Source organism: Nycticebus coucang, chromosome 6, assembly GCF_027406575.1.
Source record: "Nycticebus coucang isolate mNycCou1 chromosome 6, mNycCou1.pri, whole genome shotgun sequence".
Classification (NCBI taxonomy): domain Eukaryota; kingdom Metazoa; phylum Chordata; class Mammalia; order Primates; family Lorisidae; genus Nycticebus; species Nycticebus coucang.
Genome location: NC_069785.1, coordinates 133,799,240 through 133,870,500, shown reverse-complemented (window position 1 = coordinate 133,870,500; position 71,261 = coordinate 133,799,240). Strand labels below are relative to the sequence as shown.

General features: G+C 46.1%; 1 protein-coding gene, 1 long non-coding RNA gene and 1 other non-coding gene across 7 annotated transcripts; 2 read left to right on the top strand and 1 right to left on the bottom strand.

Moving 5' to 3' along the window:
* The first annotated feature begins 13,228 nt into the window (after positions 1-13,228).
* On the top strand, positions 13,229-13,290 carry LOC128589457 (U7 small nuclear RNA). The gene has a single exon (XR_008381028.1). It is a non-coding gene; the product is annotated as a U7 small nuclear RNA (small nuclear RNA).
* An 11,489-nt stretch (positions 13,291-24,779) lies between these two features.
* Positions 24,780-48,860, top strand: LOC128587424 (uncharacterized). Of its 2 annotated transcripts, none has more exons than XR_008380590.1 (3): positions 24,780-28,323; positions 33,384-33,530; positions 35,367-43,643. It is a non-coding gene; the product is annotated as an uncharacterized LOC128587424 (long non-coding RNA). The 2 variants fall into 2 exon arrangements; XR_008380589.1 differs by lacking the exon at positions 35,367-43,643 and adding an exon at positions 43,653-48,860 and having other exon boundaries at positions 25,282-28,323.
* Positions 28,353-66,541, bottom strand: SNX19 (sorting nexin 19). 4 transcript variants are annotated; one of them, XM_053593516.1, is made up of 11 exons: positions 64,339-66,541; positions 61,685-61,823; positions 60,630-60,730; positions 60,464-60,502; positions 60,029-60,159; positions 58,593-58,689; positions 57,961-58,141; positions 55,254-55,383; positions 33,312-33,496; positions 32,347-32,434; positions 28,353-31,364 (listed from the first exon to the last, which is right to left on the bottom strand). In XM_053593516.1, the coding sequence occupies exons 1-11, from the start codon at positions 66,031-66,033 to the stop codon at positions 31,232-31,234; spliced, it is 2,919 nt and encodes a 972-aa protein (XP_053449491.1). In that variant the 5' UTR covers positions 66,034-66,541; the 3' UTR covers positions 28,353-31,231. The 4 variants fall into 4 exon arrangements, with proteins under 4 accessions (XP_053449491.1, XP_053449490.1, XP_053449492.1 ...); XM_053593515.1 differs by having other exon boundaries at positions 28,354-31,364; positions 60,383-60,502; XM_053593517.1 differs by lacking the exon at positions 33,312-33,496 and having other exon boundaries at positions 31,305-31,364; positions 60,383-60,502.
* Between the last annotated feature and the right edge of the window lie 4,720 nt (positions 66,542-71,261).

Here is a 71,261-nt window from a genome sequence, read left to right as displayed (position 1 = left end):
CCTGATCTGATTTTTCTTCCTAATTTCTGAAAGAACAACCTAAAATTCCCATGTGATTAACTCCCAGAAACACTGTGCTTGCGGTTTTGTACATTTGTAGGATAAAAGAAATGTAAACATTTAAATAATAATGTATTTTTCAAGGCAAAACAGGTTAGTGAGGTAAAAAACCCATCTCACATCATCTGCAGAAGAAACCTAATAAGTTTGGGGGTTCATTGGGGGGGGCACAGAATATTCAATTTTATGAGAAGATTGAGTTTTTATTGAGTTACAATGCCTGTAGTCAAGGCACTTTGGTTTATCTACAAGAATGGGAAGTTTAACGCAGGCATCTTTGGACTAGTAAAATGTAAACTGTGGTGAGTATCTTTTGATGAATCAGTTCTTTTCCATGACAGTGAGGCTTGAGGGCTTCCAGATACCGGGTGTCCCTGAAGATGAGGGTGGGAGTGTCTCGTGGCCTGTTCTCCAAATAGCCAAGGCAAACATGATCAGTAACTCCAAGTGGCCCAAGGGCAGGGGAATGAGCACTGGATTCTAGTTATGGGTTTTTCCACTAATAGCTGAGGGTGCCAAACCTCAACTATTTTATCAGACTTCAATTTTATCATCTGTAAAAAAAAATAAGGGTATAAGATCTATTGGTGATTCCAAAATAATGATCTCATGTCAAGCTAGTGACTAAAAACTCCACTAGGAAAGGTTGTTAAAAGTACATATTTCTTAGCATAAATCTGGAAACAACCTACATGCTCATCCATAAGGGAGTGGTTAAACAAGTTACAATAGATCCAACCATCAGTGATCTTTTAAAAAGCATGAAGTAGATTTGCATGTGCTGATACAGAAAGATTTCTAGGGAAATCATTCATTGAAAAAGTAAAGTGCAGAGCAATGTTTATGGCAAAATTCCTCTTGTTTAAGTAAAAATACATACATAAGTGTGTACGTGTGTGTGTGTATATATAGACTGGCTCTCAGTTTCTGTTTACTGAGGGCTATGTAGCAAACTGTTGACAGTACCCATCTTTGCAGCCTCAAGCTCCATAGGGAGGGTTATATTTAAGGTATTACCAATGATGACAATGTGAATAGTTAAGGGCTGATTCACCTGACCTCTTTCCAATGTCCTCTTTCCTTTGTGCCCCTCAACATTATCTATTAACATATTTTAACAAGTAAGGGACTTGGTACTGTGGGAAGAGCATGCAATGGGTGGTAGATTCATTCTGAGTTCAAATCATACGCTATGTGGGTGGTCTTCTGCAAGTAACTTCTCTTCTCTGGATCCCAGCATCCTCATCTTTCAAATGTGATAACAGACCTAGTGATAAAATTTGGTGCTTCCATTTTAGTTTGCATATAGTGTCTATAATCTAGATGCACATTCAAACGCAAAAAAATGAGTAAAGAGCATGTACTAGCTCTCACCAAATATTTTAATGTACACTCTTTGCTTGACACCAAGGGTTATGGAGGACAAACAACCTAGTCTATCCTCGAGAAATTTTGTGGGAGACAAAATGCAGTTCCACGAAGCAGCTAGAGAATGATGTAAAAGCACATATGAACAGCTGTGGATTACCCACATTCTTACAGAGCTCCCTTTAAAATATCAGTCACTTGAAACTATAGGAAACCAGACTCTGCAATAAAAGCAAACCCAAGTACCTTCATCACATGTGCATTGATCTGTAAAATGAAGGGTTACACAAATACAAGTTCCCTGGCAGGGATAAAATTCTCTGATTCTACAGTTCCTAAAACTCCAAACTGAAGAATTGTTTCCCCCTCCCGGAAACCAGACTTCTCCTTGTTCAGTAGAGACCTCCTCTTTCCAGTTTTGGACTCGGAAAACCCCTTATGACTTCTGTGCACAGAATTCCGCAAAGATAATGTCGTGGAGAAGGTCCTACGTCATGTCAGCCCCGTGTCTGGGCTAGAGCACCTCCCTCGGCTCCGCCCTGTCTAGGCAATGCAGAGGGAGTGGGACTGAGATGGGGCAGCCAGGTGCTGTCTGGCTGCCTGGTCACAAAGACCCCAGTGAGTGTGGGGACCAGCACATGACAAGGGCTCTGGGTGGGTCAGACTTGATGCTTAACTTGACCTCACTGGCAGTCGGAGTCTGATAAAGACATGATTGAGTTGGGAATTTCTTTCTGACAGCTTAACAGATAGCTATAATTAGGGGCCTGCTTGGAGGGTGTGGAGATACATAGCCTCCATTGTAGGAAGGGTAAATGCTCTAAAGGTCAAGGTCAAAATGTGATATGAAAGAAATGCAAAGTCTTCCACCATGGGGGAGGAGCAGAATCTGCAGGGAACACGTCTAGAGAGCATGGTGGAGCTGACTCATGTCCTATTGGTTCCTGTGACACCAGTGGTGCGTCTTTGCAGTGGAGCATCCAGAAATTACAGCAAAAAATGGGGCAGGAAGAGGAACTTGAGAGGGAAGATCTCAGGAAGCACCTGACTTTCTTTCTTCTCTTAAAAGCATCTCTCTGGCTAATAATAATACAGACAACTCACAGAAACTGAAACACATATGTAGACTTTTAAAGTTAAACTGATTCAATATTTATCAGATTTGCTTCTGTTTTCATTGTCAAAAGGGTGACTAATGAAAGTGGCTCTCCATCCGAGATGTTTTCTGAGACTTTTTAAAAGTCTTTTTTCCTAGAAGCAAGAAGTCACAATGGTCCAACTATAATCAGATCCAACTTAAAGTGATCAAAAAACTATAGCGAGTAATGGTAATAATGTTCTCATTAAAGGAAAACAACAGCTCAAAATTTGGACAGAAACTTGGAGAGCTAGTGAAGCTCTGTCCGTCCAGGGGTTATAAGCTGGGAAGACTCTTACCATAGTACGAGTAAATTAAGTTGGCAAAGTAGAACTCTTGAATTAAATTCATTAATCAAAAAATTAAGTAATCACAGAGATAGAAGGGATCCTGGGGGGCTCTACAGCCCAATGCTTGAATTAGTCCTTTAACATTCTACAAGAGGCTGCCTCACTTCTGCTGTACCGATTCTAATGTGTGGACGAGCCACCTCTTCATGCCACCTGTTCCAATTTGGGAAACTATGAGTATTAAAAAACTCTTCTTAATTCAGTAGTTTCCCCTTATCTGTGGTTTTGCTTTACAGGGGTTTCAGTTACCCACAATTAACTGCAGACTGAAAATGTTAAATGGAAAATTCTGGAAATAAACAATTCATAAGTTTTAAATTGCATGCTGTTCTGAGTAGTGTGATGAAATCTCATGCTGTCCTGCTCCATCCCAGGCAGGGCGTGAATCATCCCTTTGTCCAGAGTCTCCACACTGTCTGCAGTGAGTCACTTAGTGGACGTCTGGGTTATCAGATCCACTGTCACGGTGTCAGTGTTTGTGTTCAAGCCACCCCTGTTTTGCTTTGTAATTGCCCCAGGACGAGTGAGGCTGGAAATTCAGATATGCCAAGGAGAAGCCATGAAGTGTTTCCTTTAAGTGAAAAAGTGAAAGTTCTCCATTTAACAAAGGGAGAAAGAAAAAAAAAAATCATCCTGAAGTTGCTGAGACCTACAGCAAGGGTTTTTCAACCTTTCTCATCTCACGGTACACCTGAACCTATAGTTAAACTTCCACAGCACACTTAAATTATGTCAATCAAAAAAAAGAGAGAGAGAGTAAAGAAAAAAGAATATACTTATTATGGTTTGAACATCTTTTGAAAATAATTTAATGATCTTTAAAAATTTTCCCAGCACACCTAAGATCCTCTTATGGTGTACCAGTTGAAAATCACTGATCTACAGTAAAATGAATCTTCTATTCATAAAGTTGCATAGAAGGAAAAAGAAGTTCATGCTCATTTTGTTGTTGTATGCCTCACTATGTCACAGGCACGTATGTACAGGAAACAACATGTTAATAGTGTACACAGGGTTTGGCATTATCCATAGTTTTGGGTATCCACTGGGGCCCTCGAAGTCTATCCCTGAGGGTAAAGGGGGGCACTATATTAAGCTAAAATCTGTTTCTTTCGAGCTCTCACTGACTGGTCCTGTTCTGCCCCATGGGTCACATAGAATACAGCTAAGTCTCTGTTACATATGTAACCAGGACTGGCTGCATAATTTGCAGGGCCCACTGCAAAATGAAAATGTAGGACCTCTTGTTAAAAATTATTAAGAATTTCAAGATGGTAACGTCAGGGTTTTAAACCAGGTGTACAGTGGTTCTAAGAGCAGAGGCTATGCGGGGAAGCACACCCCAAAGTCCGCTCTGCCGGGAGCTCTGGTTTGTTTCTGAATGACTAGGCCTGGTAGAGTACAAAGAGGAAGAAGGAACTTCGTTATTCCTTTGCTTGGTGTTAAACTCTTTTTAAATTCCTTCTTCTTTCTTGAAGATCCCATGGAATATTCTGGTATTTTTCAGATATTAAAAGCCCAGTGCAGTCTTTTATCACTTTCAATCACTGCTGTTGCCCTCCCCTGCCAGGGCCTGGTTGGGGCTGGGAAGCTTGCAGAGTCCGGCTTCTTTGCTCTGTTCCTTGCTGGTCTACACCACTGTTCCTCACATCATGTGGCCATTGGCTCTTTCAGGCCTGCCTGAGGGGGAGAAGGGGAAGGATGGCAGGTGGAAAGGTTGTCCTTACTTGGCAGGTGCTCTTCTGAGTTGGGCACCTATGTGCCCCCTCCTTCTCTCCTGGGAGCTTCTCTGGGTTCCTCTGAGCTCCTGCTGTTGGAGACTTTTAATTGCAATTTTCTGGTTTGGGTGATGTCTCCCTTGGCTGGGTGTTGGTGACATTGTCATAGCTCATAGTTGGCGGCTCACTGTGGTCTCCTCCTGCTGGGGTCATCTGCCCTGTACTCCCCACTTACCGTGGTCCACTGGAATAGAATTTCCAAACTGCTTCATGCTGGTCCCTCCCTCCAGGTTTTTCATGTGGACATCGGGGAATATGTATTTTTGCCCTGTGCTTTGTTGCTCCCTCATGATGGATCGTTAGTCTTTTCTTATATCATCTGGAGGTGGGTGATGGGCTCATGCAAATAGAACAAATTCTTGATGTTTCCTTAACTGTGGGGCTAGTTAACATCTATTGTGCTTAGTGTCAGGACTTCAACAGACACTGAAACATCAGAAGTCCCATATGAGCATCCTGTTAACATGGCCATGCCCATGGACTGAGAAACACTTGAGGGTAATGCTGCTATGGACTCGGTGTTGGCATCCTCCCCAAATCCTCTGGTGAACTTCTTATCCCCAATCCTCCAAATTTGGAGACAGAGCCTTTGTGGAGGTACCTAAGATTAAATGAGGTCATAAGGGTGGGGCCCTGATCTGATAGGATTAGTGTCCTGCTAAGAAGAGGTAAAAGAGCTCACTCTGTCATTCTCTTTTGCTCTCTCCAACATATGAGGACACAGAGAGAAGAAGGTCATCTGCAGGTGGTCTTCCCCAAAACCAGTTGGTCATTAGCACCTTGATTTTAGATTTACCAACCTGTAGAATTGTGAGAAAATAAATTTCTGTTGTTAAAGCCTCAGGGTCTCTGGTATTTTCTTAGTCAGTCTGAGCTAAGACAACTGGTCTGCACTTTCCTTTCTTGATTGCTGCCTTTTTAAAATTTGGGTGTCTAGGCTCGGCACCTATAGCATGGTGGTTATGGTGCCAGCCATATACACCAAGGGTGGCGGATTCAAACCCGGCCCAAGCCAGCTAAACAACAATGACAACTGCAACAAAAAATAGCCAGGCGTTGTGGTGGGCATCTCAGTTACTTGGGAGGCTGAGGCAAGAGAATTGCTTAAGCCCAAGAGTTTGAGGTTGCTGTGAGCTGTGACGCCAGGACACTCTACTGAGGGCAACATAATGAGACTCTGCCTCAAAAAAAAAAAAAAAAATGAAATAAAAAATAAAAATAACATTTTGGTGTCTTCTATTCCTTTAGACTTTCCCAGTTGACCAAAATCTGTTTTCCCACCTCATTGAATAGGCTATAGTTTGTTATATGTGGAAGCCACACCTCCCACAGGGATTGAGCTATCACATAAGTGAAAATTGTGCTGAGTCACCTCACTCTTGAAAACCTCTTCAATTGCTCATAAAATATAAATACGAAATCTGAGATAAAGAGGATGAAGATGGGCTGGGTGCATAAACGTATAATTATTCTTTCTCTCTCATCCACATGGTTCAGATGGTGGTTCTCCTTTGACGAGGTTGTATGGTAGCATTTGGGTAGGCTGAACACACTTTTGATACAATGTGACTGTACCCAACTTGAAGGGGGATCCCCATATGTGAATCTACTGCCCTAGAGTGATCTCTTGGGTGGAAGGAACAGGACTTTCAGCCCTGGCTCTGGGAAAGCTTCCTGTAGGTGCCGTGATGCAGGTGGCCTGATCCATCCTGCTGTCTCACTTCTTGTTTCATTTTCTCTGTTATCCTCAATGTACATTTGCAAAATGCAGGTACAGAACCCATACTCACAAGACTCTTACTTGTCCTTCCTTTAGATTCAGTCCTTTGTACCAACATTCACTGATGTGCTAATTAATTTAGAGCTCTCTTGTTTCTCTTCTCACAATACTTACTAATTATAAAGGGAAAATCGTGAAGTTTATGGCGGGGAAATCCAGCAGATACCTTAACTGAGTGATCACTGTGGACATCCTGGTGATAAGGTGCAGTGATGTCACGTGCCACCTGATACAACACACTGGGAGGGACATAATGTCACTCTGTGGTGTTCTTACCCCCAAAGACACAACCTCAGTCTAATCTTGAGAAAACGCCAGACAGGCACTTCAACAGAGGAACACTTTATAAAATAACTAACCCATCCTCTTCAAAAGTATGGATGTCACGAAGGGCAAAGAAAGACTGAGGACCCACCTCATGACTGGAGAAGGCTAAGGAGACAAGATGACGTAATGCAGTAGGATATCCAGGACGAGAAAAAGGCCACCGGTGGGAAACTCAGTGAAATTCAAATAATCTCCGTAGACTCGACTGGCTAGGAGAATCGTGTCAATGATACCATCCCAGTTTTGATCCTTTTACTAGGGCTTTATAAGATATTAACAGAAAAGAAATCTGGGAAAGGATTTTTGCAACTTTCCTTTGAGTCTATCATTACTTTCAATTAAAAGTTTGAAAAATCTATTTACAGAGCCTGTCTTTTGTGCCACTGTCTGCTCACAGGACTCTGGAGACCTGCCGAGGAGCTGGGAGTGGGAGGCCCTTGGAAGGACTTCAGACTGAGGCTTGACAAAAGGTTTATCAGGCCATGCCAGCACTCTGTCTGCTGAGTGAGCAATCACCAGAGCCAGTAGTCCATGGCTAGCCTCAGATTCCAGTCAGAGGGTCAGCCTGGCTACTGAGGTCATCAGGAGGAAAGGACAGTGGCCTGGGTGGGCGTGGAAGCCAGCAGCCATTCAGTGTCTTTGGAAGCCCCCTTCTGACCTCAGGAGAGGAAAGGAATTAGCATGAGGGCCTGCGGGGAGCTGAGATGGATGCTGGACACTCCGTTCATGGTTACTTCATGTGCCCATCAGAACCAGATGGGAAGTCATCCTCATTTTACTTGGAGGTAACTGGGGAGCTATAAATTTCCATAGTGGATCCCCATCACAACCCAGGTCTGTGAGGCTCTAGGGCTCACCCTGTCCTAACTGTGAAACACACAGAACCCAATACTGTGCCCTCAGCCTCAAGCTGCTGGCCCTTGTCACGTGTAAGATTTACAGTCTCTGGTGGCTGCTGTTTCAGGACACACAGAGCAGAGGGTCACAATCCTCAGGACTGTGCCAGCAGCCTGGGCGGGCGCTGGGCACTCACAGTCCTTGCTGAGTCCCGTGGGTGAGTCCTCCTCAGGGGCTGCAGCAGAGCCCGGCAGTGTCATCGCTTTGCCTGGCTCCCCTAGACCTGTGGCTCCCCGGGCGTCCAGGTGACTTACACTTGGAAAGTCTGCTCCATCCCCTCCACATCCTGTTCCAGTTGGGGATTTATTGAAGGATTTTAAACTACCTCTCATTCAGATTTGTGGCAGAGTTCTTCTTCCTCACACCCAGCTGTGCTTCATTTTCAACTGAGATCCGGGTGTCACATGATGATCTTGGATTATAAACTGGAGAGGCTAATTAGGCAGGAGCACTCCAGACAAGGCAGTCCTCGACTTGCACCACTTCACCGCTAAGTCTATCAACGTGATTTCCTGGTGTCTCACCTTTCTGCTTGGTGTCCATCCCTGTGAGTTTGTTCTGAAGCCCCTGAGTCCTTATGTCCTAGAAGCCTCTTTCCCTCTGATTATTTAATCTGCCCTCCCAGCCTACGCTGTGCTCCTCCCATTTTTACGGCCAACACTGTAACTATTTATAGTCTGTAGCTGTCCCTCTGCATGAAGGTGCTGCATGTGGTGCCCACCTCCCTGTCAGTGACCCTCAGAGAGAAGCACACTTCTCACAGAACAACCGAAGTCCAAGTCCAGGGAAACCATTTAGCTTCCAGAGTGCAAGGCAGATACAGCTGCTGGCAACCTGGGTTCTATCAGCCATGGCAATAAATTATTACCAATTTAGTTTTCATGGGAAGATCGGACACTGTTCCCCTCCAAGTCCAATGACAAGCAAAAAGTAATAGCAAAGCCCCTGCTTGGGTTCTTTGTGGACTAAGCCTCTTATAAAGGGAATATCCCAGAGAATATTTTAATCCTCAAAATTGAGGTATTTGTCATCTAGAAATACAGCCATTTCCATGTTGCCCAGGACTTTGGCTATTTGAGCAAGACCTCAGTGCTGGGGTGACTGTTATGCATCATTAGACCAGTCACCCAGATGAATAACAGAATAAGACTTTGGAGTCTGGGCAGGTCCTAGGCAAGAGGAGAAATTTTGTTCAACCCAACTCGGGTACCACTTTAGTAGCAGGTGAATGTTTGAGTGGGAGCCTTCTGCCTTCCAAAGCATTGCTGTTTGGCTCCATGTGGCTCCAACCTTCAGAATTTCCTGTCACATCCATACGTTTGGTGTAGGTGGGGGTATCTCAAGTAACTTTCGCTATTCAGCAGTGAATAAACACAGTTTTCTCAAACTTCCTTTGCTCCCTGGTCTAGTCATTCACAGAATCAGCAAACATTTGTTTACTTGGGTACCAGAGATTCGAATATAAGATGAGATTTCCACCTTTAAGGAGTTTATCAGAGAGAAACACACTTGCCGTAAACAAATGGGGTGCAACAGCTAAGTGCTATCACTGGCTTCTGTAAAGGGGGCCATGGGAACATAGACAAGAGCATGTTCTGCTTGTGGGATCATGGAGGGGATTATTTTTGAAGCAGAAGTTTGAGACCTTCCCCAAGAGGTGCAGTGAGAGAGGAGGGCGTTTCTGGAAGACATAAGGTGAAGAACCTTCCTGGTTTGCCTGGGACTGAGGGGTTTCTGGGGATTCAAGATTTTCACCGTTAAAATCAAAACAGTCCCAAGTGAACAGGGCTGGACAGTCATCACCACAGAGAGAGGGCAAGACATGCCGCAGGTGAGAATGGTTTGGTCCTCACCACTTCAGTAGTGATGACGGTTCTATGCAGCCAAAGCCCCTTTTCTCATTAGGTACCTTTCCTTCTGGCTTAGCAAGAATTTTGCTTATTATAAGCTATTTACAGTGTGAGCTTCAAGAACTGCCTTCTGTGACAAATTAGACTTATTTGCTCTTCTAAACAAACGCAAAGCTTGGATGAGTCCTTAGGGAGAAAGAAAGAGTTGAGATCTGCGACCACCTCCGGCTCTTACCTCCCTTTCCCCCTCTCCTCTCTCTCCCTTTTTGCGACTTTCTCCTCCTTCCAGGGCTCTGGCTCTCTCCTTGGCACCTGGCACAAACAAACTCTTTTTCTGAGGAAGCAGCTGAGGAGCCGGGCTGATCCAGAGGACCTGTTCCTCAGTTCTGGAAGCAGAGACACTGGCCAAGCAGGCATTACACAAATCCATCTGGAATCTCAAGAGGGAAGTATCTAGCAGTGTAATAATAATGACAATATTTTCATTTCCCCAGGGAAGCATTCCATGGGCTTCCCCCATGTTAGCTAGTCTCTGTGGTGAGCAGGTGTGATTACATTCAGCCCCGCGGTTTATCTTTAAAAGCCATCAGGACACAAGAATTCTGTCTGGTGACAGTATTAGCAGTGGCTCCCATTCCCCACCGCTTTCTCTTAATGAATGCCCACATTGGTGGAAATAAATTTCTATGTTCCCTCCATTGAATACTAAATCTGAGACTAGAAAGACTAGAAATAAGTCTCTTAGTCCCAACCTCCCACCTTCACATTCACAAATATCTGTCTGTGTATCACATTATACACTGTCAAACAGCCACACGAACTTTGAGGAGATGAGGAATGAAACGCACAGAAGTTGCCTGTCAAGTGATGTCACCTGTAGCCGTGGAGCTGGGAGTTGGCCTTAGGCCTCTGACATGAAGCATGAACCAACGGTGCTCCGAGGAACTCGTCTGCCCTGCTGGCTGCAGCAGTGACGACCATCTCCTGCCAGGCAGCCTGCGGGTCCTCAGAAGCAGGGGCTGGGGTGTTGGGCCCATCAGGACGCCCTCAGGGCAGTGCGTGGCACACAGCGAGAGCCTGCATAGCGCATGTACTGACTTCCTGATTGCTGAGTGTGCAATGAGAAAGAATAGAACCAAAGACCGAGTATTCTAACTCTCCCGCGAGAAAAGGTGAACTGGGAGAATGTTGTCAACGGCGCTTTTTCCCTTGTACTTTTTATAACTGTTTCCCTAAGTCCCAGTGCCCTCTTGATCTCCCCTGGCCCTCAAGGTCCCTAAACCAGGGTGCCCTTACAAAGCTTCTACGTTCCAGGGAACAGCTGCTATTCCTGCTTTCCTGTTCCTTGTCTCTATTCAGGAGGACTTGGGAGAGAGAGGACAAGTAGATGAAAGTCAGGGGCTCCAGCATCGGACATACCCAGGTTCCACTCCTGGCTCTTGTCACTTACTAGCATCAGGCGAATCATTTCCCATCTCAGAGCCTCCTCAGTGATTGGTGAAGCTGCAGTATACAGACGGCCTCAAATGATTGCTGTGCTGTACAGCTGGAGTGAGGCCGGGGACATAGGAGTCCTCTGCTCATCACAGTCATTCAGGGACTCTGACTGACCGACCAGCCTCACCCCACTCTCGAAGGCTGCCAGCTGGAAAGGAGGGCTCTGAAGGGCTTCTCAGAAGCTCTTTAAGTGGGTGGCAGGTTTGCTTGTGTCTGATTGGCAAGAATTGGTCACATGGTGTCACCCATCCCGGAAGGGTCTCTGCAGTACAATTCTCACAGTGGCTGGGAGGGCAGAGAGTCAGGAACATGTGGCAGTCGGTGCTATGTGTAAAGTGCCCAATCCTGACTGGTGCGCTCTGGGGCTCACCTCCCTGGTGGTATTCTAGTTCACATCTGTGGTCTGTAAAATCTATCTGCATTGTTTAGTGTAGTCAAGAATGTTCAGTGCTGATGATTCATTGATGTATTATATTCTCCCTTTTGGAAGTGCCTTCAGCTGAATAGAAAATTCTTGGCTGCACCACATTAAAACTCAGGGACTAAATCTCGGCCAGTAACTCAGGCAGTGGAAAGACGGGGAAGGTTTCACAGGCTCTGATCAGGATTTGGACGTTTGGGTGGCATCTTGGGGGGGACTTTCAACATGTGGTACACAGCGCCTGAACACTGTGAGCCTGTGAGTTTATTTGTTTTCCAATTTCTTTATTTATTCATTTGCTTATTCATCAAATGTTTACCAAATGTTTATATGGGCCAGGCACTGGGGATATCATCGTGGAAGAAGGCAAAGACGTTTGTCTTTATGGAGTCTGCTCCTACCAACCAAAAAGTGAATAAATACTCAAGTAATACACGGTAGGGGTGATCACTGTTACCAGTGAACAGAACGGAGTGAGGGTAGGTGTGCTGGGCTGCAGAGGCTGGGAGGGGGTTGCTACTTTATTTGGGATGGTCGGAAAAGCAGTCGGAGAAGTAGGCTCTGTGCAAATCCTTGACAGGAATATTCTGGACAGAGGGACCAGCAAGGGCCGTGGCTCTGAGGGGAGCGCCTTATAGGCCTATCTGAGGAAAGCGTAGAAAGAGCAAGAACTGGGCCCTGGGGCATCAGGGGTTTAGCCCTGGCTCTCCTGCTTGCTTCTGGCAGTAATTGGGGGCTAGCAATGCAGCGAAGTGTCTCAAGGATCAGCTGGCAGGTGGCTGCCTGGTTCGAATCCCAGTTCTGCCCTTTGCTAACCAGATGAGTCTGAGCTTCATTTTCTCCATCTGTAAATGGGGTGAGGGGGATGTTCATACTTCATGCTGCCCTCCGAAGGATGAACTGAGTTAATCACATGCAGGGCACTGAAACCAAGGCCTGACTGTCGTGAGCCTCCTGATGTTGGCCATTTCTATTACAGCAAGCTTCTTCCCTTTCTGGAATGTAGTACCAGCATCCATTGCGTGTGAGCCTTGGAGACATGGTCTCTTTAGGCCCTCTCAACTCAAAGATTCTTCAGGAAAATCTGAGGCTACGTTACAGGTTATTTTGAGAGTTGTTTGCATATTATTTGTTCTGTTCTTGAAAACTGCTCGGTTTCTTTATTTCTTTTTCTTCTGTTACGGTCTTCCTCATCACAGTCCTCCTGCTGACTTAGCATCTGCCCAGTGAAGTCAGGAACCAGATCCTTCGCTTGTCTTTGCCGGACTCTCACGCCCCTCTGCCTCACCAGTGGGCGTTATTCCTTCCTGGAATTTTGCATGCCACTTGAGTACAATTTGTTGATTAAAAACATTCTCTCCACAAACTTCAACACACTGACAAGGGGTCTCTGTAGTGGAAACTTTAAAACATGAAACTGCTGGCTGCTTTCTGTTTCGAGGCCAACCATCTGGGAAAGATGCTGTTTTAACTATGGACACACCAAGTCCTACACACACTCGGATGGCCCTCCCTGCAATATCATCACAGGTGCTGCCAAAGCCCCTCACTACTGAGTCCTGGTGTCTTGGTCACTAGCCTGGGAAAGCAATGGATTTAAAAGCCCTCCTATCCTGTGGTCTGAATGTCTATGCCCCCCCACTTTCATATGTCAAAACCTCACCCCCACCATGATCTTAGGAGGTGGGATCATTGGGAGGTAGTCAGGTCATGGGTGGAGCCCTCATGGGAAGTATTAGTGCCCTTATAACAGGGGCCCAAAGAGTGTTACAGCTTTTTTAGCATTTGTCTATCAGATTTTCTGATCTCTACAGGAAGATCCCAAAATTATAAAAAAAAAAAAAAAAGCCCAAAGCAGTGTGTTCATCCCTCCTGCCACATGAGGTCACAGTGAGAAGACAGCCATCTCACGAGGAAATGGCCCTCACTAGACCCTGGACCTGCTGGCACCTTGGTCTTGGGTTTCCAGCCTCTGAATTTTGAGAAATAAACACCAACATTAGCAGATCAAACACACACAGACGGCCTTCTCTCTTTACAACTCAGTGCGTACCATGTGCTCCGTCACACTCATGACCATCTCATGCTCACTCTGGAATGGCTGAGCATTTAGAATGAACACAGAGACCAGCCACCCCTGTCTGTCCTTGTCTGTGTGCGTGTGTGACATGGACCCCATCTTTAGACTAAGTCACAGGGTGCAGTGTCGTCAGCAGAATGAGTGATGCTGGGTTCTGGATGCTGGGGAATTTCCCTTCCCCAGATGGTGGTAACCTCTGTCAGGCCCAGGGAGCCTGCAGTCTTGTGAGGCAGCCCAGACAGGGGTGCAGGGCCACCATTCACTGAGTAGCCTCAGGCAAGGCCCCTCCGCTCTCTGGGCCTCATGTTCCTCATACACAAAGTATGGACCTGCACCTTCTTTTTTGATGAATGCACGTGAACATTTGCCTTTATAAACTGGTGACTACTTATCTTGCATAAATAATGTATACATTTATCCTGCCAAATAAAGATATGGTGTCCCTTCACTTTTAGATCTTAACCAGTTGATATCATGAGTTTTCTGTATTTCTCAGTCAGGGAGGAAAGAGAAACAGTGCCTAGTGACAGTGCCAAGTCAGGGAAAAACTGGCCAAGGGTGGGCCTCACTGCAGTGTGTCTTTCAGGCCTTCTTTATGAACCGTGGGGATTGCTCATGTGAGTAGATTTATGTACCTGTAAATGACTATGTGTGTCAGGGACACCCCTGCTCTTTGTCAGGGACACCCTTGCTCTTTGTAATTCTGCAACACGTGTGGACCACCACCCCTGCAGAAGGACAATGGAGCACAGCTGTAGGCCCCACACAGCTGGCCCCTGTGTCCTCACCGCCTCCAGCCCCGACCACCACTCACTCTGCCTAGTCGGGCCTCTCCAGATATTTTTTCCCAAGCTGTCTCCTAACAGCTTCTGAGACTGTCTAGAATCACCAGGGACCACCACTGGCCCTCCAGGCCTGGGCGAAGTCCTTCTTCGGGGCTCTGTGGGCCCCTCTGCTTCCTGCCCACACTGGGAGTTTCTGATCGTGTATCCCACCCCCTTTCCATAGAAAATGAATTCATCCAGGGAGGGAGCTTTGTCTTTTTTATTCCAGAACCCAAACTCACCTGACACTCTAGAGCTTGTTGTTAATTTATGTTGGACACATGGAAGGTCAAGGCAGCTGAGCGCGTAAAGAATGAACGAGTTCCTTGGAGGCTTCTTGGCAAAGTGGCTGCAGCTGGACCTGGAGCCCTGGAACTCTGTTCCTCACCCAAAGCCTTTCCGCCGAGTCGGCTGGCTCTTCTCTCTCCCCCACCTTGGCTTTGCTTCTCAGGGCGGGTGGCGACGTGTGCCTGGCACAGGGGCTGCATTGCCACCAGGGCATGACCCTCCCCCGTGTACTGAAGCACCCTGTCCCCAGCCCGGCGCCCCCAGCCGCGCCCTTCTCGAAGGCTTAAGCAACAGCGACACCTGCCGGCCCCGAGGCCGCCGGCGCAGCCCGACCTGAGCGATCTCGGGCGCCCTCTCGTGGAATTTCAGATGAGCCGCGCGAGTGCCTTTCAAGACCCGGTCACAGCTGACTGCAATGCCCCTGGGCACTACCCACTCTGAAGTTCCAGTGACTCCGTGGGCCTGTGCAGGGACACCAAGCCCAGAAAGGAAGGGTTTATAACAGGTGAGGTGCAGAGGAACATATTAGGTCATAAATTGCTAGGACATGTCATGTTCCCTGAAGACAAATGCCCAGAAAGCTCCTTGGGGCGGCAGATACAGCAGTGAAAATGGTGGTCGGTGATGAAGGACAATTGAAAACTATGGGAAGGAAGTGGGGAGGGGAAAGATCTAGAGGGAAAGGAAAGCGGTTGTTATTCTGACCAGCATGGTCCCCCTTCAGGGCTGATGTCACTCATGAGGCCGTTGAAGAGAGTGAGCTGGAGGACGAAACCGCTTTTCTCACAGGAGTTCTGTGACATTTCCACGTCCCCCTGTTTGAACCATTCAGGAACATACTTTCCCCTGAATCTTCACTGAGCTCTGTTATGTTATTGGCAATCAGTAGATGTCCCCGGCTAAGGCTCAGCCTCAGCTCCCATGTCAGCCACATCAGAACTTCTGTCCTAGGAGCGTGAGCTCAACTTGAAAAACACTTCCCTGCAAGGCTTACTTTGTTTGCCAATCTGTCCTGCCAAAGAATTACTGCTGTTAAACTGTTGGTTTCATTGCTGTCAAACACAGTCGCACACAGAGAGTGAGGGGGGCAGGTACCCTGCAAAGGCCAGCAGGGAGAGAAGGCTTTCGACTGGGCAGGACTTCCCTGGAATTCTCTGGAGAATAAAGAAAAATGAAAGAGAGAAAAAGAAAACATCTAGGATGACTGTTGTGTGATTAATGCCAACACCCACTGTGCAGCTATTCCCAGGAGTGCTCTGAGTGGGGCTGAGTCCACCTGCCATGACCCATCGGCCTTTCCCAGCTGCCCGGGGAGGAGACCCGATGAGGACAGGGCCACACCGCAGCTTAGCCTTGTACACACGTATGCCTGGATTCCTCTCCATGACAGATGAATACAGTCCTTGTGGTTCTGCCTGACGCACAAAGCACGGGAGGGCTGAAGAGGTGACACTCCCAAGTATTTGTGCAGATCTCAGCTCCTGGAGGATGCTGCACCACAGCAGGAAAAGTGCTTTCTTTTCAGTAATGCCTCTCAAAACACTGAAAGTATGAAGGGGCGATGTTTTACGCTGCTGGCCTATTCTCTTGGTTATTTTGCTTTTGATTACAGTAAAGTTTATTCTAGTGCAAAACCCATTGAAAATTGGCAACTCGGAATCTGGCCACATGAACTGTCAGATCAGACCATGTTCCAGGGAGAACTAACTATGACAAGTGAGAAGTAACGACCTTCTCCGTGTCTATTTCCATCCATTTCCCCCTCTGGGACTCAGTTTCCTACTCTGTACAGTTGGGGAGTTGACCTACTGTGAAGAACCTTTACAGATTGAATGCGCTTTGATTCTTTGAAAGGAAGCCTTATAATTACGCTATGATTGGCTGCATGATACCTCACCACACAGAGTGGTCCTCGTTTTGTGAACAGTGCTCACGGATCATTCATTCATTCACTCATTCATTCATAGAACTAATAGGGAGAACTTGCAGTACTCTAGATAGGGCAGAGCTATAAGGCCCTCGTCAGTTTGCATTCTTATAGGGATTAAAAATGTAAGTATATATACTTAATGCTTAAGTATATACATGTGAAATGAACACGGATGAAATGCAGAGAACCAGCACAGAAAGAGATACTGCATGATCTCACTTGTATGTGAGAACTGAACTCGTAGAAACAGAGTAAAGTAATAGTTGGCAGAGGCCGAGGGGTTGGGGGATTGGGGTGATGGTGGTCAAAGGGCACAAAAGTCAGACAAGAGGAATACGTTCAATAGATCTATTGCACGACATGGCGACTACAGCTAATAATAACACATTGTGTATCTGAAAACTGCTTAGAGAGTTGATTTGAGAGGCCTCACCACAAAAGCTAAGTATGTGAGGCAATGCCTATGGTAGACGGTTTGATTTAGCTGTTCCACAGCGTATACCTGTATTAAAATGTCATGCTGTACCCCACAAACATACACAATTTTACTGGTCAATTAAAAACATAAAAATAGGGCGGTGCCTGTGGCTCAAAGAGTAGGGCCCTGGCCCCATATACTGGAGGTGGCGGGTTCAAACCCAGCCCCGGCCAAAAACTGCAAATAAATAAATAAATAAAAATAAAAATAAAGCATAATGGGATATGGTATAATGTAATACAAACCAGTTAGTAGTAAGTGCTATGAAGAAAAATCAAACAGGATAGGGCTTACAGGATGAGAAATGCTATTTTTCAGACAAAGTAGTCCGGAAAGTCGTCTCTGAGAAGGTGGCATTTGTGCAGAGATAGGGCTGTGCGGGTGTCCAGGGAACATCACACCAGGCAGAGGCCTGTGGCCAGTGTGTCAGGACGCTGGGAGAGCAGGGAGACGAGGCTGGGGACTGGGTGAGAAGTGCTGGAGTCGGCACAGTGCAGAGCGCCCTTAAGAGTCAGTGTGTGAGCAGAGCTCCTTGCTGGCCCCTGGGAGTAGCAGAGATGAAGCAGGCTGGCCTGGAGGCCGCTCCCGAGGGACATGTGTGAATCATGTCCTTGAGGGAAGGTCCAGACAAACAGAGAGAGGCCAACTGTTCCGACAGGGAGAATTGAGCAGGGGGACATGGGGACACGGCGAGAGTGGGCATGGCCTAATTGGCAATGGCTTGGTTGGAACAAAAGTGTCTCACAGCAGAGCAATGGGGAGTAAGGGGTGTGAGGAGGCTGAGGAAGGAGGAAGGAGGTGGCCAGCACTTCCTTGAATCCAAATACTTTGTGATTGAAAGGTCGGGATTGATGTTACTCCTCTGGGAGTTGGTAGTTTCCCCTGCGGCCACCTCTCTCCAAGTGCTCAGAGGGATGGTTACCTCATATACCCCTGGGGCCCCACGTGCCCTGGGTAAGGCAATTCTGCCCCAGGGGCCCAGCTAAGGAAGAGTGGAGGCTCAGCATCCTTTACAGAGCCTGGAGCAGGGGAGAGGGCTGTGAGGCTGCCTAGGGAGATCCACGCTGTGCTCTGTATTACGCTCAGGCACTCCAGATACTCAAGGGCCTTGTCTCTAGGCAAGGTTTCAGACTGGGCATCTGAAAACCAACAAGACTTGTCCAGAAATGAGCCTGTCTTCCTGGTTTTGCTCTTGAGGACGCAGATGTGCAAGACCCCAGTGTGCTCGCACACAGATTTGTGCCTGGGGCATGCGATCATCTGTCCACTGAGAACTGTGGGTGTGGGAGACTCCCAGGGCTGAGTTCTGAGCCACGCTTGCCAGCAGCACACTGGTGCCTGCCCGCTGCCATAATCTATGAGATAATGTCTCTCCATTTTGGGATGGTGACATAGTTACATCAGACCTCAATGGCCAGTGCTGGCATTCCAGGCCTGAGACCAGTGTGACAGCACTGAAACCTGAGCTGTGAAGGACATTCTCAGGCTCAAAAATCACAAACCCGACAGGGAAAGGAATTTGATCAGAAAACGACACCATTTGGCTTATTTTAATGCCTGGATTTGAGCTGCCCTTTAAGCAGAGCCCCTTCTGTCAGGGGACTTTAGTGCCAAGTGACCCTGGCAGATGACTTTCACTTGTTTTGAAGTGCAGGATGGGGTCAGGTTTGGCTCAGCACACCGCGTGGAGTGCAGACTTCGGGCGACAGGATAAGCCCTGGCCCAGGCCTGTCTTCTGTGCACACAGTATGCAGCCTGGCAGGGCAGAAGCTAGGTTCTGGGACTTCGCAGCCAACGTCCTGCTGTGAGTGCAGGGAGGAGACCCCCTCTGCCCCACCCTGCACTTATGACTCCCTAAACTTCTCCCGTTGCCAAGGCACCACCATGTTTAATGCATCTATGCAAATACTTTGATCACCTGCACCTTGTGACTGAGCGGTAGGGACAATGTTGACCACTCTGAGAGGCCATCATCAGTCCACCAGCCAGTCACCTCACGGATCAGGAAACATTTGTGCATCTACTGGTTACTGAGCATTTGGTTCTGGGTGGTACAGACTGGCACAGTGTGGTCTGGATTCTCAAAAATTATGTCAAGAAGGTGTAGAAAACAAGATTTGTACTCAGAGAACTATGAACAAAGGCTCAAATAGTCAAATGGTCTGGCACGGATAATAATTCTTCTGGACAAGAAATGGCCTGGTGGTAGCCACAAGCATGTGAGCATTATAATGAGTTTCCCTAAGCCTTTTTTTTTCTTCTTGAGATGGAGTCTCACTCTATTGCCCTGGATAGAGTGCTATGGTGTCATAGCTCACAGCAACCTCAAACTCTTGGGCTCAGGCGATCCCTTTGCCTCAGCCTCCCCAGTAGCTGGGACTACAAGTGCCTGCCCCTGTGCCCAGCTAGTTTTAGTAGAGATGGGGTCTCAGTCTTGCTCAGGCTGGTCTTGAACTTATGAGCTCAAGCAAACCACGTGCCTCAGCCTCCCAGAGTGCCCTAACTGAGCCTTTTTGTCCCCTAAGATTGAAAGTTACAGAACCCTTTCTCCAGAAGAGTGGGAGAGTCTGCCTTAAGGAATATTCCACGAGCGTGCTTGGTTTATGAATTTTAAAAATTTAAGAGAGTTGACCCTGTCCAGAGTAACCGAGTACAGCATGGTTTAATGGTAAAGGACTGATGGGGTACCAGGAGCCCTTCATTCTAGACCTACTGAACATGAAGACCTTGGATAAGTTTTTCACTGAAATCCTGAAAACATTAGGTTCCCATCTATATATGAAGAATAATACGACGTGGGCAGCAGAGGCTTCGCTGGGCTGGAGGCCAGAAGACTCAGATGCGGTCTTGGCTTTGACAACAGTAATGACAAACATTTCTTATGCATTGTGTGTTAGAGGTGGTTCTCTCCCTCCAGATCTCTGGGGAGAGCACCCTTCTTACGTTCATTCAGTGGATGGGGGAACCGAGGCACAGAGGTTGAAATCACTACTCCTGGGACACAGAGCGAGGATTCCACCCGACCGCACCGGCAGGGCCTGTGTTCTCAGCCCTGGGTGGAGGGGAAAGAGACCATCTCTCTGCATTTCAGTTTCTTCTTCAATAAAATAAGGACATGAATAAATTCCCAAATTACCTTACAGTGACTGTCGAGATCTAAATAAAATATTGGACATAAAATACTTTGTGATTTAGAAACTCCTGGACACACCTGAAGTAGGAGCAGTGTTTAGAGTGGGATGACGTAAAGGCAAAGGAGACAGCTGACGGGAAAACGAAAGCGGGTACTGTGATCTCCAACGCCATGGCCTTCCTGGGAAGGGCTGGACAGTGGCCAACAGGTGCCTGGACACCACGAGGGTTGGGCGTGCGGCTCAGTCTTCAAATCTATACAATGTCCTTAATTGGCCTGACTTTGGCAGGCTTAAAGAGGAAAAGCATAGGGCAGGAACTTTTTATCCTCGACACCCAGAGAAAGTCCAGGATGCTCCCAGGGCTTCCTGCCTGCCTTCCCCCTTTCCTTACGCTTCCTTCCTTCCTTAAATCGAGACTCAAATGAAGCAGAAGATAATCTCTATTGCGATGGAAGGCAATATGAAATAGAATAATTCGTTCATTTTTCAGGACAAATACTTGGAGAGTATCATCATGGTTTCAGAAACTGGCCTTGACCTGACAGAATTTCAGCTAACTGGTGTTACAAAGTTGAATGGGGGTCTTATCTATAATCCAGTCCAACTTTTACTTTTTCTTTTTTTAAGCCCAGGCTGGGCTCAAGTGATCCTTCTGCCTCCACCCCCCCAAGTAGCTGGGACAACAGGTGTGTACCATGCTCAGCCAATTCTTTAATTCCTTTTAGAGACGGGTCTTACGATGTTGCACAGGCTGGTCTTGAACTCCTGGTGTCCAGGGATCCTCCTGTCTCAGCCTCCCAAAGTTCTGGGATTATAGCTGTGAGTTGCTGCTCCTATCTCAGTTCAACTTCTGAAGTCCAGGGAAGTAAAGAGATTTGTCCAAGATCTGGGACCCGTGACGAGAAGACGGCTGTTCTGATATTAGACAAACAAGTGTTCTTCTCACTCCATTGCTTTCCTTTTGGGTGAGTGGGAGGGACTTTGTTCCTGATCGACATCATGCCTCTGTGACAATTCCAAAGAATGGACTTAAAAAAAAAAAACAAAACTGGGCGGCACCTGTGGCTCAAGGAGTAGGGCACCGGTCCCGTATGCCGGAGGTGGCGGGTTCAAACCCAGCCCCGGCCAAAAAAAAAAAAAACCTCTTCTCTGAAATGGCTCCATCTCCGCCTTTGTGTTGCCTGAATCTCATGACCCTATTAATCACCTGTTTTCTTGTGACCCCACTAAAAAGTCAGCAGTCCCCAGGAAGCCGCTTTCTTGTCCCCTCTCTGCCTTCCCTTTCTCACACCCCAGTGGCAGAGACTCTCTCCAACTGACACATGAGAATTCCCACCCTTGGTGTTTTGCTCCTTCCCAGTTCAGCTCAGTATTATAAACAACCCAAAATGGGGGAAAAAAGCCCCTTTCACCAGGGGCTGGGCTGGGGGTTGGAAAGTCTGTTAGTGGAAAAAAACACAACATGCTTTTTGAGCCCAGAATTCATCAGATTCCTCCCGTGGTGATAAAGAGGCCCTTTCACCCCAGCAACCGAGAGGCTACAGCTGGATATGTGCTTATGAGATGGGTCATAGTTAAGAGCTGCCAGCCTGGGGTCTGCTTCTGGGGATATTCCCTCCTAGATCAGACAGTCTCGAAGGCTTCTAGAGTCAGGAGCTGCTGGTTACTGTGGTAACAGGCCTTCCCGAGTTTCAGGAGTTGCAGACAGAGGCTGCTGCAGCTATGAAACCTCTCAGGACACTGCTCTTCCCAATTTAGGGTTAAGTAGTCCCCAGGCCCCACCACCCGGCACCTGGGTGCATTTTCACAGCAGAGGAGAGGGCTGGGGAGACGAAACCCTGAGGCTTCACCTTGGCTACTTGGAATTGGGTGTTCTTGCTGCTATCTGGTTGAGTCAAGCAGGGCGTGAGGGGTGTTGGCTCTATTGTGAGTGGAGGAAGAGGGAAAGGAAATTGCCAGATGGCAGTGAGGATTCCAAGCCTACCAGAAGGAAAGAAAAATGTTACTCATTGCCACAAGAAGGTTGCCAACTTCACTTACGGATCAAGCAACTGTGCAGGCACAGTGTCACAAGCCTGTCGCTCAGCTATGCATCGGCCAAAGCTTTCCTGAGAATTTGGGGGAGGACAGAATAACCAGGGAGAAGACTGTGTGCCGTGGTATGGTCCTAACAAGCTGGGAAAACACCAGATGAGACGATAAGGGGTCTGCAGCCCCGCAGAGAAGAAACAGAGACCACCAAGTGCTCAAGGGCAGGGGAGGAAGAGCCCGGCTAGCGGGGTGCGTCCCAGTGTGCTTCTGAAGCAAGTTCTGCTAAGTCCAGATGCTTTAGGGTAAACTTCAACTAAATTTAATTTTTTGAAAAGCAACTTTTTTATTGCATTGCCTATTGGCGTCGGTAGGTAAAAGGCATACAGAACTACGGACAGATGCCATGAACAGTTTTTTGCTTTTACACATCATCTTTCCCATCTGAGCATTAATTATTCAGGATTTTCTCATTAGTTTTCAGAAAGCTTCTGTCGGGGGCTGAGCTTGTGGAGAGGCGGCTTTATCAGCGTCTCTAATAGCCATTTTATATTTTCCAGTGTCTGAACTGCTTTTACCACAGATTTTTCACAGAAAACTCAACAAGTCACTGAATGTTCTCAATCTCAGAATTGGGACTTAAAACCAGATTTGCACGGCTAAACTTCCAGGTTGTGTGAATAGTTCACAACGTATAAAGAATTGGTAGAAAGGTTTAATCTTAGAGCTGGTGGTTATTCTGCCTTCGTGGATAGAAATATTTGGCCCACCTTTGTCACAGCATATCAAGTACAAGAAATGCCATCCATTTAAGGCTTATGTACAGTCTTAGGTCGACGTCTGTGTTCTTGACCAAAAAGTCCATTAGGCTCTGGGGACAGCCAAGTCACCCCCTGCGTGATAAGCTGATAGAGGAGGAAAAAGTCAGGGAGAAGGAGAAAGCAGTTTGGGGGCACATGAGAAAAAGGGGAATGACAGCTACAGAAAGTCTTTTGAAGGTTTTTGTTTTGTTGCTATTTAGTTTTGTTTTTTAAAAATAGGCTTTGGAGGCAAACACAGAGAAACAATTGGGCGAGGCGCCTATTGATTCAAGGCTGCCTGTTAAGAAAGAGACGAGATTAGGGAAGTTTTTTATCGCTTGGGAAAAATCTGCAGAAACCCTAATCCAATGAAGAACTCAGGTCATTCTACCCTAACAGCTGTCGTTCTTCCATGTCCAAAACCATGCTTGGAGCTTGCTGAAGCACAAGCTCTTGTCTTGATGCCCTCCAGCTCACTACAAGGAGGCACAGAATCCTTCAACCCTGTGACAAAATAAAGCCCACATGTGTTACTGCCCTGTCCACACATGCACGCTTATTTCCCTTTGATCTGCGGAGATGGCTCTTGCACTGTAAATGCCACACGCCACTCACAAGTCCCCATCTATGCAAGGTTCACACCTGTACCTGCAGATACCTTCTGAGTCAAACGTCCTCATCCAAATAGATCCATTGAGAAGGAAACTTTGTAGTCCTCACCCATGTGCAAGATGTACGAGGCTGTCAGGGCCAGATCTGGTATTAATTGTCCAGAGCTCTCCACTGGAATAAGTGGTTAATCTCAAGGAGGTTTACACTGGAGACTGACCAACGTGCCCTGGGGTGGATACAGAACCAGTCTTGGCTCCAGAGAGTATTCCACATCATGTGTTGTACAAACGTGCACTGGCAGGAGGCAGGGACTTGGTTCCACAACAGATGGGATCTTATGTGGGCCGACTCTAAACTACAAACTGTAAGGTCTATGGCCCAAGCACTAAGTTGCCCAGAGCTTATTTTTATGAAATTCGTCATGGTTGAGACGCCTACTCTGAACTGTTCCCTCTGCTCCAGTTCTTGTCCTTTCTCATCATGGCCTGGAGGCTTGTTCTTCAGCCTCAGAAACAACAGGCGATTTTATCCCCCCGGGGCCAAGGCATTGACCAGATGTCTCAGATTCTTCACTTTTCCTTCTTGGACCCCCTGATGGCTTTGGGCGTTTGCAGCAGCAAATGTGGTGGGGAAGACGGCAAAATGCTCTGTATTAGCCAGGAGGTCACAACATCCTTTCTTTTCTTGAAGCTTACCACTTTGTCTTTGAAGAGCTTTTCTGGAGGGATCTTAGACATGGCTTACATAAGCTGTTTGAGAAGGTGTGAAATTAAAAAAAAACAAAACAAAACATTAAACCTGAGAGTAAAGGAATTCAAGGATGACTTTAAGGAAGCCACACAGCAAGTGAAAGTGAGAAAGTTGTCTTTGTTTACTTTTCTTTTTTTTTTTTTTTTGTATTTTTATTTTTATTTTTTTTTTATTAAATCATAACTGTATACAATGATATGATTATGGGGCATCATACACTCACTTCATAAACCATTTGACACATTTTTATCACAGTGGTTAACATAGCCTTTCCGGCGTTATCTCAGTTACTGTGCCAAAACATTTACATTCTACATTTACCAAGTTTCGCAAATACCCCTGTAATATGCACCACAGGTGTTTACTTTTCATGCTAATTGTGTTCCTACAAATGTGTGTCAGGAGGAATATTTTATTTAGGCAGATTTTTCTTTTCATTCAGATCTCAGTGAGATGAGCAGTGACACTGAGGGCTGCAGCCTGCACGCATGTGGGGTATTCTTATGACTGGATGACTTTAAAAAAGTATGTTCAAATCATGGCCCATTTTCTTTAACAACCTTACAGTTTTAGAAACTTATGGCTCACATTCTTAAGAGTCCAAACAGTACCTCTGTAGAACTGTTCTGACATAGGAAATAAAACCACAGACTTCTTTCATTTGGTATGTGCTGTTGAATAAGGATATAAGATCCCAAAGATGAACATTTGCCACCTCCTCATCCCTGCCTCCACCTTCCGTCCCCAGTAGGTTCCTCTTTCATTGGATTTATTCACATATTTTGCCTCTTGAAGTTAATAAGCATAATCTTTTCTTTAAGTAAAATTCAGGATTTATTTTGCACTTACTATGCACTAGGCACAGGTGTATACTAGGACTGAATGAGATACAAGGTCTGTTCGCTGCCCATGGAGAACTGTAATCTCTCACTGAAGACCTCAGACACATGCACAGACTTGAGTAGCGCTGAGGACAGACAGAGGGTTTGGCTGTTGTCATCAGATAATGCTACATGAAGAAGGTGGGACTTGAATTGGCCCTGCCAGGTAGAGGGGGCCCAGCTTCCCAGCTGGAGGAGGCAGGTAATCTGCCTGGTGGGAAGGGGGTGGGCCAAAGAATGGAAGCAGGGAAGGGCAGGGTTTGGGGCAGCTGCAAATCCCTGGATTTCTGTGAAACTTTCTCATCCGATCTCCTGCCCACTCTGTCCCTAAGAAAAGTCCCTACTGCCAGCCAAGCCCACGTGATTCTCTTAGAGACTCATGAGGCCTTAATGAGACGCACCACCTACTGTTCATGAAAAGAATCAGTGGCATTTGTGGGTCGAGGAAGGTTCACTTTGAACACAGCCACATGGACCTGGAAGGGAACCAGCCTGCCATCACCTTATTGAATGTGGACTCCATATGAGCAGCATTTGTAAAGGATGAAAACCCCAAATGTTTTTTCCCTCCCTTAATAAGGTCAGCTCCACTTACGGTCAGAGTGTGAAAGGCAGGCATTTCCCATCAACGTTCACGGTCAATCTTTGGACAGATACAGGAGCAGGATGACTTAACGAGGGGCACAAAGGGGCCGATCACCTGGGCGTACAGGTCACCAGCCCAGTCAGAGCTCTGGGAGACACGTGAGTCCCTTCATCTGCAAGCAGGGACTTCTGTGTTTATCCAGCTAGCTCTTCACCCTCGTGTGTTAACCCAAATTTCTGGAAGTAATCACAGCCAACCCTCCTTGCTTCTAATGGGATGTAGCAGTGACATGAAACATGAGGGGAAGAAAAAAAAAGCCGAAGTGTGGATGACGTTTACGTAAACCACAGACTTACCTTCTTAATCATTGCAACACTTTAATAATGAAATTAGCTCACACTTTACTAAACATTGACTTGTGGCAAGAGATCTATTTTGCTTTCAAAAGAGCAGATAACATGGTGTCAAGAAATACTTTTTGAATTTGGATCCTGTTACTTTTGCGTTTTCCTTCCATTCTTCCACATGCCAGAGACAGTTTGCTGGTGATGTCTCCAGAAGCACCTGCAGGTGAGGTTTGGAGAGTGAGGACAGGAGGAGAAGTCAGAGCTCGTCATGTTGGTAAAGAGACGTGAAAGCCAGGAGTCCTGGACATCCTGTCACATGCTTGTTTCTGTTTCCAGGAAAGCAGAGTGAACAGGGGCTTTCAGAGCCGAGGCAGGTGAGCGTGACAGGAGGCGGGGTAGCTCAGCAGGTCTGGGGACCGCAAGTGTCTGTCGGGCGCCTGCGGGAGTCTGAGCCCCTCCACGACCTTGGAGTGGCCTTTGCCTCACACATGTGGCTACTGAGTCACAGAAGGAAAAGCGTTCTGTGATTGTTACTTGTTTCTCGCTTGACATGTAAACATCACTCTATTTTTTTCTTTTTTGTTGACAATGTTGTCTTTGTGCAACAAGAAATGACAGTTAAGTCTTAGGATGAGAAAGTCACGTTTGGGCAATGTCTCCTCCCGGCCGTTCTCCTGAGAAACTCCATCTGCGTGTCACAGCACCTCCACTCTTTACGCCACACAGGTGCCGTGGGTACCTGCTGGTTGAAAGCTCTCTTCCATGACTGGATTCTCTTGTCCACAATAGCAGCGTTGGCGCGTACTGCCCTGTGACTTCTGGCATTCCCGGTGGAAAGGAAGCAGAGGTGCCAAGTTACAGCAGAGCCTGCTCGGTTCGGCCTTCACCAGTGAAGCATCACTCACGGTTTCCCTTCCTCCCGTTACCGTTCCTTCCCCTGGTTCCATCCCCTTTCGTATCCAGCAGCGTCAGCCAACCTTCCTCTTCTCATTCTGGGAAAGTAAGTGTAAAGGAAGACGGGACACACAGCAGGTGCTGAGGGGCCAGGGTGGAGGCTCCCCAGGAAGCTTGGCCAAATGTGTTCCTGAAGCAAGAACTTCCAACCGCTCCCTCCGATAGGGGTGTGAGGGTAATCCAACAGCATAGCACTTGCATTTTTACCAGGCCTCCCCCCAGAGATCAATTAACAAGATCCCAGGTGAAGCACATGCATCCTGAAGTTTCACAAATACTATTTTAACTCAGTAGACAGGGGTCTGCAAACTACATGTCACAGGCCAACTCTAGCCAGTGGCCTATTTTTGTAAATCAAGTTCCAGTGGAACTTGGCCATACTCATTTGCTTATGAACTGTTTTCACACCTCCACGGAAATGCTGAGTAGTTACATCAGACACCACATAGCTGCAAAGACTGAAGTATTTACTCTCTAGCCCTTTACAGAAAAAGTTTTTTGGTCCCTATACTAGAACTTAAGACTCCTTAAAAGTGAGAATCTGGCCTTATTTTGCTTTGTAAGGCACAAAGGCAGCTTGCACAGCAGTTATGCAGGTGGGCTGACCTGGCAGCTTGCACAGTGGTTAAGCAGGTGGGCTGACCTGGGTGACCAACATGATTTGCATACAGGCTTTGCCACTTCCTTGTAAGTGCCTGTGGGTCCGTCACAGCCCCGCCGAGCCTTCAGTTCCCCATCTGTTAAATGGGGATACGTAATAGACTCCTCCTTAAGAGGCTGACATGTGGATTAAAGAGAAACATACGGCGCCTTAAGTGGTGCTCTCGGGAGATGCCAACCGTCAGTCGGCACTCAGTGCTCTCAGAGCGCCAGGGGGCACGTGTTGAATGTTGGCAGAAAGATGCTATAGCAGACAGCGTCTATCAACACCCATTTTCTGCTTCTTCCTTGCTAACATCTAATTATTTTATTATTTTTATATGTATTTGACCTTTCCGAAAGGTGACCTCATCTCCAGGGGTAGATACCATGGCAAGCCAATGACTGACTCAGGGGCTGAGTCGTGAGAACAGAGCCTCCTCACCCTCCGAGAAACATGGAGGAGGTGCCCGTTCCTTCACAGATGCCACGTCTGGGACGACCCCGGGCACCGCAGAGCATGAAGGTAGGCAGTTGAGGATAGGGCTGACCTGGTTAGACTGACACAGCAGGAAAGGGCAGAGAATCCAGGCCCCCGTGAGGTCCTGGATCACTGAATCCTGGGGTTTACCCAGTCATGTACCAATGTTACGAAAAAAAAAAATTTTCCTAGTAGTTAAATTCCTGTCCAAAGTATCATAACTCATATAGTTAAGGGCCATATTTACACACATTTTTACTCCATCTAGGACCTAGCAATAGTTGTTGGGTGCTATGAATGAAGGGGGAGGAGATGTTGAAAATGAATAGGTGAGACAGGGCAAAGAAGCCTCAAGAATGTTCTGGGTTATAATCAAAACCACAGGTACCAATCGTCTCACACCCATTAAGATATCCATTATAAAAAAGAAAAACAAAAAATAGCAAAATGTAACACAACACTTGGTTCTCGAGGGTTGCAGAGAAATTGGACCTTGTGCACTGCTGGTGGGAATGTAAAATGGTACAACGAACAGTGGGAGCTGGAGTGGCCTGTATTAACTTAAACATGTCTACATACTCCTATGCTCAGATTTAGGAATATATTTTCCTTTTAGGTTTTGTTAATTAAGCCTAATTCACAAATGGGAAAGTGAAAATGTGACTTGCTCATTGATGAGTAAGTGCAGCTCACTTAAATTCATATACCCAATGGCAGGGTCATATTTAGAATCTGACAGAACAAGAGAAAGGGGTTTAGTCTTATCTCAAATACTAACATTTTGACTTAAATGAATAAAATTTAGTCCCAAGTAAATACAAAACAAAGAGCTCTGGACAATGGAAGGCCCAGTTTGCTCTCTGCTGGGAGTATCTTCTCTGGACGCCCCCGGCTCTCTCCCAAATGCTACTCTCTTGTCTGAACCCACTATCCAAACTTGGCAGGCCATTTTAAAAGCCAGATATGTTTTGATTATTTCCGTGGTGATATTCATTACTTCCCTCCTGGGTAGAAGGAGGCTCTGAGTGCAGCTTATTTTTCAGGGACAGGTGGAATAGAAGCGGGGGGGATCTTACGTAACATGAAATACAAGCAAGTTCGCTGGACTGAGGTGTCAAAGGATTCCTTAGACTGTATGGCCACAGATATTTTGCAATGTTGCTGGGTTGTCAACTTAATGATTTTGAGCCAGGTGAGCCAGAAATGGCAGCAGATTCAAAACTACGAGGTGGTTAAGCACAGGCGGGGGGAGAGAACGCAGAGAGAAGGTGGCAGCAAATGGGTGCACCTCCCCTGCCCTGAGCAGTGTCTCCACTCACCTACAGAGCTGACGGGCCCACTCAGACCTGCCCAGCTGCGCCCCGCAGGACTCGCTGAAGACCCAGATGCTGAGCTCTGCCTGGGAAAATCTAGGATGGGAGATGCTTTGAGAACTCCAGAACTATAACGTCACTGAAATAATGAACTTAGGCTGGAACAGGCCATGGGACATTACTTCGTTCACCTTCTTGCCTTCTGATGAGTCTAGCATACCTACACCTCCCAAGGACATCAGAACACAATTTATGCTTGAAAGCTGTTAGAAGGGCAAAAAAGTTAAACGATTCGACAAGTTTCTTCCACAAACGACTTTAATTGTGTACTCATCGCCTAGTTCAGGGTCCAAGGACCCTGACACTTGCTCTGCACCCCCCAGCACTCCTTCAGTCTGACTCTCAGGTCTTCCTCCCCCTGGGAGGGTCTCAGGACTCAGTGGCAGCAAGGTGCCAACAGGCAGCTGTGGGCTCTGGAGACTCTGAGAAACCTCGGTGCCAGCTGGTCTCTGCAGGATTTTCCTTGGGACTTTCCATCTGCCTCCTTTTCTGCCTTCTAAAGGTTCTGCCTTTCTAGCAGACACTGCATCCTGACAGAGCAACTTTCCTTCATCACTGTTCTTTAAGACAGATTAGAGCCTTAAAGAATAGGAAATAAAAGGTGATTCCTGGCAAGTTTGCTAGTATTACCTGTTCAGAGTAAACCTGAGACTTGTGCACAGAGACCCGTCCATCACCTGGGCTTCCAGTCTTTGGGCACGCTCAGCCCTGGGGCAAGTGTTTCCCCTTCTCTCTGGAAACTCAGGCTGCACACGTAACTTGCCATGTGGTTTTGCTGAAGACAGAGGGACGACCACTAATACAAAAACTCATACTGCTCTTGTGCAGCGGGTGGGAAGAAAGCTAATAAATAAAGTCTGTGGTGCAACTCCCTTCAGGAAAGAGTGTGAAGGGTGGGGTGCATTTACCAAAAGCTTTGGCAGTATGTTTTGAAGTCTTCTGGACAGGAAAAGTGTAGCCACCCAGGGAAGCAGCCTTCATGACATCCTCCCTAAGGCCGATGTGTTGGAAAATAGCCAATGAGCAAGAAGTCCCTAAAGAAATCTTCCCCTTCCTTCTTGTCCTGGAATTCTTGGGAAACTACATAGGACATGGGGGTCTGACTTTCAGCAATGGCCTTGAATGATTTTAGTTTCCAGGTGGAAACAGAGCTCAGAAGACTGTTTTCCCCTCCAAGGAAATCTGGCTATAGGTTTCCTGTTCTATCCAGAGCTTGTGTGTTGGTGGATTAAGCACATGTGTGCCCAGGGCCTGGCTTTGGCAAATAGTATTAGAGAGAAGGGTAAAAGGAGAAGGAAAAGGGGATCATTCTTTTACCTCACAGCTGCCTTTTCCAAAGGAAACAGGACCAACAATCCAAGCCCCACAAATCAGACATGGAAAAGGCATGCGACTGGGATAAAGATCCCCTCACCACCTGCTACAAACGGAGTAGAACCGGAGGGGAGAACTGAGCTGCCGAGACCCTAGGCCTTCTCAGACACAGCCTCGTTCTAGAGGGCACGGGCTTCCTCACTGGTCTCTGGGTGGCCAAATAACTCTCCTCTTCTGGACGGGGAAGAATGCGTGAGTAACCCCAGCTAAGGGGAGACACCTGTCCTCTCAGGGTCGCCCAGGGGCTCTGAGGCAGAGGCGGTTGTAGCAGACTCCTCATCAGAGGCACTGAGATCCAAGAATTCCAAGATGATGTCCCCAAGGCAGAAAATCAAATGTCTGAAACAAATGGACAAAACAACTCAGAGGAGGGTCTGGCTCAGTCAGGAAACCTAAGACCCTGTTTATGACATTGATTTTCTCCTCCTATTACTGATACCCTAAACTTTAACAAGTGTGAGGCAGCCTCTGCCAAGAAATTAATGTTTGTCAAACTAATAAAGGCTGTGACCCCAACAAAGGCAAGAAAAGTCTTGAGACAAGGTTTTATAAAATTCCATTTCTCTTTATATAGTTATATTAGCACATCAATACTGCTCTTAAGAACTGGGAGGTTCTAGGAATTTTCAGAGATTCTGATTATTGCTATTTCTCATAATTAATCACTACAAATTTACAGGCCGCCATGCAGGCAGGTAAATCCAGGGCAAGGAGGTAAATCCAGGGCCCTGGAGTGGAAGTTAACAGACGCAGTCTACTTGGGCTAGGGTTTGGGAGAGGAATACAAGGTTACTTAATGCTTTCCAGAAGCATTCCAGCCTCAGAAATGGAATCTACCTCTCCTGGATTGTTCTAGAAGCTGGTCTCTTTATCAAATTCCAACCTCACTATACTGTCTACTATGCCTTGTCATTAAGCAAAGACAACTCCTGATCCTAACACTAATCACAGATTTGCTCTGAGGCCCTAATCCTATGTTGAAAGTCATTACAAGCATGTCCCCACAGGGCTGGCAGATGTGGGTAGGGTGCTGAACAAGCCTGTAGCCTAACACAGCATTGCCAACCACTCACATGGGGCCTACACAGACTTCCTCCAAACATGAATGGTGACGTGTCTAAAGGTAGCTTACTACCATGGGACAACCTGCTCTGAAGCCCGACAGGGTGTGTGGATCTGGACGTCACACTTCGCAATCAGGAGCCCAGAATCACTGAAGACTACACTTCCGAATGTAGTTTTCCACTTAGCAGCCTGGGTACCTCTGAGACCAGAGACAGGTATAGCTATGTTGATGCCGAGAACGTAATTTTCAGCCTACCTGTTGATAAGGGGTTGTTGTAGCGACTCCAGGACTAGACCCCAGCTCAGTTGACATCTGTTCACTCCAAGGATTTCTACTACAAAATCTGGGAAGAAAAAGCAGATGGGATTCTCATATTACGATTGAAGCCTTAGATTCTAAGGAGATTCTCTCCTCAGGATCTCTGCCGTCTTTACAGATTGGCTATGTCGGGCATACCTTTACCCCACATAGCCAAATTAAAGTCCTCATAAAATAGGGAAAACCTAAGAAAAGAATGATCCTTAATTTAGTGTTTAAATAAGAATGGGCCTCAAAATATAATTTTGTAACCTGCCACTAAGGTGTAGGTACTATTTCTGATGTAACAGGGTAGGCTGGCAAAGAGAGGATTAATGAGGGTAAATGAAACTGATGGTCCAGAGGTGTCCACCACTATTCCCTGGTCACCATAGCCCCAGGCACCAAGCTGCCTTCCCTGCCCTCCAAAAACAGCACAAAGTCAAGGGGAAGGAAACCTTCTCAGGCTTTGTTCTTCCTTACTGCTAAGGACCGATATCTTACTCAATGGCTGTAACTTCTCAGGTCTAAGCTTCTGCAGGACGCAGCATTTTCTTCCCTGGTCCAAAAATGCCGTGTGCTGGCAGAAACCCCAAGTCCTTGCCTGGTGGGAAAGCTCCAAGCAGTTGTGCTCCTGGAGGCACAGCTTCCTCAGGCTGCCCCCAGATATCTGCAGGAGTCTCACCCAATATTCAGGGGTAGCCACAGTGATCCTTCCCCTCCCTCGGCGCCACCTGAGCAAGGGATTCAAGAATCACAGCCGTCATCATTTTCCTGTTAGCCTGAGATATGTGGGTCAGTAGGTTTTTGAGGCTAGCCTCATTCAAGGCCCTTTTAAAATTAGGAAGGGGTGTGTGGTAACGGTGGCAAAGCAGAGCAGAAGGTGAAGCTATCAGCATAACTGCTCTCACTGGTCCAGTTACCTGGCAGGGCTTCCACCAGGCTCTGTAAAGCCTGTTTCTCAGTAGCCACTTTCTGCTCCTGGGTCCTTACAGGCCGAGGAAACTTAGGCAAAACTCCACCAGGCCAGATGGACTCCCGAAGAAGCCGGAGGTACTGCACCCAGCGCTGTGGACTTGTCAGATGAGCCACCTGCACCTCCAGCCACCTGTGGCAGAGGAGAGACGACAGCTGCGATAAAGGTAAAGGAAAGGGTGCAGCAAGGCAGGGACTGACTCATTTGTTGAAATCCTAATCCTCAAGGGGATAGTATTAGGAGGAAGAACCTTTGGGAGGTGATTAGTTCATGGGGGGCAGAGCCCTCAAGAATGGGGTATCCTTATCAAAGGTACCCCAGAGAGATTCCTTGCCTCTTTTGCCACATGAGGACATGGAAAAAATGGCTGTTTATGACCCAGGAAGCAGCCTCACCAGACACCAGACCTGCCAGCACCTTGCTCTTGGCCTTCCCAGCCCCGAGGACTGTGAGACGGGTATCTGCTGTTAGAATCCACAGTTTATGGGTTTTGCAGTAGCTCAAGTGGACTAAGACACCATGAACCATGTGAGCAGTGAGAACAGGGCAAAGCAGAGTCACAACTGAAACCAGGTTAATTCGACAACTTGGAAACCACAGAATTTGACAAGAGTAACAATACTGACCGTGTTACTTAGTGAGTATGAGCCGCATGTTACACTGGGGGTTTTCGGGACACTGGAAAGGCCTTGGTCTGTGGGCGAGGCTGCACTCACCCCCGTCTAGTCTCCTCCAGTGGGGAGCACTGAAACCTTCTCAGTTACCTGCACTCACAGGCTTCATAGTTAAGTGTTTGTGAGTTTTATAGAAATCCTCCCTTCCCACCCCAGGTAAGTCCAGTAATCTTCAAGTGCCTGTGACCTGTCTAGAGGATTTCCTGTACCTGCCCTTTGCTCACAATAGTCCTCTCACTGACAAGGCCCTCTTCTCTCCAGGAACTGAACTCTGCCCTCCGGCAACACCTGTGTAAAGCCCACCTCCTCCTTCCAGCCCTCTCTGACCAGCCCAGGGGCAGGTGCTCTCCTCCTCCTGGGTTCACAGCGTGGGTTCTGAGCCAATATTTTACTTGGAATATGAACTATTTTCCCATGTGTTTATAGCTTTACTTCTAAATTATACCTACTGCAAGAGTTCTATGTGTTATATATTTTTAATTAACTAATTAACTTATTGAGACAGAGCCTCCCTCTGTTGCTCCAGGTAAGAGTGCTGTGGCTCCCTAGCCCACAGTGACCTCAAACTCCTGCAATCAAGTGATCATCCTGCCTCAGCCTCCCGAGTAGCTGGGACTGGAGGCACACACCCCACTGTGCCTTATATTTTAAAAAACCTTTCCATTGTGCCTTAGTGTTCAAGAAATGTTTGTTGATTGACTGAAAATTGTTCTTTTTAACAATGAAAATCCCGCTACCCTCATTACTTTAAATAATGAGCCAATTACTCTGAGGGGGCAGATATACCAAATCAGGAGTCCAGGTGAGACCTGGAAAGTATTCCAACATTACTCTTTACTGGTCCCTGCATTTTTTTTTTTCAGAGCAATGTGGTCATTAGCTGAGGTCTGAGCTGCTGAGGTCCCCTCAGTCCAAACCTCATGTAAAACTGGCATGACTCCTGGACATGGGCAGATAATGAGCCACTTCCACCCATGCACAGTAGAAGCGGTTGGTGCTGCACCACACGGTGGCCCACGCCATCGCTCCTACACCCGAGTGGCTCGTCGCCCCTCCAAGTGCAGAGGGGCTGCCAAGGCAAACTTTATTTAACCTCCACCCTGCCAGACAGTCTGCATTCCACTCAAGCTGGGCATTCCAGCCTTGGGGGCTGCAATCCCCCAAGTCCAGTGCTCACAAATGGTTCTAAGAATAGGAAGTCTGAAAGGTAACGGCAGGGCAAGAACGGCAGACACTGATGGAGATCAAGAGTGGCACAAAGCTGCCCTTGCCCAAAATAGCCATCACGATAGTATTTGTTATTTTAGGGCTGCATCTCCTTTTTATAGGGCTTTTCATTCAGCGATCCTAAGATGCCTGATGAAAGGGATCCAGTAGCAAGAATTCCTGCTCTTGTTTATGTGAGAGGGTCACCAGAGGGAGGTGGCTGCAGTGACCTGAACAGCTCCTCTGCAAGGGATCACGTACCTCAAGGCCTCCTTTCCTCACCTCAAGCCACATACACTTCTGTGACTTTTGCTAAGGTGACTGATGTATATGAGGGTCTCATCACAGGGATTTGTGGAGAAGGGCAAGGTCTTGCAAACTGAAATTTCTGAGGAGCCAGAACAAGACACAGTCCACTAGAATTAGTTCTAGGTCAGCTGCTTATTCATATATGCACATAATAAGCTAGTCTGTCCTTATTTCTGTTCTCTGGCACCAATAATGCCTGTGGCTCAAACTCTTCAAAGCTCTCTCAGCATCCACAGAATCCTCTGAGACTGGGCATATCACACACCAGCAACTCCAGGCACCTCAGACATATACCGTGTCTCACAGGGCAGGAGTCTGATGGCTCTGAATTAACATGCATCCATCTGAGGGGGGAGGACTTCACGCTGCACTGTGGCAAGGACACCCTCCTTGTTCCCTTCCATGGTGAGTTAGCATCTCATGTACATGTGCTGGGTGCAAAAAAATTTAGCATGTGGCAAAATGTGAATTTACAAATTTGTACAAATCTGTAAGACTACAACTTATCAAACTCTAACTAGGAATGCTGGGAAGAAAATCAAAGTATAAAAAAGTAAAACTAGGCATCTGATGATAAGGGTGAGTCTGTGAATCAAATAAATTTGGGGGAGGGAGCTAAGAAACAGAACTAACTGACAGAGAGAACCGAGCCTGCCCGTGAGGGTCAAGTGCAGAGGAGACGGCACTGGGGAGCACACGAGCCCGAGGCCCAGAATGGGTGCACAGGAGGCCCTGGAAGTCAGTCCCAGGAACGTAAGAAATGAAACTTGTGCAAAGTGGCAGAAATAAAACAAACTCCATCCAGGTTTACAAAGAGGGACAGACTTGAGACAATGGCTGTGTTCACTGGGAGCTGCAGAGAGCCACTTCCTTACGTTTCTCCACACCCTGTAGGTGAAGGAGACGCCACACGCTGGGGCCACAGGTGGTCACACATTCACTGCTTTTCAGGACCCTCCTCTGGCCCAGGCCCTTGCCCCCTTCTCCCAAACAGACAGAGGCTTTCTCCTAGACCTCTGGGCTCAGCCTGTGTGAAGACCAAGCACAGCACATTTGTTTTTGTGTTTTTCTGCTGGAGAAGCTCCTATAGAGCTTCATAGAGAACACAAAACAATGAACATTCCAGGACATTCCAATCTGGAAAAGAAAAAAAATGACAAAGCCTAAGCCTGGAACATCACCATGGCTCTGCCTCTGCCCGCACACATCATGATCTCTAAAGTCCAAGTTGTGCTTTATTACCACACACGGCGCCTTTCTGAAATGGCCGGATTCAGGGATTTGGTTTAATTTGCCTTGCCTGACACCTGGATAGAACCAAATGCCAACAGATCTCATTAACGCTGCAGACGGGGGCTTCCTCGTCCAATGGTCTCTTCTCTTCATCCAGCTCCACTTCCTCTTCCTTTCACTCTATTATCCTTCTCTAAAGTAGCTCGGCACAGACCACCATTTCTTCATCTGATGCTATTCCCGCCTTTAGTCCTGCTCAGCTTATTTGGAAACTGAGCTAGAGCAAGGACGACAAAGAGAGGAGGCAGAGGGGAGTCCACAGAGGCACCGAGCCCCCAGCGCGCCTCCCTCCCTCCCTTCACCCCTCTCTCCCACATGGCGTCTTTCTGTTCTGAACACAGGAGTGGGAAGTTTCAAGAGGGAACCTCTACAGCTCTCTGTGAGCCAATGGAACAGAATTTATGTGACAGAAGCCCAGTAAATTATAGGAGCTTCTCCAGCACCAGTTTTTGGAATCTGCTGGTACCACTTATTACCAGGCTATCAGAAATCTAAAGTTTCAAGAATACACACACACATATTCTTCCCACCATTCATTACAAATTACTTACAATAAATCATTTACTACCTACAAATGCTACTGTTTATGTAACACAAGGAGCATGAGGTAAATATGCTAAAATAAAAATAGTACTTAATAGCCTCAAATAACACTGGTTTTATTTTCCAACACTATTCCTGTTTGATTTAGAGACATCTCCTTCTACCATCCTGCCTTAATCCCAAATAAAAGAAGAAAAAAACCCAACCCAAATCAGGTCTGTTCTGTTGAGCCACATCTGAATGATTCAGTGTCTTACTAGGGGGCCCAGAAATAGCCAATAAACTGCAAAACAACAGCCGTGTGTGGCCCTGGAACACTCAAGAGCTTCTCCTATGCCAGGCAGAGAAGGAGGGTGTGGAGACCAGGGCTTGCACGACACTGGGATTGCATGTCTGCTCCAGGTTCAAGGGGACCTGGCCTGAAATAGCTGCAGACAGAGGGATGAAGGACCGGCTGAAGAGGAGACAGTGTAACATGAGGGCTAAGATGGTACTTCAAGGTTAGGAGAAGGTTGTTTCCCATTAAAATAGCAGAATCAAATCTCACGAGAAAGGGGAGAAGGCTTTAGAGGCCATGTCTAATCCAATTAGCCAAATCCTCTTCACTTCTTTTCTAGGACAGCTGCCGAGGCTGAATGAGGAAGGTTTGAGAATCAGTATGGCTTAACGGAGGAGGAAAGAGAGGGGAGGATATTGAACTCATAAAACAGAAAATATACATAAGAGCAATAAGAATATTCTAAACAAAAAGGTCTGGTGTGGTCTAAATGAAAGAAAACTGCAGGCCCATTACTTCCCCTTTGGAGCCACTGGGCTGTAACTCTGCAGACAATCCACAGGCAGTTAACGCTCCAACATCATCTTAAAGTACCAGACACAGTTCAAAGGAAGCGGGAGAAGAAGAGCAAGTTAAAGCTTCTATCATTCTGCACAGACCTCCCATAAACTGGAAGTCCTGGCTCATTTTATTATCCCGAGAGCAGGGTTTTCAACCATGGCACCATTGACATTTCAGACTGCTAAGTCTCTGTTGGAGAGGCTGGCCTGTGTGTTGTAAAATGTTCAGCAGCACCCCTGTCCCTTCTTCTCCCAAGCTAGGTACTAGCTGCGACCATCAAAAATGTGCCCAAAATCCAAAAAGGGGGGTGGGAGACTGCTGGGTTCTTACCCAGCGGGAACAATGTGGGGGCGCAGGGCATACTTCCTGGGTGAAGGACTCAACTACAACTCAGAATTTACCTTACAAATGCAAACAATGTGGCCTAATTCTATGTACCCTCACATTCATCTGAAAAACAAAACAAAACAAAACAAAACAAAACAAACAAAACCCCAAGTGTGTTCAGACAGGGCAGCATGTCCTGTGAGGACAAAACAGCTCCAGCTGAGAATCCCTCATTGCTTCAGGGGGAGGGTCTTCTGTACACAGGGGTATCAGGCCACTTTCCCGGTGACTTTGTATCTAGAGGTCCTGGCACAGTATTTTTCAAACTGTGGGCTGGACATCACTAGAGGCCAAACAATGTGTTTTGTTGTTTGTGACAACATTTAAGATAGAAAATATGAAAGTGCACCTTGTATTTGGGGACACTTTTGCTTCATATGCGTGTGTGTATACACACATGTATGTACATATTGGACATGTTTTTTTGTGTGTACACTCAACGTACATGTGTGCACGTCTGGGTGCCTGTGTGTGTTCATGTGCTTACAGTGGGCTGTAAGGTAAAATGTATTTCTTAGTGTGGGATCAATTTTTTAAAAAGCTTATAAAACGCTGACATAGTATAAAGAATCAGGAGTTCCAAGAGAAGAGGGTAAAAGCCCGAAGCACATTTTCAGCTTCTTGGAAGCACTCCCCACCTCTACCAGCTCCAGCACCCTATAAAATGTTTGCAATGGCACAAACCACACAGCACTGGTCCTGGCTTGTCCCTGTGAGTAATGGCTCCTCCAACCAGCAGCCCCAACACAGAGGGTGGGAGAGAAAGGAGGTCTCGGGGGTGATAGTGTGGATTAAGGTGTTCCCATTAAACAGGTGCTTCTGCCCATTTCACACCTGGTAAAAGTAACACTCCTCCTCCCTTGGATTCTCCCCCAGAGCTCCGTCTTCCTGCCACAGCCTCTTATGTTTACTGACGGTCCCCCCTGGTTAGACGACAGCTTGAGGCTTCTCAGTCCTACAACTAGCCAGATCCAACTTAGTCAGCTGTGTATGAGAAAGTTCAACATTTCTGCCCTGTGACTGTGTATCTAGGTCACTCTCCTCCTGCCCTGTGGTGGAGAAGAAAGAGGAGGAAATGAACTTTAAGGGCAAGAAACTTCTTTTCCCCCAATGACTACTGTGAAATCTAAAATGCCTCACAGAGTCTGCACAATATCTGCCTTGATTTTAGCTTTCACATTTTAAATCATGAATCCATGTCTCTGCAACATGTGCTTCAAAGGAAGACTTAACAGTCTCAACACCACCATGCAAGAATCTGAGTTCCATACTTTTATATTGAGCCATAACTGGTTTTCTTTTTGGTCAGTAGTGTACAAGTTATAGATATACAATTAATAGGAAGGAAGAATTAAAAGGGTTCTTAATCGAGGAAGGAACTTGAGGAAATCGTCTGTTGAATGGTAGTGGTTATTTTTCCAGTATCACCAATTCTGTACATGAAAACACTGAGAACCAAAAAAGAAACACTTGATAGCAAGTGGAGCATAAACAGACACCTTGAGAGTTGGAAGGGAACTTCAGAGGTTACCCTCCCAAAGCAGAAGCCCGCTCTGCAATGTCATGTCATGGCCAAGGGTTCTGGCCCGTGAATCCAAAAACTTGGGCTTTTATCTTAGTTCTGCCACCCATTAGCAATGTGACCTTGGGGAAGTTGCTTAATCCATGGAAAGGATAATTTTAATTAACTAGAGATGCTTCTGAAATACTGGCAATCTCAAATCTGTCACCTTGTTAATTCTAGTCATTGGTCCTAGTTCAACCCTCTGGAGTTAAAAGATATTATGTTAAAATCTCTTTCCCAAAGACAAGACTTTAAACTTTTAAATTCATCTATTAGTTCTTCCCTAAATTTCTTCCATAAGCCGACCGTGAAGTTGGGTACTAGCAGGTACTCAGCAGGTGTCTGATGAATGAAGGGGAGAATGAACCCTTCTTCTTCCCGGCTCCATCCTCTGGGCATGTGCTGCTGTTATTCTCTTTTAAAATGGAGTGCCCAGATCCAAACAGCCCTGAGATGTGAGCTGACCAGCGCAGAATACAGAGGATTAATGTGTTCCTTGATTTAGACACTATACTTCTATTAATACAGCCTAAGATTGGGTTAGCTTTTTGGCACAAGCATCAAAGGACTGACTCTTATTGAGTTTGTAGTCAACAAACTCTAAGTCCACATATGTACATTAAAATAAACTCATGTGCCCATCTGTTAAGCCTACTCCTGCCATTCTGTATTTGTGCAATTTAAAAGAAAATCTACATTCTGGTTTATCAAATTTATTTCCACCAAATTCTGTCTTGTTGGTTTTAGATCACTATTCTGACCTTTACAATTTTTTTTTGAATCTTAACTTCTGTCACCTAGAGTATCAATCATTCCTTTAAGATTAGAATTACTTGAAAATTTACTGATGAAAAAACTGAACAGGATAAGATCAATGCTCCATCACTAGAAAGTTCCCTCCAGATTTCATCAGTTTATGACATTGATTAATACTCTGGGCCTAAAGATACTCAACCAGCCATGAATCACTTAAAAGTACCAGAGTCCGGGCTGCACCTGTCCATTCTGTCCATGTGGCTATTATGGCATAAGCGCGTTGAAGTCCAAATACACTATAACTACCCCCAAATGCAGACCAGACGGGGTGCACGCCGGCTGCACCCTACCACTTTCTGGGGCTCCTTGTTTCCCTTCCTGACTGTTCGTAAACACCTATTTCATAATCTGCTTCAGAAATTTCCAGGGATAAATGTCAGGGTAAACAACCTTCATTAAAAGGAAAGACATCTGTGCATCTCTAACCCATAAGGAGATATGACCTTCGGTTTTAATGTTAAATAGCAGCCCATTCTTTTGTTGTTGAGATAGTAATGAATGCTTTTTCCATTTAACTAGTGAATAATGCTACAAATAATTTACCTATATTTTCTTTGTTCTTCTTGTTTTTGACGTCTGTTTTTCATTGAATATTCACCCCCCACAACTTCAGCTCCTTCTGAGTTTAAGTTTACTGGACCCTGTTTTTGTTAGTTCCATTACTACTGTTTTATATTACTCAGTATGTGGTATGTGTCCCTCTTGCTATTTTTTAACATATGTTCATCTAGAATCTGATCTCATTTAACTACACTGGTCCCATTTGTTGCTGATTTCTTTTTCTTCCTCACTGGAAAAATGTTTTTAATTTGTTTATTCATTTACTCAGAACATTGGTTGAGCTTCTTGTAAATACCAAAAGAAAAACATTGTAAGGTTTTGAGGGTTGGGATCTTATATAATTCATTTTAGTGTTTTCTTTATTACTATAACAGTGCCAGTTACACAATAAACCATCCTATTGTAAATAAATCAATCCTCCTATAAAACAATCAGGAACACTTGCTGGTGTTAAAGTTTTAAGTTCATCTGTTATTATACCACATAAGAGGATTAGTTTGATCTCATTCTCTGTGAATTCCAGTACCTCTCAGCCACCTCTGCCTTCCTTTCTCTGGCAGCTCTTTCCACAATATCCAGTTGTAACTTTATCTGAATTTGTTTCAGCCTTTTCCTCTTCACTGGGTTAACGGGTCTCCTGCTAAACACATTCTTTTACTATTCTGAGTTGTGCTCTCTTGTAGTCAGAAGTGAGTTAACCATGGGAGTTATCTTATGCCATAGCACAGAAAGTTTAAAAATTTTCCCTTGGTATTAGCTACACAGTTAGCTGATAAATAGTCCATACTTTTCATTTTCTTCCAAAGTGGAACTTAACAGAAGAAAAGATGAAATATAATCTTGGCCTCGAGTTTTCTATTGAAGAACAGTCTTAAAATACTAGAGACCCAGTCCATGCTTCTTTAGGTGTCATCGATTTTTACATGAATCAAAGTAGATAATAAGCTATTATTCAGTAAGCAACAACAGAATTTTAATCACAACTCAGATACACTCTTCAGGAAGATACGTACTGTCCTATTAGCTAATGCTTCTCAAGCCACAAGGTAGAAACTATATGTAAGTCATTCTTGATTTTTCTTCTTCCGACTCCAAACTAACACCACACAATCATTTAAACCAGCGGTTCTCAGCCTGTGGGTTGTGACCCCTTTGTAACATCCGGCATTAGGAAGGTTGAGAACCACTGGAAGAAGTCACTAAATCCAGCAGATTCCTATCTCCTCAGTATCTCATGAATCTACCACACTTTCCCATCTCTGCAGCAACAATCTTAGTCGAGCCCTTTCTCACCTTTCATCTCTATAGAATGCAACTCCTACCTAATTTATCCCCCTGGTTTCAACTTTGCCTCCTTCAATTAATCCTTCCCAGCACTATTTAGTGATATTTCTAAATTGTGAATTTGATCACGTTGTCACCTGTTTATGTTTTGTAAATTGTTTCCTACCAAAAGGAGACAAACGCTATGCTCTTCACATGAGCTTCACAGAACTCCGTGTGATCTGCTCCCATCGAACCCCTCGCTGTTCCGCAGCCATCCTTGCACATCATCTGTTCCTAATCACACTCGGCTTCTCCGAGTGCCACACACATGCTCCACTACTCCGCTGCTCTGCCCTGACTGCTCTGTCCTCTGCTGTCTGTCATCAGCTCCCCTCACGCTTTAAATCTCATGTCTGATATCACCTTCTGAGTAACCCTCCCTGGGCCCCTCATAATCGATTACTTAGCCCATTCTCTGAGTCACATACAGAATTCTTTTTAAATTTTATACTAGATCTATTTATATGTTTGTGCCTCTAACTGGATATTAAACCTCCTATGGTAGGAATTTTGGGTGTTTTTTGTATTTTGATGATTTAATACAGTGCCTGGTATAGAGCTCAGAGGTGAACTAATGCTGTGCACAGGAGACACACAGCTCAGAGTAAGCTCTGCAGAAGGCGCACGTCCAAATACTTAAGGCAGCAAAAAATTGTGAGCTATTAATTATTCACGCTTATGAGGAAGGACAATGAGAGATTAAAAAATAGTGGACAATACAGAAATATTTAGTATTTGGCAGACTTACTTTCCTAATAATCTTTTGTTTAGGTTAATGATAAAATTAAACTGTGGGCCAATACACCAGCTGTACGGCTGAAGTTGCAAGAAGTATGCTGGGGAGTAAGTCAGCTGATCTGGAATTAAGGATTCCTCAGGAATAATCCATGAAATCAGCCATTCCTCTGGAAGGGAAGCGCGGGAGAAGGCAAGGAAATGGGACGGCCCTGCTTCATCTCTCACACTGTAAGTCCTGGAGGAGAAACACACTTGTATTTTGGGAAGTGCCTCTGAAGGATGGACGGGCATCAAACTGATTCCCACCTATTATGTGAAACTAGTAAGAAGAAAAGAAGGCCACAGAATGGCGGCTGGGGAGGGGGTGAACCAAAAGCAAAGGCCCTCTGCCTTGCCATCAAATACAGAACGAGAGGGAACTACTTGGGGATTCTGTATTCTTGGAATAAATAAACCTGACTGCAAAGGGAGACTTCTAGAAATTTGTTGGAGATTTGAGTATTGGGACATCCTTAGGATTTTAATCTAAAAGTTCACTACACAAATCTGTGTGCCTATGAAGACTTTACCATCAACTTTTTCAGCCCCATGTCGTTATCAATGCATTGGAATCCCGCTCTAACAAAATCAGGGCTGACAGACTTTAGAAACACTGAAAAGCTGCAGAGGTTTGAGCCTGGCTTACCCACTTAAAAAGTTGAACAAACTTTCTGAGTTCTGGCTTCCTTCTTAATAAATCTGGTCTTGCCTTCTTCATCAAGATCAAATGAGAAAAATAAAAGCATTTTTGAAAGTGCTTGCATGTTTGTACATGTGACAAAAACAACTCATTCAAAATGTCTTAAAAAATGCTACTAGATGCAGAGAACGAACGGACGGCAGACAGCCTGGCATCTCATGCCTCGGTCTTCCCTCTGTTAAACTCACTCTCCTGTCAGGCTCAGGGAGGGAAATGTCGGGACAGTGAATGAAGACTGGGGAGGGGCCCCATGGTGCTACAGGTAATATGAAAATGGCATTTCAGGATCCTTCCTGAACTAGACCTTTCTGTACTGAACAATGAAACTTTCAATGCAGAGACTACAGGATCCAAAATGTCTGTCTCCTCCTTTCCCTGACCCCGTGTGAACAGCAGCCCGGCTCATTCTCAGTCCCAGGTAGTTACCAAGGGTGCGAGGGCAGGGAGGTGGGGAAGGGAAAGGTAATTAAAATGGTCACCCATTCAGGAGAAAATTGAGTCTGGTAGAGGGGAAAGGGCAGGAACAGGGAGCAAAACCCTCAGGGCCAGAGTACCAGGAAGAGAGGCAAGACACAAAGAGGGGAGAAGGCAGTGGTTAGTGGTTGCCCTGACAACCGGAGTCCTGCTGTGCACGGGTACTGTACCTCACAGGGAGACCTCCCTGCCCTGCTCTGCTCTGGGCACAGAACCGCCACGGAGAGCAGGCTGCGAAGGGAAGGGCTGGGGAGGGAGAAGTGGTCAGTAGTTATGTGCTCTCTACTTAGAAAGAGCAGACCTCCCAACTTGTACAAATACTACAAATAACAGATTTAGAGTGTGCTCAGCCATGTCTTGGAGGACAATTATTGGGGACTGTATTGAAGTAAGTCGACATGGTAGGACTTCAAATTATGCTGGGAAAATGACTAGAAGAGGATAAAAAAGATTAGTGAGAAGCAGCTGTCAAAGAAAGAGGAAAAACATTAGGGGGGCATAGAGGAGAAGGAAAAATGATAATAAAATTGCCTTGGTATAGAAGAGTTACCAAAGGTATTTGTTTCTAGTTTCCCGTTTCCAGGCTGAATTTAAAAACCTTTCCATGTAAAAAGCTATTACTCCGATCCTAAGGACAGAGCAGTGACAGCTCCAGAATGTCCACGTAGTATGGACTTGGGGGCATCAACCGTGGTTAGGAAGGATGGAGAGAGAAGCTAATATATAAAACTCGGGGGGAAAAAAAAGAAAACACGAGGGGCTCACCTGGATGCTTATTCACATGGTCAGCCTCCCTCCTGGGAGGGCTAAATTCTCCCCCAGAAATCCTGTGACATCAGCATTACAGTAGACTTAGACTAAAGTATATTCCCACCAATTCACCTCCTACTTCCTCCCTGCTCCAGTACCAAGTAAGTCTTCTACAGGGCATTTGGAGGACAGGTCAAAATCAAAACTGACAGATGCTTCCAGAGGGCAAGCTTGATGGGGCTTCACGGTGGAGGCCCAGGCTGGCTGAGGGCACTGCACTTTCCCCATGATTGTTTCTCCAGAATCAAGGCAATGGGAGAGAGCTAAGCAATTTCCATCCACAGTCGAAAGCAAGAGGAAATGCCCTTCACTGTGTAACAGGTTAAAGAGATTCCCAACAGCAGGGCAATGCAGCACCCAGATCTCCATCTTAGTGAGGAGACCGTGTCTAGGACTTGGGGATCCAAACAGGCCCTCAGTGTAGGACCGACTCAGGTGCCCAGCTGGTCTCATCAGCACCACACACTCTCCAGTTTACTCTGTTTTGAACATATCACAGCTCCAGGACTACGATTTCTTAATGGGTGGAGTCCACTCAAAGGAGCACCCCCAGCAGGACACACTGCTCAGAACAGCAGGTAAATGCTGAAGACCATTCAGTGCAGAGGGAAGAAGGGTGAAAGGCAAAAGAAACTGGACTTGTCTAAAATTCACTGGCACTAAGGAGTGGGCAGGTAAGTGGCCCCTGAATCATGCAGCAGGCCAGCGGACGGCTTCAGCACTGCTGTATCACAGCCAGAGGACTGACAGCTGCGAACTAACAGGGTCTCTGGGAGAGGGAGGGCACCTGTTAGCCTGCAGCACCCCCTGGTGCCCAGAGGAGGACTCCCATTCCAGCTCCCCAGGTGGCAGCAGGCAGCACACACAGATATACTCAGAAAGCCTTCAAAGATTACTTTTTATTTGAAAGCAAAAATAATGTTCCTCCCTCTCTATTAAATATGTTTCAGTGCTTGGAATCTTCTTTAGCCTGTACGAGTCTAAACCATACCTGTCTTATAATTATTTGTCTCCCAGACGACTTCACTGGTGAGGCTGTTATTCCCATTTGGGAAACGAGGCAAAGGAGAGATTAACTAGTTAAGTCACACAGACAGTGAGGCTCAAAGCAGGATCTGCATTCAGATCTGATGTCAAAGCTCATACTATTTCCTTCCCATGTGGAGAGAAAGAGACGGGGAGGTCCAACAGCAGACGCTTCCAGAGGAGGCCCCGGCTGGCTGAGGCACGGCACTCTTCCAGAAGGAATGCCACTAGAACAGGGGGTGCCTGAAGGGCCCAAGGGAAAACCTCTTTGCTTAGGTCCAACCATGGTGCTGGGAATTGGGGTTCCTCAGTGAAAGACCTGGGTGACCCCTGTGAGAGAAGAATGAAAGATTCGTTTGTTTCTCTTGTGCCGCTTCTCCTGAGCACGGCTGAGGAACTCCTGACTCATACTAGTGGTAAGCAGAGGGGCTGACCCCGGTGGAACGGTGTATGATCTCATGCATTCATTACTGGACACAGTCCCTGCTCTCAAGATGTGTGCGTACTGTCTAAAGCTGTCACCAAAATGGCAAGCTCTCGGGTTCTTTTTTGTTGTTACAGATGGGCAAGAGATATCAATAAACTTGACTTGAAAAATAGCTCTGAGACTCAAATAACTCATGCCATTGTTTTTCTTAACTCTTACAATGAGCAATTCTACTTCTGTTTGACTGTATGAAAATTTAAGCGCACGTACCATGTATGGAAGTGCAAACCCACGAAGTACAGGCAGGAGGATGCCAGCTGCCCTTCACCTGCTACAACATCAAAGACACATTCCAGCAGAGCCTATCTGTACGTGACAGAAAGGGCATGATGTCCTTATTGTAAGACATCTCTAGAGTAAGTGACACCCAAGAAATATGATGAGCAGACTACTGTAACAGGAGAAACTGCCGGGGCCCATCCAGACTTCCCTTTGGTGAAGTCTAGTGGGAGAGGCATGGGACAAGTGGCACCCACCCTCCCTGGAAAGGCCCAACACCACCAGAGTAAAGCCACCACTGGGAAGAACAACTTCAGTACCTTAAAGACAGCCTGAGCCAATGACCAGAGGGCCAGGAGATAATCTGACAGGAAACTCAGAAGACTTAGTTTGAATTCGTTTTGCATCTGGGGCTCTTGCAAAAGTATGCATGTTTCTAGAGAAGCTGTGTCAAGGAAGAGGTGAGGTATAAGATACAGTAAGGCACCAGAGCTGAACCGAAAGAGAAAGTTATAATCTGTGTTTCCTAGGAAACCCAGAACCTGAACTCTGATAATCTCTTCTTGAAGGTGAACAGGATGCAGAATGGAGTGACCCGAGAGAGGTGCAGTCTCTAGCCCAGAGTGCTTTAAGGATGAAATCAGAATCTGCAGACAGAGACAGATTCAGATGCTACCATCAGATGCACATGTCCCTGATGGAATTGGATGCACGGCAAGACGGGTTAGATGGGTACGCGGGGCAGGGACTTCCAAGTGAAGCCAATTGTAGGGATCCTGCTTTGTGGGAGGCTTGGCGGGGGAGGCAGCGCAGAGCAGTAGTGAGAGTGCGGGTCTGCGCCAGGATAATGTAAGTGGAATCCCAGGTGTGATGCTTACTAGTTCTATGGTTTGAGGAAGGTTATTTAATCTGAATATAATTTTCTTCACTTATAAAATGAGGACGTATTTACTTATCTCACAGAACTGTACTTTGGTACATAAAGTACAGAGCCACTTACTGGGCACAGTTAATGATTAATAAATGTCAGTTCTTTTCCTGTTTCAATTACTTAAGCCCTTTGATGGCAGCCCTGGCCTCGCCCTTGATAAACCACCAATGTCACAAAGACACAAAAGAGGCCCTTGAAGTGGAGCTCTGGGGGACACACGAGAAGAGTGGGAGCAGAGGCAGCCATGCCCAGCTGTCTTTTGGGGAGATGGACATGCCACCTGGCCATGCAGCATTCTCCGGCACTCCTGGACTCTGCCACAAACCTTCTCCTGACCTTTTCTGGGAGACAGTTTGTGGAGAGACATCTTTTTGAAAGAAATGATTCCAAGACCAGGTATAAGTCTCAGAGCTTGCCATTTAATCTGGGTCTGCTGCTTATTGGACTTAAACCTGCAAATTCTTTTCCTCTCCTCTCTGTACACGTCCTGATTTATACACTTCTTACTCCCCACTGCCTACAGAGCAGACCCTTCTCTTTTTGTCCCTACTTTCTGCCAGGCAATTCCATTCTCACGTGCCCCCAACTCCTCCCCCCACCCCTGCTCTTTCTCTAACTAAGAAACCCCGACATGTATGTCAGGAATGCGTCTGCTGCCCTTTCAGCACAGGATCTGATGCCACCTTCAGGGCCATGGGGAGGGCAGAACCATGGCCGTGGCGTTCGTGAGCTCTATTGCTGGCCTGGCTCCTATTTTTATCATGGCATTGCTCTAGGCATCCAGGCAGGAACCGGGCCAGCCTCTCATTCCTTCACTCCACATCAGGACTCCATAATAACCTCACCCCTTACCTTGGCTGGATCTTCTTGCCCACAACCTTCTACCATCAACGGGGCACAGTACAACTCTCCTCTTTCCTTCCAACCCAGTCTAGCTCTGAGTCCTGGTCCAATTCCCTAAATCTGATTCTGATGCATGCAGGGCTATTGTCAAGTTTCTGCTGTCTCAGACATGACCAGAGTGTGCACGAGCTGGATTTGCTCCTTGCTGAGATTGCTGCTCCCGCTCCCCTTCCCCTCCTTGTGTCTCTCCCTCCAAATAAAGAGACCTCCTGGTTGCATAATTGGATGTTCCAAGCAGAGACGCTGACACACAAGGCTAAGTGCATGCGTCCAAGACTTCTTTGACTTAACAATGCCTATTTTGGGCATCTAACTTTTCTCTAGCACCCCTCCTCCACCCTCCTCACACCATCAACAATCAAGGGAGATTTATAAGCCTGACTCAGATCACAACTCTTCCAACTTTGGCTTAGAAGGAGGGGTCATGAGGTTGAATTTACTGTTTTTTTCTTCTTCCTCACAGGCTAAAAAGATTGTGCTTATAATTTTGCAGAAGTGTCTGAGTCCAAGGCAGTTGGGTATATAGATCTTTTAAGGGAGCAAGGAGAGTAAACAAAGCTGGAAGAAGAAGTAAACTTGCCTGCCTGGGTACAGCGCTGGAGGGTGGGAAATGAGGACATCTGACAGGGAGAGGTACACCTGGATCTAGGTGGCTGCAGCACACCAGACAACCGGAGGAGGGCCAGTAGGCTCCGGTGGCACTAACACCAACCAGCCTGCTCCTTAAAGCACAGAACGTAATGGAAGAGAACCCAAGCACCCTGCAAAAGCATATGGCTCCGCTTCTTGTGGTTTCAGGAGCAAACATGTGGCCTCCTGGGCAACAGTCACAGGGACAAGGTGACCTAGGACGTCACGGAGTTCCTCTAGGAGGGGGCAGGGTGGGTGCAGTGGAGAGGGTGCTGCAGCTCTGGGGGAGATCACGTTCCCAGAGTGCTTGCTTACCAAGCAAATAAAGCTGAGGGGTGCAGCACCACACAAACACTTCCTAAAATTAAAACCCAGGCTGTCGAGGGGATAGTAACACAGGCTGACGTTAGCCTGCGGCAGTGCCCTTTATGTTATATGCAAACATGTAGATGGTAACCGCTTTTGCAATGTCCATTACTCAGAACCAAAGACCTGAGTTAGCTTTTATTTCTGCAAATCACAGGAAAAAGATCTGATCCTGAAATTTAGAGAATCATATAGCTAGAAATAGAATTCTGAATTTGATTTCTGGATTTGAAACCTGGATTCAAATTCTGCTTGTGATAATTAGCACTGTAGTCCTGATTAAGTAACTCATTCTTTATAAGTCTTTGATTCCTTGCCTTTGACACAGAGGTCATACCTCTTTCACAGGGTTTGTGAGGGAATCAATTGATATAATATGCTTGTAGGGTTCAGTATAGTATCTGCACAAATAAACTCTCAACAGGTGTCTGCTGGACAGTAGATCCCCTGGTGCTGAAGATGATCACTGTCTACCCACGGAGTCCTGCAATGAGCCCTGTCTTTCTTATGTCCCCCGTGCACATGGGACTTGCTGATAGGAGACAAGTGCCAGATCCTTAGAACTGCGAGGGGAAATGGATCTTTTCTCAGATACCACAACTCATGCTTCCTATCTTAAGGGGGCTTCAAGAACACTGTGAAACCAGCAAAAGATACTTGAGAAGAGGCCAAATGTTACCTTTAAGAAGATGAAGATAATGATTTGTAAGGAGAGATGAAAGGCCTACAACAGGGAAGGATGAGATTCTTCATTTTATTCTAGAATTCTAGTCTGTGGACATTCAGGGTAAGGAGAGTCCTAACCAGCCATGCTCGCATTTTCATTACAGTTAATACAGAACAAAATGGGTAAAGGATCAAGTTTGATTAGATATAAAAACTTTTTGGGGAAGAAAGAATATGTGCTAACTCAGTAAGTATCACCACCTGGAAACACCTCTGACACATGACTGCAATAGAATCTAGTCACAGTGAGCTTTTTAAAAGCACCCAGCCACAAAGTTCTGGCATTGCACAATTTTCATATTAGCTTCATTCAAATTCACCAAATACATTCAGAATTTTCCTACTGTTCCAAATAGTGATGTCTCTTCATTAAAAAAAAAAAAAAAAAGCAGCACACACACAAACAGCAAAAACAACAATAAAACCGCAGAAAGTGAAAAGGAAATCAAGGGAAATTCAGCAGAACGCCCTCTCCCTGAGTTCCCTTCTGGCACGAGTGGCGTTTGGGCTTTGCTAGTGTTCACTCACTACCTGCTTAGACATCGACCTCTCCACCCAGCTCACCGGAGAGGCAGCGCTCGCGGAGTGCAGGAGTGAGGGTGGGAAGCGGAGGACTCGCCTCGACTCCAAAGCGCTTCTCATGAAGAATGCTCCACTGGACTCCAGCAGTTCTCTCCACACCCATGTCACCAGGAGCAACACTGTACCTGAAAAACACTGCTGAACTGTGTACCTCACCTTGCCCATCTGTACTGGAAAGGGGCCCAGGTGTTGTGCTCCCTGACGTAAGACACGGCAACGTCCTGGCTGCTGCTTTAACCAATGAGCCCACTGGCACAAAATCACCTCAAAAGGCCTCACAAAGCCCTCGTCATTTAGAAGCCCAAGTCTGCGTGGCTCAGAGGTGGGCATGGCAGGAGATTGGTACGGGTTGGGGGGTCCTGAAGACATACACAGTGGAGCTTATTCGGGACCACTGCTGAAGCATTAGAAACAGAAAGTGTTTTGTATTCTTTGCTTTTTTGAAGAGCACATGTGAAGACCTCATCTGGACTGGACATGTTGCTTATAACCACAGAGACAGACAACATTATCATTCCTGTTTTCCAGTTGAGGAAGCCAAAGCTCAGAGAGTAAACACAGAATAATAATAGTCTACTGCAGTAGACTAAGAACTTGGACTTCAGCCTCCTGGGTTTGAATTCCAGCCCCACTGCCTGTTAAATCTGTGATCTGAGTGAGACACCTGGTTCAGTTCTCACCCCAACCCTACTGGGAAACATGTGAAAGTAGGACAGTGCCTGTTGTGTTCACTACCGACAGCCCTCAGGAATACAGTGTTAGTGAATAAAGGAGTAAGACCAAAATCAATCCCCAGTTGGAGAGAGGTAAGAATGTTAAAAGTGAGATGAATGCTACAGCCTGGATACATTTCTACCAGTCAGGCCAAGAGACAGCTTAGACTGGAGAGCACACGCCCCCTTATTCTTGTTTTCTTCCCGATTATTAGAGACTTTATAAACATCACCCACTGGGGTCATCTGACTTGGCTTGTAAGTCTCACAGCTCCACACTGCAGCCCAGAGTGATCCCTGTCTCCGCGTGTCCACCACACCCCCGGACTTGCCTCCTCGTATTTAACTTCCCTACTGTAGAGCTCCACACACCCTGGCTACAGGAAGGGCTTCTCCCTCAGTGATCATTCTCTAATTTTGAGAATAGAGTTCTCTCTCCTTTATCTGGCCAAACCATTTAATATTCTGAGCTATTCAAAGTTCAGGTAAACTTCTTCCTACTTTTTTTATATATGGATCCCAATCTCTTAATTTATCCTGACTCATCTATAGTTTTATGTTCCTACTGAATAATTTCTTGTGCGCTGAAAGCAATTTGTTATCTGTATGACTTCTTCAAGGGTGATCACATGCTAGCTAGGCATGGGGTCTTCCCACTGTTTAAAAGCACCTGAAACATCAGCACAGGGCATCCAACAGAGGGAGAGGATAAAGGAAGGCTTAATTAGTGACATCTACATGTTCCAGAATAAAGTGTAAGAAGATTATATTTTTAAGTACGAAGGGACTGAGAGGGAAAATCTTTATTCCTTTATCAGATATTTAGTGACGATTACTATGTCCCAGGACCTGCGTAAGTTGCTGGAGATACAAGCTAGTTTCTCCTTAAAGAGGAAGCTAGCCCTTAAAAAGCCACGGCCCAGGACAGAGTTTCTCAATCTTAGCACTATGGACACTTTGGGCAGGATTAATTCATTGTTGGGGTGGAGGGCTACACTTTCAACAGCAAGCCTGGCTTCTACCCACCAGATGGTATCCAGATGCCAGTAGGTATCTCACCCGCCTCCTTCCCAGTTGTGACAACCAAATATGTCTCTTGATATTGCTAAATGTCCCCTGGGGGACAAAAGCGTACCCAATTGAGAACCACGAGTTTAGGAAAAGCACTGTGATAGGAATATTATCAAAACTATGAGAGTAAAAGACTCCTCACTGCTAGGGGAAAATAGACGAGAATGCTATGGAAGTTTCACAGAATAAATGACATGTTATGCTCAATATTGGAAAAATGTTTTACAAGAAGCCAAGCAGACAAAAAGAGAGAAAAGAACACCAAAAGGAATTGGAGGGCAGTGAGTCGAGAAGGGCCACTCAGGCAGGTACAAGAGGACAAGCAAAGGGCCGGAGGAAAGAGGCCACAGCCCTGGTTTCATTCTCCTCCAGGCAGTGACACAGAGTCCCCATGGAAGGGAATGAGAAATAAGGCTGGGGCCAGATCAGACCCAGTGAGCAAGGAGGTAAGATTTTAATATAAAGAAATGAATATTATTTAAAACACAGCAGAGCCTCTTTCACATAGAGCCTCACTTAACCCAGTGTATTAAATAGACCCAAGTGAACTGCTTTATTGGATCACAGGATGCCCAGCTCCTCCCTGTCTTCTAAGCTGCCCTCTGACACACTCCTGTGCAGCCCTAGGACTTCAGAGCACATATGGGGGAAACCAATTTTAGGCAAAAGGGTTTCACTCATGAATTTTAAGTTAGGAATTCAGATATGCTTTTCAGAAAAAGCACTCTAGTGATGAGCTGAGGATAGAGCAAGGACAAGGGGCACAAGCCCCAGGCACAGAGACCAGTTAGTATTTTGTATGTGGGTTTGAATTGGAGACTATAATTGGCTTTGGAGTCATACAAATTTGGCTTAAAATTCCAGTAAGTCTGACCTTGGGCATGTTTGCTGAGTTTGCCAAGCTCTATTTTCTCATTCTGTAAAATGGGGCTACTACCTCACTTGGCCACGTAAGAAAATATCTGTAAACAGAGGTCAGTGCTGGCAAAGAGGAGCACTCAGCAAATACAGAGGTGCCTCCTCTTCTTTCACTTAGTCTCTTTATGATTCAAGTTTATTAAAGCCTCTTTGATCCTGTGAAACTTTGGGTATGAAAAGGGAGATTTAATTGCTTGTTGTTAATGAGTTTTCTACTTACAGAATAGATAATGTAATTCTTCTGTAAAAGAAGATACTTTTTGAGTGACTTTGTAGCATGAGACACAAGGTTAACAGAAGAGGTTGGTATTTGGCTGCTTCTTCCTTTGGGATCTGCCAGGATGTCTCGTAAGAGAGGGTTCAAAACAAGAGTGGCCCAAGCCCAAGTTCTACATGTGTCTGTCTGGCTCAGAGACAGCATTTCTGGCCTTCTCCAGGTTAGCAAAGTCAGCATCAGTTCCACGGTTAGAAAGTCAGCAGCTAAAAACTCCACCTGTGTACAAATCTTTCAGGAAGATCAAGTGATGATGGGATTACAAGGCCTGATTATAAAAGTCAACTTGCAAATACAAATTTCCCTCTATTTTTACCACCCTGTGTAAGTATTCTTACTTTAGTTGTGAATATTTATGTTCTTCTCAGAGAAAACAATCTTTATTTCAAGAACACTGATTTGTTTTCCCCTTTTCTTTCCCATTGTTTATAATCACAATGATAGCAGGTGAAAGGTGTGGGGCTTGGGAACATGAAGGGCGGACGACATCAGGATCACAGACAGTGTCTGAAACTCAGTGCATTAGGCAGCGGATGAACAGAGCCAGACACTTTCTGACTGTGGACAACAAGGTGTTTAGTGAAAGCTTTCTGATACTCTCAAGGCAGCCTCCATCCCTGCATCTCCATAAAAGAGAATCTATCCGCTTTTACGGTCACAGGTTTCCTGGGCTCCACACTTACCCTTTCAAGTGCAGAATTCAGCATCAACATCCAATTTCTGTACAATTTGACTCTCACATGAAGGAGAACTCAGCAGACTTACCTCTGAACCAGGGTCCCAAAGATAAGACGCAGAAATTTCTGCATGTTTTCAGTGCACAGCCATTTCCACTGTTCCATCAACAGCAAGAACAGCAGATCCAGGGCTGTGTCGGCTAACTCTGTTTCTGTTCCTGAGGGACACAAAGGCATCAAAAGTAACTCAGAAGAGACTCACAGCCACATTGCAATGCACTGGTGCACTGGGATCATCTCGACTTTCACATTGTGCTCCTGTAATCCCTCTGCACTCAAGTAAGGAGATGCTCACCTCATATCTAGAAGTTTCAGCGACAGGCTTTGTATTTCTTTACAATTCTTTTACGTTCCTAATATTGTCACCTAGCACATTTTTTTTTTAAATTTTGCATATAGTTATTTTGCCAGCTTAGCTTCTGTTTCTTTAATATTTCCCCAGGATGCTGAATATATTTTGTTCCAAGTAAGATCTCACAACTCGAGAGCAGATGAAACTGGCAAGGCTTAGTGCAGTGTTTTTCAACCTTTTTTTATCTCACAGTACACTTGAACCTATAGTTAAACTTCCGTGGCACACTTAAATTATGTTGTTCAAAAGAAAAAGAGTAAACAAAAGAATATACTGTGTTTGCACTTCTTTCAAAAATAATTTAATTAATGATCTTAAAAAAGTTTTCGCAGCACAACTAAGATCCTCTGATGGCACCTGGCTGAGAATCAGGGGCCTAGTGTCTCCTGCCCTCACATTCCACTCCCCACAATGCAGCATGGAAACGCTGTGGGCAGATGTGGGCGAAGACTTGAGTTTCCTTCTTCTGGGAAAGTCTGCTTTGAAAGACCTGCTCTGCACAGAGTTGCTGGTTGGGATTCAGGAGGTTTAGCTTGCTTTTAAGATAATGTGCAATTCCAGGAAGAACCCCACACCTTTATCAAATGCTATAACGATTCTGATTTCTTTCTTGCTTTGAGGACTTGGAAGGGCTACAGATGAACTTATACACAGTGCTAAGCTGAAGTTTCCTGAACAAATGCATTTTGTGGAGGGAAGCAACTATTCTCTAATCCTGTTTTGGGAGTTCCATATCATTTCTGATTTGCTTCCTGGGAGTTCCCCAAGAACACATAACGTTCCAGAATGAATCTGAGCCATCTGGTGCTATTGCCGTGTTAATACTGTAATTAATCATCAATAATGACTTTGTTAGTCTAGGTCTCGTGGGTATTCTCCAGGCCAGCTTACCCAAGCTCTATTTTAAGGTCTCTTTAAACATGAGTGACTGTGGATTTCGGCGGCTGTACCTTTACCTTCCATTTCAAGGGCCTGGGAGATGACAGGTTACTGCTTTCTAGCCATTTGCTCAGAGATGGGAGATTCTGCTCCTTGGCAAACAGCATCATCTTGAGCCTCTGTCACTCTCCCCAGTTCTGTTATTTTCTCAGGTTTAGCACTTGCCCGAAGCTGCCACCATGTGGTAACACACAGTCACAGCAGTTAAAGTAAGAGAGCAAACAAGTTGCCACTAAGTCCTCTTGAAGAAAAGAGGAGATTTTCTCAGGGCTAGATTATGGGCTCAGGCATTAACCATTTGTTTAGAGATACGATGCATAACATTTACAGGCTTGATTTTGGCCATGAATACCTTGTCTGACCCACCCCACCTTATTTACAGTCTTGTAACAGTTCTCTGATGTCTTCACGCCATCCTGGCGTCATTAATCCTCGGGATCCAAGTGAAGGAGTGGGGCTGTCAATGCCACTCCTCACACACTTACACTAAAGTCCACCAAGCAGAGGTGGTTTGTGCGTGGCCTTGTCACCCGAGAGGCAGTGGTGAAATCAGATTTTCCCTCTTCTGAAGCCAAGATTTTGTGATCTTTTATTCTCGGCAGAGGCCTTTGTCTTCAAATGGATAAACTGTTTTAACTTCAAGTTCAGCAAACCTACTACTCAATACCCAGGGCTCTGAATCTTTCCTCTGCAGAATCCACTTGCCTCCTGGGAAGATCACCTGCTGTTTTTCTTAATACTTACCATGAAAGGGGTAAGAACCTTCCCTCTTCTCCTACCCTGCTCTGCCCTGGGGAACTAGATGGCATCATGAGCCCTGGTAGTAAATACAGAGGAGGAAGAGGCCTGGGGAAAAAGATGAATTCCACTCAGACGTGTGACACTTTAGCTGCCCTATGGCATGTTCAAGAGGAGTTAACACCAAATATTCAGGTGTCACTGTCCATGTGTTAGAACTGAAAGCTACAGTATAGGTGGAGCCGTGGCACCCCCCAGGGAGAGTGTGCGGAGTTAGAACAATGAGCCGGACATCAAACCCCGGAAGGCTGATAAGGGCACCTACCAGACGACTGAGAAAGGCAAAAAAAGAACCAGGTAAGCAGTGTTGCAGGTAACAAAGCCAAGTGAGTTTCTAGAGGGCAGTTTCACAGGCCAAAGTGTGCCAGCAGGACCTTAAACAGGATGTCCACAGTGTGAGCCAGGATCCCATCCTGCCGAAGGGTAACTGCTGTGTCTTGTGCCCTGCTCCTCGGCTGGACTCAGCTCTGGGCACTATCCCATTTATCCCCATGCTCTAGCATGGCACCTCCAACACTGGAGTTCCGAACACAGCTCACTCATCTAGACAGAACAGGAATTAAAGCTACAAAGCCCAACTACTCCAAAAGCCAAGTAGAATTCTCTCTGGCCCCTTCTCTGGGGGAGCAGAGACCTGGCCACTTACCTAGATCACTGCTGTGGACATCTTGGGCTGGCCTGGTTGCATCTGACAAGTAACTGTCTGTACATGTTTTGGACGTTTGTTCAGGATCTTTTTCTGCGAGGTCTGCTGGCTCCATTTCCAGTAACTTTGTCTGTTTTTCAATGAAGGATAACATCCCAGACATGGACAGGATCCCTGACTCCTGAAGAAACAGCCAGAGGCACATCACAAAGAATGCGGACGGGGTGGGGGGAGGAGCAGACGCAGTGCTGTGTTTCCCTGCCTCTCCCAGGAAAGTACTGAGGGGACAGAGCCCAACTCAACCTGGGACTACATCAGGACAGAGTTTGCTTTTTGACCCAAGTTGCAAGCAAAACAACCCTACCCTGGGATTCTGGGATCACTTCCACACATTTTTCAGTCACCTGTTCTCTGGGATGTGGCTTTCTTTCTCATCTTGTCATCCATTATCCCAAACCTACTATCCTCGAGAAGCCACTCTGGCGCCCAGAGCTGGCAGGAATTCCAAACCATTCATGAGAAAATAATTTAGAACAGAAATTAGAGATCCAGACAGATGTTAACTAAGCAGAAGCTTTCTGACTTTAGGGAGTATCTCCACTGCCCAGATCTTATTGCCTCTTGCTTCTTACCGCATTGCCTTCTTGGACACAGTAGAGAACCTGACCGTGGGCTTCAGTCGCATTTACTGCGGGAGCAATTTTACTGGATGAGAACCTCAGTCTGGACCTAAAACAGAAAGCAATCCATGGTCCTGATCCCCATACAAGCTGGCAAGTATCGAGAATGTATTAAAACAGTAACACTCATGATTATTCCTGGGAGTTTATGGTCAGAGTTGCCAGGAAACACTTGGCTCTGAAATCCCCCAAGCAATACGTATTCTGGCTCTTAAAAGATAGTACCACTTACTATAAGCTGTATCTACAGTACACTTGTGAAAGGGCACCAAATAAAATAAGAACCAATCTGTATGTGTTATGGTTATATTCCCACAGAACAGAAGAGTGGCTAGCGTGTACCAGGCCCTAATTAAAAACCTGCTGAAGGCTAAATAGACAAGTGGCAGACCAAGTGTCCTGTCACTGCTGCTGGTGCTGTGCCCTTTTTGGGCATCCATCTACCTCCTTACATTCAAAGAAAACCAGGGAAGAAATCCCAACATTGAAACATTGATAACTTCAATGTTTCAAGAACAAGGGATGTGTAAGCATGTGGTCCTCCATCAAAATGTAGGCCCAGTTGGAAAAGGCTGAGTACTGTGAATCTGTTACCGCTGGGCCCAAAAAACACAAGGCATGGAGACAAAAAGAGATGGGGCCACGCAGGTGTGAGCACACACACAGACATGTACACATACACACACACACATACACAAACACACACACACAGACGTATGCACACATACAACGTACACATACACACGTACACACACCCATGTGCACGCACACATACACACACGTATGCACACACATACAACGTATACACACACGTACACACACATACATTTTCTCTCTGTCTGTCTCTCTCTCCTTCACGATGACTCAGATATATAAAATTCCTGTTAAAGGTAATGTGGTGCCTTCCACATGTTCACTTTCAGAGCTGCCAGGGAGCAGCAGGAGACAACCAGTTACTAAAATAGGCCTTACAGGTTTCCATTCTAGCCCTTTCCTGTTCATTGCTAGTATATGCAACTTCTTAGCCAAGATTTTCACAAACAATGGCAAACAGAGACCAGTTTTATGCCTTAATTCTTAGTAGGAAAGAAACATCTCAATTTCCTAGGAAAACAGAAAAGAGAATACCCATATTCCAGAGTTTTCCTTCAGAACTCCCGGGTCAGGTGGGCCCGGGTTCCCTCGTGAGAGCAACACTCACAGTGCTTCCTCTGCAGCGCCTCAGGTGCCTCTGGGAGGATCCCTGAGGAGGCCAGGGTCTGGCTTTGCCTAAAAATTGGTATAGATGACCCACTTTCTCTCTTCTACAGCTTAAGAATGAGGGTGAGCTTGGCTGGAGATGGACCTGAGAACTGGGGGGCGTCCCTGGGTGAGGGAGGACTCCTTACTTGCTGCCCTTTTTGCCTTCTGTCTGGGGCTTGCTTTCCGTCTCAGCCTCACTCAGGTCCTCGGTCGGGCTCTGTGGTTCAGAGCGAGGAAATGCTGTCTTCAAGGTGTCCACTATGGCACTCACCACTATCTGCAGGGATGGGAGGGGCAGGGTCAGGAAGGCCAGCACATTGATGATCCAGCCAGTATCTGGCAACAGGCCTTGAAAATTCTAGTCCACACTCTATTCACCCCTCTGTGATGTTCCTGCTCATGCCCTACCCCTCTTATTTTTCAAGCCCTGCTTCCATTCTGATGAATACTCTGTATTTATAGGTAAAAAGTACAGCTGAGCACAAGGGCTCTGCTGGTACCTTGTCTATTCTAGAGACCATGAATGGTTTCTTGACAAAGGCAATCCGAGCATCAGTGTTCAGAGCAAGGAACTCCTGTACCTCCTCACTGTTAGCGATCTCAGGAATGGCACAGAGTTGCTGCAAAAGATACATGAAAACATTTTAAAGGGAGAGGAAATTCTAGTCCCTGGTTCTCTCCAAGATCTCTGCCCCTTGGCTTGGGAGCCCGGGGATCAGTGTGAAGGCAGAAAAGGAGGACGCTGACCTTTAAGAATGATTCCAGGAGACTCTTACGGGCTTCTACTCTGTCGCTATCCATGTTTCCAAATGGAAGATCTGGGAAGAGCTTTTTAGGACCCTTCACATCTTTGAGAAAAAAAAAAGAATCATTCATTCAATGTTCACAGAGCTGTTCCACATAAAACATATAAACAAATCACAACTATTAAATCGGTTTCCTTGTATTTTTTTTTTTTCTTTCAGGTATGCTAAGTATACCCTACGGATATGATACTACACTACGGAGGTTACAAGTGAGGGCTCTGAACCAATGGCCCAAGCTTACATTTTGGTTCCAATCCCTACTATAATGACCATAGGCAAGTTGTGTAATCTCTCTGTGACTTCACTTCTTTTCTGTAAAATGGGGATAATGATAATATCCATCTCATAGGCTGTTATGAAAATTAAATAACTTAACAGGCAAAGCACTTAAAAAGAACTTGGCACATATTATCAAGCTTATCTCAATATCAACTAATGTTATTAAGAGAAAAATGTGTAATTTTTGTCCAAACTTGTTTGTGTAATCATTGGCATTTTTTTTTTTGTAAACACAGTAGCTGGTTACTAGCTTACTTGAAGTAATTTTATACATTTTAAAATTTTCCTTTTGCCTGGGAGCTATCAAACAACATACAAAAGGCCTGGTTGTTAAAAGAAAAAAAATGGCACAATCTTTGGTATAATATTATAAGAGCCACCAATCTTTGAATCTGGAAAAGTTAATTTAACTCCTCATATTGCCTTATGGGCACAGGTAGAAATGTGAACACTTCTTTTTTGAACTTAAACCAGGTGGGGCTCCAAAAGCATATAGTGGCAAAGGTGACCTCAGAAAGAATGTGACCAGTGCCATCCAGTGCTAAAACTCAAAACTCAGACCGCACACTTGTACAGCATGACCTCCCATGCAGCATTCTCCTCCTCCACCCCCAGGTCCCCTCCAACCAAGAGGCCACCAAGCTCGCAGAGCTCAGCCCGGCTGGTGGCTGGAAGTGAGAAGCAAGCAGGCAGCCCAGGGCTGGGGAAACTCCTGACTTTTGATGAACTTTCGCAGATCCGGCTTCTCCTCCAGACGGGTCTGCAGATTTAGGAACTCGCGGTAGCGGCGATTCACGGTGTGGTAGGCCAGCTGCTGCAGACCACTGCTGTTCTCACCATCGAGGGCTGTCTCGTACTATTGAAGGAACAAACCTGTTGACTCAATCAGCCAGGGTCAGGCAATCTTCTGTTCTGGCTTTAATGGCTACTTGTTCAATGGCCACACAGTGAGAGGAGAGTAGCAACGGAGGAAGGGAGACTTTTCTATTCTGTTCTAGAATGTCCTCCTCTGATTGCAGACCCGAGTAGTATGTAATGAGCAACTCAAACCCCAGGGGTGACTGAATTAAGATATAAGATGCACCTCTTAGTATACCTGGCCATACAAGAAGTTGTGCTGTTCCCCACTACTTTCAGCTGAAAGTTCCCTCTCCCAGAGACCTTTTTTACTTACAAAAATAACTATGTAACTAGTTTCAAATCCTCAACTGAGCATAAAACAGAAGGCATAACACCTATAAAAATGACAGGACTTCTATCACCCCCAATTACAGTCTTAGACATTGTAAGGGGAAAACAATTTGCTACTATACTAACCAATGATTACCTAGGTGTATTATTTGGGGAAAGAACAGATAATCCAAACAGCAGATGAACAAAAATCATCTGCTTGCCTGGAATAAATTAAAGGGGCATGTTCATTTTGTTTTAAGCAGATTAATTTTCCTAATGTTATTCTTAAAGCTAAGTAAATTTTTTTCCTAAGTACATATCATTTGTAGTATTAGTAGTCACGTGAAGACTGGAGACGTTATCAGGGGTCAAGGTCTGCTGCCTTCTGCAGCCTTGGTGGGCTGATGTGGGCATATTCCTCAAAGAGCGAACACCATGAGGGGCACGGAAGCTGCATCTAAGTACAAGGGAAGACTTTCTGACAGGGGAGTTAAGCTGCAGTAAAATCCTGTCAGCAAAACATACAGGTGATCCTTCTTTCTACTTAGTTGCGGTACTGTATTGTGGGCATGTGATGGGAAAACCTACTTCTTAGTTGGTAGGATTCAAGGCTGGTATTTAAAATTTCCTAGGCAGATAGGATGGGGTACTCACTATGAGCTGATATGAGCAAAACAGGTGCTCAGAACAGTACTGAGAAGGAAAGAGTCAGAAAAGAAAGACAGGTGGAATTCAAGGTGAAATCTCAAAACCTGAGAATATGATGCTTTCTGTGGAATATTCGGCTCCTTGAGGGATAATATTCAATGATGATGTGTTTTGTTCCATCACATAGAACTGTTTTACTATCAGAATGTATGATAATATTGACATTCAATTTAAAATCATAACTATGTTATATAACATAAGCCATGTAAAAATCTAAACCCAATCTTAAATAATTGGCTACATTCCTTTGTTCCTATTTTTCACTTTACCCTTTCCTAATATTTATTTGGAGTAAGTAGTAGCAGATGTCAAAATTTAGCAACAAAAAAAGAAAAAAGAATGAAAGACTATGAACTTAAAAATTCTATCCATAAACCTAATTTTTCTGCTAATAAGAAGGAAAAAACTATTGATTAATATCAGTGTTAGACTGTGACATGAAAAAGAGATGAAATATCCAGAAGCCAATATTTATATGTGAAAAAGGTGCTTGTCAAAGATGCATGCCACACAGAATTAGGAGAACAAAAATGGCAGGCAAAATTTAACAAACTTATAGCGGTTCTTTGAGGATAGCATGAGTTATTTTATGACCAGACATCTGTACGTCTAAAACTTGCCTATAAGGGGTGTGGGTGCTCCTAATTATTTCTATTCTTATTTGAAAATGTCATACTGTTCCTTTCTAAAATTGAGGTGAGGCTGCAGCTGTGTTCAGCAGATCAGGGAAGGCCCTTTCTCTCTTACTTAAATTGGGGTTTCATGGGGAGGAAGAGAGCACCCAGGTTCATGCCTGGGGGTCACTTTTGGACTCAGAATGAGATAAATTCAAGGCAAATAAAATCCAATGGAGAGGATCATGTCCAGGAATTCTCTTTTTAAACTTCTTCCCTATAAATTTCTTTCTTTTAAAAAAATACTAGTTTTCTTTCATACTTTTAGGAAAGTAGGCTATTTACCTATATTCGAAGGTAGCAAGTTCCTTATTCTTGGAGGTGTTTAAGCACAGACTTGGGAACCACTTGGCAGAAACAACATGAAGTGGTCTGGTTGGGTTAAAGCCCCGCTTCCCTGCAAATGGTCTTAGGACAGGCTGCCTCCATATTACATGGAGAGTTCTAAATTTAAAAAACATGCAGCATCCTGAGACCCATCCTTGGAAATTCTCATTCAGAATCCATCAGTCTGCTAGAATTTATATATTTAAGAAGCAGCCAAGTGATTTTCAGGTACAGCCAAGTTTTGGAACCCCTAAAAAATAGAACCCTCAGTATTCTAACCCTAAGATTCTAAGATTGTTCACATGAGTACAGGACAAGGGCCTACTGTGCCTAACAAATTAGCTTCAGACCATTCATATATAGACTCTTGTTGAATTGAACATTGCAAACTAAGAGTTGTCTCTCCCCGGAGAACATTAGTTTCACTGAGCCTCCTTTCCAAACCCATCCCCAGCCCAGAGTGGGTTCCTGCAGCTTTAATCCTGTTACCTTCACAGTGTAGAGTGTGTATGGGTGGAATCCAGTGCCACTGTGCTCTCGGGCAGTAATGGTGCCAGTGATTCGAAGGTTCTGTATGACAATTGGGCCATCTGGACTGCTCAGAGGCTCAAAGCTGAAGGTGGATGAACTAAGAGGCCCAGGTGGAGAGGAGGGAAGCAGAACCGGTGGCAGACTAGGGTCGAGGGTGCTCACATCACTGGTGAGATCCTTCTCTAGGCATGAGGGTCGTGGGGGGCAGGTCTTTTCCGGCTCCTCCAGCAACGCTGCAAGAGAGGTGCCGCCACCTTCCTCTGCTTCCTTGTCCACTGTGTCAATCTGGATCTCTGGGCAGGAGTGCAGCATGGAGACCAGCAGGCCTGTCTCTGTCCTTGGCCCCTCTTCAGCTTCTGCTCCTTCATTGACTTCAGATCCCTCACCATCCTTGGGCTCCAGAGCCTGGGAACCCTCGAGGGCACACAGGGCATCCTGAATCCTGTCAGAGAGGAAGTTGCCTGGAGTCATGAGCATGATGGTTTCTTTGCTCAGTTCAGAGAGTGGAGACTCCAGCTCTGAGTCTTCACATAAGAACAAGGGGCCTCGAATATCTGGCTGTAGGAAATGAGATGAATTGTTTCCTACTTTTCTTTCTTCAGATATTCCACCCACATCTCCTTCTACAGCTTCATGGCCTTCTTCAATCTCTGGGGAGTGGCCTGAAGGCCCCTCTGGCTCACTGCAGCTTAGGTACACTGGGGCTGCTACTGGGGAAGGGGATCTCCCTCCCTGCAGATGTTCCACCTCAGCAATCAGTGGCAGAGATGTGGGCACTGAGGGCTGTTCCAGGGCACTGGGTGGGCAGAGCGGCCTAACCACTTGTGCTGGACTTCTGGCCTTGGAAAGGATACCTACGACTATAAGGTGGATCCAGTCAGGATCTGACAGCCTGCTGATCAGTGGTAAGATAACATTGCAAGTAATTAGTTCAACCACTACGTGACGTCCAGTCCGAGTCTCCAAGTGGGGCTTGGGCACTAGCTCCTGCAGTAACAGATTCACAATGCCACGTGTGTAGTTGACTTCAGCCCTGGGGCTGTGCACAGCTGGATGTGGGGCAGTGGCCCGGCAGTAAGCCTCCCAGAGTTGGGATGGCTCCACTGGACCACTTTGCTTTCCTACAGTGGCCTCCTTTGCCTGAATGTAGCTTTGCAGGTGACAACCACAAAGAGTCAGAACACTCTGGGCAACAGCTTGACTATCTACCATGCTCATCCTCCTCCGAAGCTCCTGGACCAACCCTTTCATAGCTGCCTCCAGCTCTTTCTCGAAGGCTGGCTCCTGGCTTACAGAACGATACCAGGATAACACAAAATCCCGAATAATCATCTTGATGGTGCAGTTGATCTCCTGCTCCAGCTGCCTTTCCGCGTCAGGGCATGGACGGCAGGGGGACACTGAGATGAAGCGCTCCAGGTGCAGGCGACCTGAAGCCCCCTCAATGGCACTGGAACCCAGCCACCCCCCTAGCACCAGTAGCAATGCAGACAGAAGGCACAGAAGCCATACATTGATCAGAAGATGGATAACCAGGAGCCAGCCAAGCAAGAGCCCCATAGCCATCAGCTTCCAGCTACTCAAGAGATTACTGAAGCTAGAGCTGGACTCAACTGGGGTCTGCTGGAACCGGGGCACAGACTCTGCCTTCATGGCTGAACAGGCAAGGTGACTTCCCAAGGTCCCCTTTCTATTTTACATCAAAGTTAGAGAAAGGGACATGAACTGTGTTCCAGATGGGAGGAAATCGGGGTACTATTCAGGAACCCTGGCTGCGGGCCCTCGAAGTCCTAGAGGCACTGCAAAGCGACTGCGGCAGCTCTGCCTCTGGTCCCGGCTATCACTAACGGGGGCCTCCTACTAGCGCCTTTCAGCAGAGATACTGCTTCCGAGGAAAACTCTGTGGTCTTCATTACGACCGAGGCGGAAAGCCTCTTCGCAGCCGCAGAGAGGGCGGTGCAGGACCTCGGCCCCCCAAACACTTACAGCGGCCGGCCGGGTCACACGCCGCCAGGAGCCGCACGACGAGGTTGAGCCCCAGTCGGGAGCGGACTCATTAGCGTCCTCTCTACCGGACTCGGCCCGCAGCCGCCGCAAGTCCGGGCTGCCTCAGCAGCCGCACTCCGCACTCCCAGATCCGCCGGGGCTGCCGGCCGGCCGGCCGCCGGCGACAACTTCCGGGTCGACGTCGGCGGGGCGAGGCATGCTGGGAGAGCGACCGCGCGCCCGGAGGAGCGACGCTGCCCCGCGCCCCCTGGTGGTGAGAAGCCGCCGCGCCGCACTGCGCAGCCCGCGTCTGAGCGCGCGCAGAGCCTCTCCACGCCAGCGAGGGAGCCTTTTCCCAAAGTGCCACCAGAGAAGGGAGGGCAGGCAGCCTTGCAGCTGTCACCCGCAACGACTCAGACTTCCATATCCTTTAAAACGCGTCCCAGCTCTAATTATTAAATGAAGGCTACAGATATACCTTACTGCTTGGGCACACTCTCAATAATCCAGTTTATTTTAATCCCAGGGGGGCATAGTTTCATTGGCCTGATAGATTTTAACATACACTTCATTTTCTTTAGAGCCCGCCCTCCCCCACCCCCAACTCGCAGCCTACCTAACTTGTTCTCGGTAATTGCAGCATGCAAGGCATAAAACATAATACCAAGGTAAATTTATTCCTTAAATTTTATATACTGTATCACAAAATTAAGTTTGTGATTTGGGGTTATTTGCTGGGGACATTACCCAAGCAATCAAATATTTTGAGTGCCCGCTATGTTCAATCACTGTGGGAGGAAGAGCAGAGGAACAGAAGCGGTCCTTGTCCTCCAGAACCTTGCTGCTAATTGGGAGTCCAGTTCTTTGAACCCAACTGGATATCTAATAACGGAAGTCAGTGCGGGATAGAGTAAAATGAAAATCTTTTAGGTATTCAAAGAAAAGAAGGACCGCTGTGGGTTGCAATTGTCAAAGGGACTTCAGAGAGAATCTTTATGCTGAATCTTCAAGCATAAGGTTTTTTTTTTTTTTTTAACCTGTCCACTTCCATCTCTTCTTCCCCTTTCCTCCCTAAATACGTAAAAAGGAAGGCAGAAGAAGCAGAGGTGTGTTTCCAGATAGTTCCTCTAATGTATCTGCTTTGGAACATGTTCTGTGTTTGATCGTTTTCAGTTTTAGTCGTCTACTCAGACAGAATGCCTATAGGAAGATTAAATACCCTTCAGAAGTAGCAGTATGTGTTAACGTGTTTGTGTTATGCATAGTATCATAGGAAGCCAGCTTCCCTCCCCACCCCAGTCCCTAGGAGTTCTGTCTGCAATGCGGCTCTCCTTTTTTATTTTGGCACAGGACATATGTCATTTGCATAGAGCTGCTCATGGTTGCCCATCTCAGCATTCTCTAGGCTGTAAGCAGTTGTTCATCATTATAGCACTGCTCCCAAAATGTTTAACAGAAACTTCAGGCAAATTTCAACCCCAACTGTGCCAATAAGAAGCGTATTGTGGCTTCTTCTCTCATCTCCATTTCACTGTTTTTGCAAAGATTTCTTTTGAATGCAAAAGGGACTATCCTTTAATCGTTTCTAAAGCAAATGGTTTGGTTTAGGAGCAAAGTGTCCATGAGGCAGACAGGGAACACTCCTGTGACCCCAGAATGGCAGTCCATGTTTTCATGGTTCACACCATTTCACTGCTGCCTGCCTTCCCACAGAGAAAGAATGTGAGAACTGGACTCTGCCCCCCACTTTGCTTTCCCAGACCTTTCTATTATCCTTGGGAACACTTGGAAGATGACAGTGATGGTCTGAAGAAATGTCTCTGCCACCTAGTTGGGAACTATAATAGGAACGTGAATGATGGAGGAGCTGATTACCATGATGACGACTTCCTGTGGCAATTCAGAGAGAAAGTTTACTCTGCAGCACAGACTGTGATGTTCAGGGCAGTGAGGAAATGACCTTGTAAGTGGGCACTATGCCACCTGACCAGATGGTCTGCAGCACAGAGGTAGCCAAGAGTGCCTGCTTCCTGATTCTGAAGCAGATTTGATGGACATGGCAATGCACTTGTCATTAGGACTGGCACGAGCTTCTGCTTAGAGGTCTGAGCAGGCCTCAGTCTCCAAACAGATCAATCACCGGGAGGAGGTGAGAGTCAGGGCTGATGTGCGGCAGTGTGTGTACGTGGGGGAGGCAGCGGGGCTGGCTGTCTGGCCATACCACTCACTGTCTTCCAATGTCCTTCTTTGTTTTCTTTTTACCATTTCTTGACATTAAGGGCATAGTGCTAGAGAATTAGAGATAACAAGTCAAAGAAGGTACAGTGATTCACTTCAAGGGACTCAGTCTAATTAAAGAAGAGAAACACATTAATAGATAAATGGAATTAAACACATGACATGTATGTTATGATAGTTGAATAGAAGTATGTATAATAAAGTGGGAACACAAAGGAGGGGTGGTCAACTGGGAAATGGGTGGCTCATAAAACATGCACCCCTAAGTTGGGAAATGAAAAAGAAATAAGTATATTTCAGGAAATTGTAGGGCAGGGGGCAAAGGGAAAGGTCTTTGTACTTGTCAATCCTGCAGAGGCAAGGAGGACTGGTGGCCTGTGATGGGGGTCCATGCTGAAATCAGCACATGCCTCCCCTCAGTTTTCCCTCAAAGATTGAAGACAAACTATCTCGGTACAGAGAGAGGTGGGTTATCCCTGTGAGAAATAGCAGAGCTAATGAAGGTCACGTAAGAGAATAAAGCAATACCCATTGCTGAGTCTTTTTCTCCAGGATGTTTCACATCCTCAGTACAGGAGAGAACTAAGCAGGAGGTGGTCTGCTGTAGGTTAGCAGCTCCAGGGTAGATGAAGTGAATGGAGAAGTTTGGACCTTCATGTCCTGAGAAGAGCATTGTTAACGTTTTAAACCATGGTGTCTAGGTGTGTGGGAAGGAAGTGAAGCCAGAGGCAGGAGAATCAAGTGTGAGAAGACCACAAGGTATCCTGGGAGAGAGAGTGAGTGAGCCAGAAAAAAAAAAGGTTTGTGGTTAAAGGTTGGTCTGTTGGAGCCTGTATTCATTCCCTTCCGCCGCTCTGCCAAATTGCCGCTGATTTCATGTCTTACGACCCCAAGTTTTGAAGGCAGGAGTCTATAATGCGTCAGCAAGGCCAGGCTTCTCCAGGCGTCTTCGTGGGAGACTTTGTTTTCTTGCCCTTTACAGTATCTAGAGGCCACTGAGTTCTTTGGCCCCTGGCCTCACTTGACTCCTACCTCTGATTCTGTTGTCACACCCCTTTCTCCTATTTTGACCCTCCTGACTTCTTCAATCACCCTCCTGTGATTGTTTTGGGCCCTCCCTGATAATCCAAGATTATCTTCCTATCGCAAGATCCTTAATGATACCAGCAAAGTCTCTTTGCCAAGTAAAGTAACCTATCTAGAGGTCTGGGGGATTCAGATGTGAACATCTGTATGTGTATGTGGGGGACAGGTATTGTCTGGCCTACCCCAGAGCCTAGGTTGCTGAAGATGGAAATGTTTATGTGACGATAAAGCCCGGGTGTGGCCAATAATGAGTTCACGAGGTGGGGGGTGAATGACCCGTGGCTAGGTTTGAGGAAGAAATTTTAAGTCTGTGAGTTTGAAGAGGATGATCTAGATGGGCTTGGAAGTCACCAGTGTTAGAGTAGAGAGTGACTGTGATCTTGGCACAAAGGTTCTCAATAAATGAGAAGAAAGACCAGGAAATTGACAGATGCTGTGATAGGAATTCAGTATGATAATACTAAAATAGGAGGAAGTTTTGCATAAGCTGGGAAACAAGTCACTGGAAAGCAGCCATGAAAAACTGGGGCGTCCTGCCAGGAGCACCTCCACACCCTGCCGCAGGTGCAGTGATGGTGAATAAATGGTCACCAGAGGGTGGCAGGGACTATGGCAGTTTAAGGAGAGAGTGCATCTCGTTTCTTCATTCACTCATCCATTCTTGTCTCTATCTGTTCATCTCATAAGGATTAGCTAGGTATTGGGAATTCAGAGGTGGACTTTATGTGGTTTACCTTGTTAAAGCATTCACAGTCTAGTCCGAGAGACAGACTCTGACACAACGTAAGCAGTGTTGTAATAAGAATATGTCAAAATACAGGAATACAGAGCATTAGGAAAAACTGCCCAAGAATGATGATATTTCAGTTGGCACTAAAAGTCAGGTAAAATTTCCCATGAAGACGGGAACAATTCATTTCAGGAATAAGAACAACATCAGAAATGCTGAGTAGGCTCCTAGGTGAGTGTTCTGAGTGGCTTGAACAACAGAAATTCATTCTCACAGTCCCGAGTCTGGACATCCGGGATCAGGTGCTGGCAGACTTGGCTTCTCCTGAGGACTCTCTCTGTGGCTTCCCGGCGCCCACTTTCCTGCTGTGTCCTCACAGGGTCTCTGCTCTGTGCACATGCATCCTTGGTCTCGCTCCCCCACTTTACAAGGACTCCAGGAAGATTGTTTTAGGGGCCACCCATGTGACCTTACATGACCTCAATTACCTCTTTACATGCTCTGTTTCCAGAAACATCCTGAGGTGTAAGGGGAGTTAGGGATCCAGTGTGTGAGTTTTGAAGGGACAGAATTCAGTCTACAGCAGCTGCTTTCCATCTGTGGGTTATATGAATCATCGTGTTTTGATTATTAGGATACTAAAAAAGGAGGGTAATAATTTTGTTAGTTTCCAATACTTGTTTTTATTACATGCAAACGTGGAAACAGCACTCCACTAATAGAGAGATCTAGGCTTAATTTCCATGGCTGCCTAAGGAGAGTGCCAAGTACTCTAGTAAGACCCTCCCACTGCTGAACAACCAGATACTGAATAGGAAACACCTTTCTTTTTCTTTTCTTT

Bases quoted from the DNA above. Each gene is read 5' to 3' on its own strand.
- SNX19 (XM_053593515.1), bottom strand. From the start codon at position 66,033: ATGAAGGCAGAGTCTGTGCCCCGGTTCCAGCAGACCCCAGTTGAGTCC. The intron at 60,160-60,382 runs GTACCAGCAGAG...CCATCCCTGCAG, and splicing joins TGGTCTCTAGAATAGACAAG to ATAGTGGTGAGTGCCATAGT. The intron at 33,497-55,253 runs GTAAGTCTGCTG...CCTCTGCCACAG, and splicing joins TTTGGGACCCTGGTTCAGAG to GTGGCTGGAGGTGCAGGTGG.